Source organism: Staurois parvus, unplaced genomic scaffold, assembly GCF_062004578.1.
Source record: "Staurois parvus isolate SC_StPar_1 unplaced genomic scaffold, SC_StPar_1.0 ptg000597l, whole genome shotgun sequence".
NCBI classification, from domain to species: domain Eukaryota; kingdom Metazoa; phylum Chordata; class Amphibia; order Anura; family Ranidae; genus Staurois; species Staurois parvus.
The window spans coordinates 2,843,918-2,916,006 of NW_028318393.1; the positions used below are offsets into that span (position 1 = coordinate 2,843,918).

The 72,089-nt window shown below is 42.0% G+C and overlaps 1 protein-coding gene across 1 annotated transcript; it reads left to right on the top strand.

The window, feature by feature from the left end:
- The first annotated feature begins 9,921 nt into the window (after positions 1 to 9,921).
- Positions 9,922 to 60,302, top strand: LOC149449896 (flavin-containing monooxygenase 5-like). The gene is made up of 8 exons (XM_089692649.1): positions 9,922 to 10,053; positions 14,318 to 14,506; positions 28,231 to 28,393; positions 31,060 to 31,202; positions 35,541 to 35,740; positions 40,507 to 40,862; positions 47,574 to 47,646; positions 59,840 to 60,302. The coding sequence occupies exons 1-8, from the start codon at positions 9,922 to 9,924 to the stop codon at positions 60,183 to 60,185; spliced, it is 1,602 nt and encodes a 533-aa protein (XP_089548775.1). The 3' UTR covers positions 60,186 to 60,302.
- The last annotated feature ends 11,787 nt before the right edge of the window (positions 60,303 to 72,089 follow it).

Consider the following 72,089-nt stretch of genomic DNA (forward strand, 5'->3'; position numbering starts at 1 on the left):
CCTTCTTCTCATCCTTCTCCTTCTTCTCATCCTTCTCCTTCTCCTTCTTCTCATCCTTCTCCTTCTCCTTCTTCTCATCCTTCTCCTTCTCCTTCTTCTCATCCTTCTCCTTCTCCTTCTTCTCATCCTTCTCCTTCTCCTTCTTCTCATCCTTCTTCTTCTTCTCATCCTTCTCCTTCTCCTTCTTCTCATCCTTCTCCTTCTCCTTCTTCTCATCCTTCTCCTTCTCCTTCTTCTCATCCTTCTCCTTCTCCTTCTTCTCATCCTTCTCCTTCTCCTTCTTCTCATCCTTCTCCTTCTCCATCTTCTCATCCTTCTCCTTTTCCTTCTTCTCATCCTTCTCCTTCTGCTTCTCCTTCTCCTTCTTCTCATCCTTCTCCTTCTTCTCATCCTTCTCCTTCTTCTCATCCTTCTCCTTCTCCTTCTTCTCATCCTTCTCCTTCTTTTCATCCTTCTTCTTCTCATCCTTCTCCTTCTTCTCATCCTTCTCCTTCTCCTCATCCTTCTCCTTCTTCTCATCCTTCTCCTTCTCCTTCTTCTCATCCTTCTCCTTCTCCTTCTTCTCATCCTTCTCCTTCTCCATCTTCTCATCCTTCTCCTTCTTCTCATCCTTCTCCTTCTCCTTCTTCTCATCCTTCTCCTTCTTCTCATCCTTCTCCTTCTCCTCATCCTTCTCCTTCTCCTTCTTCTCATCCTTCTCCTTCTCCTTCTTCTCATCCTTCTCCTTCTTCTCATCCTTCTCCTTCTCCTCATCCTTCTCCTTCTCCTTCTTCTCATCCTTCTCCTTCTCCTTCTTCTCATCCTTCTCCTTCTTCTCATCCTTCTTCTCATCCTTCTCCTTCTTCTCATCCTTCTCCTTCTCCTTCTTCTCATCCTTCTCCTTCTCCTTCTTCTCATCCTTCTCCTTCTCCATCTTCTCATCCTTCTCCTTTTCCTTCTTCTCATCCTTCTCCTTCTGCTTCTCCTTCTCCTTCTCCGTCTTCTCATCATTCTCCTTCTCATCCTTCTCCTTCTTCTCATCCTTCTCCTTCTTCTCATCCTTCTCCTTCTCCTTCTTCTCATCCTTCTCCTTCTCCTTCTTCTCATCCTTCTCCTTCTTCTCATCCTTCTCCTTCTTCTCATCCTTCTCCTTCTCCTTCTTCTCATCCTTCTCCTTCTTCTCATCCTTCTTCTCATCCTTCTCCTTCTTCTCATCCTTCTCCTTCTTCTCATCCTTCTTCTCATCCTTCTCCTTCTTCTCATCCTTCTCCTTCTCCTTCTTCTCATCCTTCTCCTTCTCCTTCTTCTCATCCTTCTCCTTCTCATCCTTCTCTTTCTTCTCATCCTTCTCCTTCTTCTCATCCTTCTCCTTCTCCTTCTTCTCATCCTTCTCCTTCTCCTTCTTCTCATCCTTCTCCTTCTCCTTCTTCTCATCCTTCTCCTTCTCCTTCTTCTCATCCTTCTCCTTCTCCTTCTTCTCATCCTTCTCCTTCTTCTCATCCTTCTCCTTCTCCTTCTCCTTCTCTTTCCTCATCTCCAAGGGCATTTAAATTAAAGGTACAGTGTTCTGCACTAATTTAAAGGCTCTCTGAAGCCTAGAAACCCTTTTTATAAGTCATCTTCGTAGCGAAGAAATTCGCATCGAATCGAATTTCACACTGGAATTCGCCGAATCAGCCAAATCGAATTTTTGAAAAATTCGCTCATCTCTAGTGATGACAATAAAAAATGTCACTTTGAAGAGAATGTATTCTTTCTTCCTTTATTTTCAGTGATAACAAAGTTGTAATTATTTTTATCGATTAAATATGAAATATCACATTTGAATATTTCCTCTTTGCCACTTGCAGCCAGTAGATTGAGCTCTGTGACCGATCTTTCTACAGGTGTCGAACTGAAAATAGACCTGAATGGCAGAGACTCCCTTCCCTCTCTCTGAGAAGACATTTCCAACAGACAGGCATTGTTGGCTCTTCCTATTAGAAATCTGTTATGGTTTGCAAACCAAAAGTGTGCAGACATCTTTTTGGGGTGGGGGTTATGAGAAATGGCTCTCCCCAAACAGGATATTGTGCTAAATCTGCAGGTAAATAAGAGAACCAGAACCTTTGGTAAGTGGTACAAACAGGTAACATCATCAAAGGTCCTGAAAGGAGTTGGTTTAATTGTGCACATATATTCAGGTATACAGTGCCTTGAAAAAGTATTCATACGCCTTGAGATTTTCCACATTTTGTCATGTTACAAACAAAAATGTAAATGTATTTTATTAGAATTTTATATGATAGACCAACACAAAGTGGCACATAACTGTGAAGTGGAGGGAAAATGATAAATGGTTTTCAAAATGTTTTATAAATAAATAAATATCTGAAAAGTGTGCGTTTGTAATCAGCCCCCTTTACTCTGACACCCCTAACTAAAATCTAGTGGAACCAATTGCCTTCAGAAGTCATCTAATTAGTAAATAGTGTCCACCTGTGTGTAATTTAAGCTCAGTATAAATACAGCTGTTCTGTGAAACCCTCAGAGGTTTGTTCAAGAACATTAGTGAACAAACAGCATCATGAAGACCAAGGAACACACCAGACAGGTCAGGGATAAAGATGTGGATAGGTTTAAAGCTGGGTTAGGTTACTAAAAAAAATTCCAAGCTTTGAACATCTCACGGAGCACTGTTCAATCCATCATCCAAAAATGGAAAGAGTATAGCACAACTGCAAACCTACCAAGACATGGCTGTCCACCTAAACCGACAGGCCTGGGCAAGGAGAGGATTAATCAGGGAAGCAGCCAAGAGGCCCATGGTAACTCTGGAGGAGCTGCAGAGATCCACAGCTCAGGTGGGAGAATCTGTTCACAGGACAACTATTAGTCGTGCACTCCACAAATCTGGCCTTTATGGAAGAGTGGCAAGAAAAAGCATTTGTTGAAAGAAAGCCATAAGAAGTCTTGTTTTTAGTTTGCAAGAAGCCATGTGGGGGACACAGCAAACATATGGAAGAAGGTGCTCTGGTCAGATGAGACCAAAATTATACTTTTGGGCCTAAAAGCAAAACGCTGCGCATGGCAGAAAACTGACACTGCACATTACCCTGAACACACCATTCAGAAGAAAACCTGTTAGAGTCTGCAAAAGACTGAGACTGGGGCAGAGGTTCACCTTCCAGCAGGACAATGACCCTAAGCATACAGCCAGAGCTACAATGGAATGGTTTAGATCAAAGCATATTATTGTGTTACATTGGCCCAGTCAAAGGCCAGGTCTAAATCCAATTGAGAATCTGTGGCAAGACTTGAAAATTGCTGTTCACAGACGCTCTCCATCCACTCTGACAGAGTTTGAGCTATTTTGCAAAGAAGAATTGGCAGAAATTTCACTCTCTATATGTACAAAGCTGGTAGAGACATCCCAAAAAAGACTTGCAGCTGTAATTGCATCGAAAGGTGGTTCTACAAAGTATTGACTCAGGAGGGGTGAATGCAAATGCACGCCACACTTTTCAGATATTTATTTGTAAAAAATTTTTAAAACCATTCAGATATTTATCAATTATGTGCCTTTTTGTGTTGGTCTATTGCATAAAATCACCATAAATTACATTTACGTTTTTGGTAGTAACATGACGAAATGTGGAAAATTTCAAATCAGTCTGTATATGCAGTAAAGAGCGCTTGTTATACTCACTGTGGAACCTAAGTGGTTAATCCTCTGCATTGTGTAAAAAGGCAGTTTGATCCTATTTTCTCTGCCCCTCCTCTTGTTCAAATGTCCAGGTCTTATCTCCTGATAAGACAGACTGAATCTGTAGTCACATGCACATGCTCATTTTGGTGTGTATTGCTAGAGAGGTTTTTTTTTTCTTTGGAAAGTGCATATGATCAGCACAGGGCCAATCAGTACTGTCCAGATAGAGGGTTAGCAGTTTTGCATCCTCCTAGATCAGAAAGAAAACTCCTACAAGTTTTAACCAGTGCTCTGCTGACGTCACAAGACTGCTCGTCCCAGAAGGAAGCCTCTTCTAAAGATGATGTACAAGAAAGCCTGCAAACTGTTTGCTGAAGACACGCAGACTAAGGACATGGATTACTGGAACCATGTGATGTGGTCTGATGAGACCAAGATGAACTTGTTTGGTTCAGATGGTGTCAAGCGTGTGTGGCGGTAAGCAGGTGCGGAGTACAAAGACAAGTATGGTGGCAGGAGTGTCATGGTCTGGGGTTGCATGAGTGCTGCCAGAACTGGGGAGCTACAGTTCATTGAAGGAACCATTAATGTCAACATGTACTGTGACATACTGTAGTAGAGCATGATCCTCTCCCTTTGGAGACTGGGCCACAGGGCAGTATTCCAACATGATAACGACCCCAAACACACGTCCAAGACAACCACTGCCTTGCTAAAGAAGCTGAGGGTAAAGGTGATGGACTGGTCAAGCATGTCTCCAGACCTAAATCCCATTGAGCATCTGCGGGGCATCCTCAAACGGAAGGTGGAGGAGTGCAAGGTCTCTAACATCCACCAGCTCCATAATGTCATCATGGAGGAGTGGAAGAGAACTCCAGTGGCAACCTGTGAAGCTCTGGTGAACTCCATGCCCAGGAGTGTTAAGGCAATGCTGGAAAATAATGGTGTCCACACAAAATATTGAAACACTGGGGTTTATTTACTAAACCTGGTTGACTCAGAATCTTGTCCACTTCTGCATAAAAACCAATCAGCTTCCAGGATTTATTGCTGAAGCTTAACTGAACATGCTAAGGTTAGAAGCTGATTGGCTACCATGCACAGGTGCCCAAGATTCTGAGTCAACCAGTTTTAATAAATCTCCTATTTTGGGCCAAATTTGGACAGTTTCACTTAGGGTTGTACTCACTTTTGTTGCCAATGGTTTCGACATTAATGGCTGTGTGTTGAGTTATTTTGAGGGGACAGCAGATTTACACTGTTATACAAGCTGTACACTTACTACTTTACATTGTAGCAAAGTATCATTTCTTCAGTGTTGTCAAATGAAAAGATATAATAAAATATTTACAAAAATGTGAGGGGTGTACTCACTTGTGAGATACTGTAGCTGTTTATAGTTACAAAAATAATTGCATTTCCATGTTGTGTGTTTGATACCAGATATAGTGAATGCAGGGTCCTGGATTTAGTATCACTTTAATACAACTACCATGTGTTGAAGCAAATGTGGTTTTTCCAAGAACATGATGGATGATGTGAAAATTTATGAAACCACCCGATACTAATTACATAATCCATATCCCTGTTCTAATTACATCCAATTCTATGGTGCCATGTCTGGGACATGTGTTAATAGTGGGTGGGTATATTCCTGACACTCATTAGAACTGAAAGTACTGCATAGAAAAGCAATGAAACATCTTCAAAATTACAGAACAAGACCAGTTGAATAAGATTAACTAAAACTACCTTTACAGAAAAAGTAAGGAATAATAATCTTCACAGATAACAATACAAATTACTTCAAATGCCAAATACACAGAATAAACACTTATATAACAATATAAATAGGAAGAAACATTATAAAATAATAGGAATAATAAAAAAAAATAATGCAAAATATTTCAGAAGACAAGGGAGCTGATTAATAAAGACAAATAGGCCATTCACTTTGCCAAGGAATTTTCCCTTTGCCTAGTGAATGAGACGAAGCACTGCTGCCTTCCATTATCCAATTATGTGCAAGCGAAAATCAGTAAATCACCCCCGATATCTATTATATAATAGATATTATACTATAATACATATATATTCAATATTTATGTATATAGAAGCTATATAATTTTGCTTTAAGCAAGCTGTGTTACAAGATGGCATTTGATCTTATGGAATCTTATGCATTCTATAGAAGAACCTTTGAGCTTTGTTCTAGTTCAAAGGAGGATTGTAAATCTTTTCTTGAAAAACTGCTGAAAACAGTAATGTTGATGCAAGGTCATCACTGGTTAATTTTTCACAAGAAAATGTGATCCATTTGTCTATTGTTCAGAAGCAGTTTAATAATACCTGTGGAAGTCTAGATGTTAGAAGAATATAAGGTAGGTACAGGATTCAAGCCTATATTTACTTGTTTTGGCAATTCTTGGGTTGCTGTGTAATTCTTACATTGAAAAAAATATAGTTATTTCCTTATTTTTATTTACATATAGATATGTGCTTTTCCTGTTGTATGCACTGTAATAAAGTACATATTACAGTACTAGTAACTGTGTGCCCTGTCTTGGAGCAATAAGAATGCATAAATAGTGCACCACTGTTCTGCTGTTTACATATAGAAAACAACGTGTACTATTGTATGCGTGATAGTCTAAAAAGAAATTATAATGGCCAATAGTGAAGTTTTATGTTACATTTAGTAGGTTTTACTTTTTTTTTTTATTTTTTATTTAATATAACATTCTTATTTTACAAATAAAAATATAATACCCTATACTATTGTATACTATAGTATTCTATAACATAGCAGTAGTTGTTTATTAATCTGCACAGAGCCATGTGAAGCAAAGGGGGGAGGGAACGGAGATGAGTCCATCTTCTGATTATTTCAATTTTGCATGTAAATTGAGCTTGAGCTGTTCATTTCTGTCAACAGGTGTTTTTTTTCTTTTAGCTCAACATTAGCCTGGTAAATGTGAAAAGAAGCCTCCTGTTAGCTGGAAAACTTAATATGCAAACTATATGACTAAAATTATTTTTATTCAGGTTTTTAGTATTCAAAATAATTTAAAAATACAAAAAAACAATGAAATCTTGATTCACCTAGCAATTCTTGGATCCCTGCAGATAAGAAGGACATTTGTTTTTTTTGTTTAGGGTATGAAACTGACTGGCCTAGTTGGTGGGGTTGCTTGTCAGTAGATTGTTAATATGTTTTTGTTTTTAAACTGTGGCAGCCACCTGTCTCCTATCTCACATTTTATAAATCTTATTAGGTATTTCTCTCTTGATTCATCCGCAGTGCTTCTATTGTTGAAGTTGTGGCAACCCCCCTTGCAAATGTCTACCCACTGGTATAATTTTCAACTTTCCCCTCAATATGGTGACCAAATTGGTATCTTAGAACATTTGAGGACTGAATAATAAATTCAAGAGATCTCCTATGTTCAAATTCCTTAATGCACATAACCTTTTTTTTTACAAGAGACCCATTTATTGGAGAACAAGATCCTCTCTATTAAACGAGTTTGGGTACCACAAGCTTTTTACTCTACTTTTTCTTGTTACGCCAGGGGAGTAGCCATACTTTTGAATAAGTCTCTCACATATCAGGTATTGCATGTATGTACTGATCCGGGAGGAAGATATATTATCTTGGTCCTGGAACTGGGTAATGTGAAATATACATTGATGTCTACATTCCAGCACCCTTTTCTCCTGGTATTTTATACACAATCTAGGAAAAATTGGCACCCTTGAAGGTTTCTCAGGTTATTTGGGCTGGAGATTTTAACTGCGTTTTACATACCTTCCTGGACTCCTCTAATCCTTAAAGAACTCCAAATGTGGACTTGGTAGCTTAGGCCCAGACGTTTGATCTTACTGAGTTGTGGAGATTTTGGCATCCATGATATTGTTTTTTCTCCCATTTCTCTGGATCCAGAATAGATCTAGCGTTTAGCTCCAGGCCACTGCTGAGCTGTGTGCCAGCTGTTTCTTACTTGCCCTCGGGCATTTCAGACCATTCCCACTGCGGGAGGTCAATACATCTCAGCCATCAAGTCAGCGAAGGTGGAATTTTCCACACAAGTCATGAGATTGGAACAGGAGGAGTCTAAGACTGCTTTAGCTTTTGCACATTCTCCTACCAGAGATAACTACTCTCTGCTGGCCCATACCAGCAGAGAATTAGGACTCCATCTCACATCCCTTACTAACACTGATGCTGCCATACAAGCAGGTAAGCTGTTCAAGTCCGGCGACAAAAATGGCAGATTATTAGCCAATCTCGATGCAGACTCGAGACAGATGACAATTGTCTCTGAGCTGACCTCAGAATCTAGGGATCGTCTCACTACTCCATCTGCTATTCTCCAAGAATTTCAGCAGTTCTTTCAAACTTTATATACTCCCATTCCCAGCCCCCCCTCCCCCTGAGGTCTCATCCCTGATGACTAATTTACAAAATCTCTCCTTGATGACTTTATCTGCCACCGATGCTCTTGACCTTGACAAGGAAATCTTGGTTTTGGAAATAGAAGCGGCCATCCTATCATTTCCCTCAAACAAAACGCCAAGGCCAGATGGTTTGTCCTGGGATTGGTATAACTTGCATGCTGGTGATTTAGCACAGAAGCTCCAAAGTGTTTCATGACAGTTATAAGGCCCAATCTCTACCCCCGTCCATGTATTATTATTATTATACAGGATTTATATAGCGCCAACAGTTTGCTCAGAACTTAAAAAATTTAAGGTACACATTATAGTTACAAAACAATATGGTACAAGAGGAAACAGAGGGCCCTGCTCATTAGAGTTACAATCTAGCAGGAAAGGTTGAGTGATACAAAAGGTAATAGCTGTGGAGGATGAGCTGATGGAGGAAATAAAAGGCAGTTTACTAGTTAGAAACAGGATAGGCCTCTTTAAAGAGGAAGGTTTTCAGGAATCGTCTAAAGGTGGATAGATTAGGAGATAGCAGGACAGATTGGGGTAGGGAGTTTCATAGGATGGGAGAAGCTCTGGAGAAGTCCTGGAGGCGAGCATGGGAGGAGGTGACACAGAAACTAGAGAGCAGAAGGTCTTGGGAGGATCGAAAAGAGCAGTTTGGTTGATATTTTGAGCCCAGCTTGGTGATGTAGCTGGGGGGAGTTGTGGATGGCTTTGTAAGTTGTTGTTAGTATTTTGAATTTTATTTGTTGAGCAAGTAGAAGCCAGTGGAGGGATTGGCAGAGAGGGGTAGCAAACACTGAACAGTTGGTAAGGTGGATGAGCCTGGCAGCAGCATTCATGATGGACTGGAGGAGGGATAGTCTATGTAAAGGTAAGCCAATGAGGAGGAGGTTGCAGTAGTTGAGGCGTGAGATAACCAGGGAATTAATTAGGAGCTTTGTGGTATCATTTGTTAAAAAGGGGCATATTCTAGAGATGTTCAAGCACACATTGTGCTTCTGCCTAGACAAGGTAAGGGTCCTAGACAATGTGCCTCATAAAGGGCCTATATTCCTCATAAATTATGATTTAAAAATCCTGACTAAAGTGTTGGCCACTAGATTAATGAAATTCCTTCCCTCCTTGGTCAGCATAGATCAGACCAGATTTATACCAGGGAAGTCAACAGATATTATTCTGTGTAGAGTTTATAAATCTGATTCACAGGTCCTTGCACCTGCAGAGAATCTTATGCTTTTTTATGATGGATGTGCTCAAACACTCACCTTTGCTAACTGGTTCCTGTAAAGAGAGGCAGGACCCAGTGGCAACTTAGACTTCCAAGGCATTATGGGGAGCCCAACTGCAACTTCCACCTAAGTCAAAATGGCCCAGTTTAAGAAGAACTATAAATAGGAAATATTGTTGCTCATCACTAGCCAGAGATGACACTGTTCAGCAAATGATTGTTGAATCATTGCTTTCATATATCTCAACATTTGGAAAATAAAGAGACCCTCTTACCAGATAACGGATGGGGAAGAATTGATAGCTAGCCATACTGGATGGATTACTTCTTTATATAACTTGAAGTACCACAAGGATTGACATGCTCCTCACATAGATCAATTTGTTTTAAAGTATCATTTTCTAATTATCTCTAAACATAACTAAAACTATGTACTTGCTGAAAATATACTATACTCTAGCAAAGAGTGTATTATTTTACACAATCGTTTTCTTCAAGTAGGATTTTGCTTATATTCAATAGTTTTTTCCAAATATGTTTATTATATAAATGCAATTCTGTTGTGTGCAGAAAAATGGTGAAGAGAGTTGCTGTGATTGGTGCAGGAGCCAGTGGATTGACAGCTATTAAGTGTTGTCTTGACGAGGGACTGGAGCCCACATGCTTTGAAAAAACTGATGATATTGGAGGACTCTGGAGATTCAAGGTGAGTGTATAAGGAGTTTTAAAAAATTTGAAGTTTTTTCAGTATAACAGAAAAGCCATCATAAGAGCAAACACATAAAAATTCTTAAGTTTCCATCTACTACTACCAGAAATGAGAAGGATTGCTCCTAATCACCTCTAGTGCACAGGAGAGGTATCTAGCATAGAGAGAGATTTTAAAAGGGTCACCTGCCTGCTTCCCATGGGCAAGCAGGTTGCCATCCCTCTTCCTAATAAGCTGGTTTACTGCACCTTTGGACACTAAGCCTATTCACGCTATGTCTGCTACAAAAAAGCACACTCAGTTGTAAAACACTAGTTTAATAATCCAAATGTCTTTGATGGGTCTCTCCTTATCTGTTCTCACTGTGATCCTTAAACAATGTATTTATGAAAATAGAGAGATACCCCCTGGGGACTTTATGTGGCAAAAAAAAATGAGACATACTAAGATATAAAACAATGAATGTTTATTACAAAATGCATTTTGATAAAAATTAATCAACAGATTCTATGAGGTTGAACTACAGTACAATTATTCAAAATTCACATTACAGAATATATAATGTGCATGAAACCTGACCGTCTGTGTTACATCAATTGACAAGAGGGCTAAAAACCCAAAAGAAGTGAACAATGATATCATCCAGACAAATCCAACACGTTATGGAACTCATGTAACTCCTATTTCATTCTATTGTGCCATTCATGTATATTCACATTATGTTTTCTACATTTGCTTTTTCATTTCCATTCTAGTTTCATTGTATGTGTACCATTTTTTTGTTATTGATATGGATTATATATGGTGTAATTTTGGTACCTTTGGTGATGGCCTGGGGGGTGTGCTGACTGGGGGTGCTGTTGGAGCTACCACCCATCACCCAGCGTACCCAGGCCCCCTCGGTCAGTGTTTCGGGGGGGGGGCCTTGGGTTGTCCAGCCGCAGCTGTGGGTGGTGCAGTTCGCCCTCCTCTCACTGGGGGCCAGTGTATTCTGGTTGTTCCTGTGTGGGCAGATAGGCGATGTGTCTTCCCTTTTCCCTTGTGGAGGAGGTGGTTGGTTTGGTGCACTAGCGGCCCTGGATGTGCGCAATGCTGCGCCGTGCATGCACATGACGTCATTGTGCTTGTGTGAGGCGTTGTTGTGGTGGTGGGCGGAGAGGCGCCATGCACTCTCTGTGCCGGGGGACCGCCACTTGCGGCCATGTTGCAGCCTGTGTGTGGCAGGAATGGGGGAGCATTCAATTCCAAACTGGCTGACAGGCACCTGGTGCTAATTAGAGACAATCAATTACAGGCTCATGGGCGTTAGTTCACTACTGTTTATATGAGCTGTTTTGCAGTTTCATTCTCTTTTAGATGACCATGAGGTGACTCCATGTGAGAGTACAATACCATTGGTGAGCATTCTATAATATCTTCCTATGTTTTCATTTTAGCCATATGGGTTTATTTTTCGTTGTAGAGGCTCACATATGTGTCTTTTGACAATCTTTTTGGGCTGGATACATCAGACTATTATTTTTTTTATTATATATTGGAGCCCTCATGATACAAACATTTTTCTTGGGCTACACATTAGAGTAGTTCCTTGAGATAAACAACAAATAGCAGTTTTCTTGTACTAGTTATGGTCTGTATTATACCCTAGAGCAGCCTTTCTCAACTGGGGTGCCACCAGAGGTCTGCAGGGGTGTCGTGGGGAGAATGGCTGTTACTTGAGCCCAAGCTCTCGATCTCCAGCCGCACTGTACACCGGCACTGGGAGTCGTCACACCGCTGAGCAAAGTGAAAGCAAAGGTAAGGGGAGTGTCTTCTGTGCTCTCTGCTTCCCCCTAGAGTGCAGTACCTGGCGGTGTGATGGAAGCTATAAGGTGCTGCAACTTTTTATAGGGCTGTATACATGTGCCTGTGTGTGTATGTGTACATGTGTATATGTGTCTGTGTACGTGTGTATGTGTACATGTGTGTGTATATGGGTCTGTGTGTGTGTATGTGTACATGTGTGTATTTGTACGTGTGTATATGTGTCTGTGTATGTGTACGTATGTGTATGTGTACGTGTGTGTATGTGTCTGTGTACATGTGTGTGTATATGGATCTGTGTGTGTGTATTTTTACGTGTGTGTATGTGTACATGTGTATACAGTTACAAGAAAAAGTATGTGAACCCCTTGGGATTACGTGGAGTTTTGCATGAATTGGGCATAAAATGTGCTCTGAACGTCATCTAAGTCACAACAATAGAAGAACACAGTCTGCTGAACATAATACTACACAAACATTAGATGTTGCCATGGTTTAATTGCACATAACATGTAAACATTCACAGTGCAGGGAGGAAAAAGTATGTGAACCTTTGGACTTAATAACTGGTTGACCCTCCTTTGGCAGCAATAACCTCAACCAAACGTTTCCTGTAGTTGCAGATCAGACCTTCACAACGATCTGGAGTAATTTTGGCCCAATTCATGTAAAACTCCACGTAATCCCAAGGGGTTCACGTACTTTTTCTTGCAACTGTATGTGTCCGTGTACGTGTGTACATGTGTGTGTATATGTGTCCGTGTGTGTGTGTATGGGTCTGTGTGTGTGTATGTGTACGTGTGTACGTGTATGTGTACGTGTGTGTGTGTGTGTACGTGTGTGTGTATATGTGTCTGTGTGTGTGTGTGTACGTGTGTGTATTTGTACGTGTGTGTATGTGTACATGTGTATATGTGTCTGTGTGTGTGTATTTGTACGTGTGTGTATGTGTACATGTGTATATGTGTCTATGTACGTGTGTATGTATACATGTGTGTATGTGTATATGTGTACGTGTGTGTGTGTGTGCATGTGTCTGTATGTGTGCATGTACGTATGTGTGTGTACATCTTTGTATGTGTGTGTTTTTATATATGTGTGTGTATGTATGTTACATGTAATCTTTCAGAACTGCTTTTTTAGGACTTGATCATAATAGCAGCAAGGACTGATGCTCCTCTGAAAAGCAATCCATGCTCAGATCACTTTTCAGAGGCATTTGACAGGTGGTAAAGGGGCAATATGTTGCCTCCTCACCACCTGGTTTAACCCTGTGAAAAGCAGCATCACCACACCACAACCACGTACAATGCGCACACAGTGGGGTGGTTGTAGTGCAATCCCATTCACCTGGAAGTATACTTCCAGCTGTTGCAACAGCATGTGTATACCCCAAGCCGCTGTTTCTGCAGCTAAATGGGGAGCAGTAGGGGGTGGTAAAAGCAGCTCAATTGCGTGGTTTTACCACCCTCCAACCTCACAGGTGAACAGGCCCTTGGTTCACATCTGTGTGGCTCTGTGTAGGGCAGCCAATTCATTTCAATGGGCTGCTTTACCTGCAGAAATGCAGGGAAAGTTGTCCCTGACCTTATTTTTATATAGCACCACACCAAAAACACTCCACATTTGCCAATGTATGGGGGGTACCCCTACAGAGCAGAGCATTTGTCTGCATGTCAGGAATGAGAGTGATTTTGCGTGCATTCAGCGACACACAGTAACGTGAACCAAGCCCTGGACAGGGATGCCTCGTGACTGAAAATACTTCAAGGACGCCCCGACTGAAAAAATGTAGAGAAACACTGCTCTAGAGATCCCCTCCCACTGGCTGTGTTAAGTGTGGTCTTCGCTGGTGGATGGTTCACTGGGGTATCTCCCTCGGGTGCGTCACTCAAAAGGCATCATCATCCAACTCTGTATGAACATCTGTTAACCAATATCAAATATGGTACATTTTGTAAATGTATGAGCAATCAGCTATTTTGCACATGCTTTTTAGATGATATTGTGTATTATGTTGTTTACATTCATTTAATACTTTGTTATGTTATAAACCTGATATATTTATTCCCTGAAGAAGGAAACATGAGTTCTGAAACGTGTTGAATTTTTCTGGATGATATCATTGTTCAGGTCTTTTGGGTTTTTAGCCCTCTTGTCAATTGATATAACAGACGGTCAGGTTTCATGCACATTCTATATTCTGTAATGTGAATTTTGAATAATTGTACTGTAGTTCAACTTCATAGAATCTGTTGATTCCTTTTTATCGAAACGCATTTTGTAATAAACATTCATTGTTTTATATCTTTTTTTGCCACATAAAGTCCCAGGGGGGTATCTTTCTATTTTCTTTGGTATTTATATATGGGATGTGGAATAAACACTATTAATGGTGTGACATTTCACCAACATTTTCGTTCCTACAAAAATTATCTCTTGCATGTTCTTGCCATAGGATGAGCCTGAAGATGGCAGAGCCAGTATCTATAAATCTGTCGTTATTAACACTTCTAAGGAGATGATGTGCTTTAGTGATTTTCCAGCACCAGACGATTTCCCCAACTTCATGCATAACTCCAGAATTATGGAATATTTCCGAATGTATGCTGAGAAGTTCAATCTTCTGAAATACATCCACAATAAGGTATCTTAATTACTTTATCATACAACATAACACAGGACGGAAAATGTGTAATTATGGTCTGCTAAGTTAACTGTTTTCAGACACATAATATTTGTGATTCCTTTAACTGCTTTCCTCCGCCCTGTAGCAGAAATACTGCTACAGGGCGGCAGGTAGGGGGCGCACGTGCTCCCTACCCGCACCGCCATTGGCGACCTTGGCTGTCAATCACCGGGGGTCCCAGCCAGTGATTCCCCGCCAGCACCCGGCGATCACTGTGTATCTGTGTATATGTAAACAATACAGATCTCTCCCCGGTCAGCTCCAGCATGCTGCTTTGTATGGCTCTGCATAGCAGAGCCATGCAAAGCAATGTACTTACACAGTAAAGCACACAGTTAACCCTTTGATCGCCCCAAATGTTAACCCCTTCCTGTCCAGTGTCATTAGTACAATGTCAGTGCTTTTTATTAGCACTGATCACTGTATTAGTGTCACTGGGGATGTTAGTGACACAAAGTCAGTCCCCCCCCCCAAATGTCAGAGTGCCTGCTGCAGTCCCGCTACAAGTCACTGATCGCCGCCATTACTAGTATAAAACATTTTTTTTAATATTCCAGTGTGTATGTATACATTTGTAGATGCTATAACTTTAACGTAAACCAATTAATTTACATGTATTTGGATTTTTTTTTATCAAAGATATGTAGAAGAATACATTTTGGCCTGAATTTATGACAAAATTAGAATTTTTAAACTTTTTTTACTGCACATGTTTAATAGCAAAAAGTTCAAAAATGTGTTTTTTTTCTCAAAATTGGCGGTGTTTTTTTTTATAGTGCAAAAAAAAAAACCCCAGAGGCAATCAAATACCACTGAGAGAAAGCTCTATTTGTGGGAAAAAAAGGACATGCATTTCATTTGAGTGCAGCGTTGCATGACCGCTCAATTGTCAGTTAAAGTACCACAGCACCGCATCGTAAAAAATGGCCTGGTCAGGAATTTGCAAATTTGCTTTTCATAATGATACTTGAAGTGAAAATCTGCACAATTAATTGTGTGAACATTCTTAGTCTCCACTAAACCCAGGACCCTGCATTCACTATATCTGGTCTCCCACAGTACACATAACATGAAAATGCAATTATTTTAGTAAATATAAACTGCTAAATACCTTTTTTCATCAGTAGTATATAGCAGTTTTGTAACTAGCAGAGCACTGGTTCTATCAGTGTCTAGCAGAACACTGGTTACAGCTTGTAGGAGGAGTTTTCAGTCTCCTGTAGGAGGATGCAGGACCCCTGACCTTTGTTTGGACATTGCTGATTGGCCCTGTGCTGATCACATGCACTCTCCCAAGAAAAAAAAACTCTCTAGCAATACACACCAAACTGAGCATGTGCAGCTTCCCCCGAACCTCTGTTCTATCAGGAGACATTTAGGAGACGCTGGAAGAAGGGGAGGATCAGAGAAGACATGATCGAACATCCTTTTTACACAATGCGGAGGATTAACCCCTTAGGTTCCACAGTGAGTATAACAAGCATGCTTTACTGCATATACAGACTGATTTTACTATTTAGTAACACTTTAAATTGAAATGCATTATTTAAGCATTTCTCTAGAATTTCCAAACTCTTTACATACACCGGTAATAAAAAAAAAATCTAACAACATGTATTTATTTATCGTTTTAAATTTTGAACAAACTACACGTTATATAATATCTTTATAAGTAAACTGTCCCTGCCTCAAATTTTCGTTCTGCTTTCATTCGTTTGTGAAAATTAAATTGTTTGGTTTTACAGGTGGAGGCCACTGACATTTTCTTCCCTGCTCATCTTTTCTGACTGTTTTTTACTAGTTTTGCATTTGGCTAGGGCCAGTATCACTACTGGTATTATGAGGTGATACCTGGACCCTACAGAGTTTGTACAGGCAGTCCAACTCCTCCAGGATGGCACATCAATACCTGCCTTTGCCAGAAGGTTTGCTGTGTCTCCCAGCACAGTCTCAAGAGCATGGAGGAGATTCCAGGAGACAGGTAGTTACTCTAGGAGAGCTGGACAGGGCTGTAGAAAGTCCTTAACCCATCAGCAGGACCAATATCTGCTCCTTTGTGCAAGGAGGAACAGGATAATCACTGCCAGAGCCCTACAAAATGACCTCCAGCAGGCCACTAGTGTGAATGTCTCTGACCAAACAATCAGAAACAGACTTCATGAAGGTGGCCTGAGGGCTTAACGTACTCTAGTGGGCCCTGTGCTCACTGCCTGGCACCACAGAGCTCTATTGTCATTTTCCATTGAACACCAGAATTGGCAGGTCCGCCACTGGCACCCTGTGCTTTTCACAGATGAGAGCTGGTTCACCCTGAGCACATGTGACAGATGTGAAAGGGTCTGGAGAAGCTGTGGAGAACGTTATGCTGCCTGTAACATTGTTCAGCATGACCATTTTGGTGGTGGGTCAGTGATGGTCTGGGGAGGCATATCCATTGAGGGACGCACAGACCTCTACAGGTTAGACAATGGCATCCTGACTGCCCATAGGTATTGGGATGAAACCCTTGGACCCATTGTCAGACCCACGCTGGTGCAGTGGGTCCTGGGTTCCTCCTGGTGCACGACAATGCCCGGCCTCATGTGGCGAGAGTATGCAGGCAGTTCCTGAAAGATGAAGGAATTGATGCCATTGAATGGCACGCACGCTCACCTGACCTAAATCCAATAGAACACCTCTGGGATATCATGTTTCGGTCCATCTGATACCGCCAAGTTGCACCTCAGACTGTCCAGATCTGTGATGCCCTGGTCCAGATCTGGGAGGAAATACTCCAGGACACCACCCTTTGTCTCATTAGGAGCCTGAATTGACATTGTCAGGAATGCATACAAGCACGTGGGGGCATTACAAACTACTGAGTACCATTTTGAGTTGCTGCAATGAAATTTCAGCAAAATGGACTAGCCTGCTGCAGTATTTTTTCACTATGATTTTTGGGGTGTCTTTGAATCCAGTCCTCTGTAGATTGATCATTTTTATTTCCATCAAACGATGGGGAATCCTTGCATTCCTAACTCATTACCCAGTACATATCAGTATAAATACTCAGCATGATAATTTTCCCCATTGAGATCTGATGTATTTTCAAAGCGTTCCTTTAATTTGTTTGAGCAGTGTATATTCCTTTTAATTCATAATTCTCCTCCATATGTGGCTAGATATTTATTTTGAGAGTCCAGTATGATTGGCATGGCTGTGCCTTGTAGTCCCACATGTTCATTAGTGTTTATGCTCCGCATATATGTTATAATGTTTCTGAGCACTGGGCAGGCTTAACAAAGGGTACTTTGCCCGAAACGCTTTGCCACACCCACCTACATGTGACTTCATCATGGCCGCTCTGCCGGATGTAACTCGTATCCTTGCGGTCCACAGTAGCCACCATCTGTACATCCACAGCCAGCTCTTCCTTGGTACCCAGCACTGCTTCCTCTGAAACCATACACTAGAGGAGCTTACTATTATACCATCCATCCTGTGTGCTGCCACCTTTTGTGACCAAAGGAGTATGCAACCTGCTGGAGCCTTGCATAAATGCTGTTTTTCTATCAACTATATGTAAGTGCAATACTGTTTATTCACTATACCAGCTTTCAGTAAATTCTGCACTAAGAGTGGTGCTCTCTCTCTTTGTGTTCTGTTTTTCTCTTATTCATATCCATTGGAGAGACTGGAGAGAATTCCACCTGCTGGACACCCCATAGATTACCCATAGAAATGCTGTGCTTATGAGCAGGGGCGGACTGACAACTCATGGGGCCCCCGGGCAATAGGGGATCATGGGGCCCGTGTCCTTGCCCAAACTCAAAAAAGCCTATGAAAAAGGTACCAGGGGAATCTCATGGGGTCCCCTGCTGACCCCAGGCCCACGGGCAGTGCCCGAGTTTCCAAATGGTCAGTCCGCCCCTGCTTATGAGGGGCTCAAGCACACATCCGGGAAGTATGGCTGCCTAACTCTCTAGCTCCGTGCCGCCGGAACCTAGCCCTCGGCACACCGAGCTCTTGTACTCCTCCACCAAAGCCCCCACTGCGGGAAATACTCCTCGGACACCTGGGCAACATCAGGGGATGCATCGCACCCCAAAACATAAGCCCAAACACCGGGCACATAAGAAGGCCTCCCCGCTCCTGAGAACAGGCAGGATGGTGTCCAATCCCCCGGAGCCAGATGACACCATGAGGCTTTCGGCTGCTGATCCTGACTCCGGGGAGGATAGCTTGTAACAGTTTCCCTCTGTACTGACCAGTCCTCCTGAGCAATACCCTGAGGCCCTGCTTCACAAGTTCCGCTCTATAGTGCAGGAAGAGATTACAACTTTCCTCTGATTTGGTAAGAGGCCTTAAAGAGCCGGGACATATCGCCCATCAATTAGAACAACGCATGGACTTAGCGACTACTATGCTGGAAGGACATGAACAGGAGGTGGAAGATTTACAGTACACGCTGAATTAGACACCCTGAAGGATAAGCTGGAAGATGCAAAAAACAGGGCCCGCGGGGATAATCTCCACATCTGTGGTGTTCCCGAAGTGATTATTGACCTACAAGGTACTGTTACATCCCTTTTCCAAGAACTTGCTCCTGAGGTTCCCTGGGAACGCTTAGAATTCAATCGCATTCGTAGAGCCTTAGCCCCTAAACCAATAGAGGGCCCTCCCAGGGACATTATTATCATTATTACCACACTAAAGAACAGCTCTTACAGGCGGCCCAGGATCACCAGGTGCTTGACTTCCAGGGCAACTCCCTCCAGATATTCGCAGACCTATCTCCAATTACAATAGCAAAATGTTGCACTTTGAATTTGAATACAAATTCTACAATCCAACGGTATCAAATATCGCTGGAGATTTTAGTTTAAGCTCTCATTCTCCTATCAAGGCCACCAGGCTCAAGCATCTTCCCCTGTGGACCTGCGTTGCCACTTGCAAGAGCTAAAGCTTGAACTACCACCCTCACAGGCTGAAGTGGCTCCCACTACATCTTGCTTGAGAGGATCACAGTCGTCATGCAAATCTCCTCCACCATCCCAGCGCAGTTCCCAACCTCTTCGGTCCCTACAAGCTCAACGTTTTCAGGAAGTCTCTGCAGAATGACCTCACGAATAACGATGGTTCCGTCCATTACTCTTTTCTACAATTGACATTATCATTATGATGTCTTTTTGCTGCACTTTTGGTCCGTAAGTAGCAGTATGGAACAATCCTTTAATTACCATGACTTCTACTCTATAGACAAGACCGTTTTGTCATTATGACCTAATTTCTTTATTGATTTTTTGTTATGTTAAGCGTGGGCCCTCTGTCATGGATCTATCCCTATTTACTGGGATGTACCCAGGAACAGACTATGGTCTTTGGGTCCTATCGGACCCTCTTCTCTATGATACTCTATGATACTCAGTTGCTATAGAACCCACATCATTATATACTGATCGACAGCCACTTGTTTGTGGAGATCTTTAGCCCTTATTATATGTTTAACTATTCTACAATTTCAGCTTTGCTGGGTGGTTCCGGCGGGCCACTGCACCCTCCATGAGCTGGCATATGGCCAGGACAGATGTCCTGACCAACGCCCAGCCCTCATGTGGGCCTAAGCCCCCACAGCACACTTTTTGAGCCAAATATATATTGGTCATACAGTATACAGTTTTTTGCATCTCTTCTTTTTTTCTCTACTCTTTATTCTTTCCCTTTTTTGTTTTTTGTCTGTATTTATTTTTTTCCCAGGGCTCCTGGGGATTGTGACAGAAGGTATCATCACCATGAAAAAAGGGAAGAGATATTTAAATATCTTAGGACACGTCATGTAGATATCGCTTGATTCCAGGAAACCCATTTCTCCACAACATCCAGCCCAAGATATTTTGATGCTCGCTATCCTCAAGTTTTTCAAGCCACAGGTCCTACCAAACAACGGGGGGGGGGGGGGGATCCTTGTTGCCTTCCACAAAAAGACCCCATTTATCTGTGTGAAACGTATTGCTGACCCAAAGGGTCGGTACCTCTTGTTACAAGGTACGATCCATGATGTGGATTTCACAATCCTGACCTACTATGCCCCTAATATTAATCCAGGGCCCTTTCTGACTCATATCTGCTCCCTTCTGGCAACCCATCAATGGGGCACCCTTATGGTAGCGGGAGACTCGAACTTGGTGTTGAATCCTAATCTCGATAAGTACCCCTCAGATGGTTCCCACCCATCCGCTGACACTAGGACATTCTCTCAAGCTTTACGGACTCATGATTTGGTAGACCTCTGGTGCGAGTTCCACCCTGTAGGTAGGGACTACATCCACTACTCTCACCCACATCTTTCCTACTCTAGAATTGATCATGCTTTTATGCTACGTAAATATCTCCCTATGATGCACTCAATATCTATTCTTACAGTACCTTCGTCTGACCATGACCCTATTTTTGTGGTTTGTCGTTCTCCTCTTTGTAAACCTCCCATATTCTCCCTGGGTTATGAACGACTCAATGCTCTTGCTGAAAGAGATTCAGACAGACCTCCTGCATAAATCTTTGGAATATTTTCAACTTAACTCAGGATCTGTCTCCTCCCCAGTGACACTATGGGAAGCTTACAAAGCTGTCCTCCAGGGCCATATTATACAGATAGCATCCAAATGCAAAAGAGAATGACAACACAAACAGCGCCAACTTGAAACCCAGCTGGCACACCTAACTTCACAATTTAAGTAAATGCCGACCCCTTCTAATCGTAAATTGCTGGATCAGGCCCGCACTGAATTAGACCTCTGTCTTACAGATGGAGCCGAGCGCTCCTTGCGCTGGACCCATCAGAAATGGTATATTAAGACAAATAAACCAGATTCTATGTTAGCCCAAAGATTACGTTCTTTTACAAACAACCCCAAACCAATTTCTTTGCGTACTTGCCATAACATTCTTACTAATAACCCCTTAAAGGTGTTAGAGGAATTCAGGTATCACCTTACTAAACTATATGCAGATCCCACTCAAACTAACTCTCAAACTGTTACGGATTTTCTGAATCGGCTGTCTTTACCTTTATTGAACCAGGCACATAAAAATCTTATGGACCATGATATCCGAATATCGAAAGTCCTACAATGCATTGAAGACCTGAAGACGTGTAAACGTCTAGGCCCAGATGGTTATATGGCTTTGTACTATAAAAAACTGGCTGAAGTCCTCGCACCTTATTTAGCTGCCATGTACAATTCGGTAAAGACGGGCTCGAACTTCACTTCGAATTTGCTAACTGCTAATATAGTTATAATTCCGAAACCAGACCAAGATCATTCATCTTGGGCTGATCATAGACCTAGCTCTCTCATAAATATAGACATGAAAATCCTTGCAAAAATTTTGACTAATTGCCTGAATTCCTTTCTCACCCAATTAATTAAAAAAGACCAGGTAGGCTTCGTCCCACATAAACAAGCTGAAGATGCCATTAGATGGGTTCTGCAATTACAGCACTTCGCTCACACCCACATGATCAACATGATGCTCTTGTCCTTAGATATTAACAAGGCTTTTGATACATTGTCCTGGCCCTGTCCTATGTCTGTCCTTCGCCACTATGGTTTCAGTCTCTCCTTTCTGCTTTGGATCTCAGCCTTCTATACATCCCCATAGGCTAAACTTAAATATTACGGCTTTGAATCCTTGACCTTTCTGATCTGCAGGGGAACCAGACAAGGCTAACTGCTTACCCCCTTGCTATTTATTTTGGCATTGGAACCATTGGCGGAGGCCATCCGAACTCACCCAGATGTTATAGGGCTAGATGTGGCAGGCTTGCAACACAAAATATTATTGTTTGATGATGATATACTATTGACACTAACGAACCTGCGAGCCACCCTGCCGAATTTGATCTCAGTCCTGGACAAGTTTGCTTCCCTTTCAGGCCTTCATGTTAATCCTGCCAAATCTAAAGCCATGTCAGTAACCCTCTCCCCACCACTAATAGCGACTCTAAAAAATGTGTTTCCCTTTCAATGGCTCCCAGCACTGCCGTATCTGGGTGCCAGACTCACCTCACCCTACGATGGACACTACCAAGCCAATTTCCCTTCATTATTTAAAGAATTGACTGATATGTTATCTTCATGAGCTCATTTCCTGTTATCGTGGTTTGGCAGAATTAACGTGATTCGCATGACTTGTCTTCCCAAATGACTATTCATATTTCGTGTCTTGCCAGTTCCTGTTCCCCTACACATCTTACGTATTCACCAACATAAACTCCTGACATTAATCTGGGGCTCGTCCCGTCCTAGAATTAACAAACACATTTTATTTGCCTGTAAGATTAATGGAGGTTTATCCGTTCCAAACCTTCATGCCTACTATCTGGCAGCAAATATTGCCCCTCTATCCCACCTTCATGAATCTCAAAATATCCCTCTGTGGGCCACAATAGATCTGATGGATTCTCACCCGACACCACTTTCTTCTCTACCATGGCTCCCCCCTACTTATCGTCCTAAACCCCTCAGTCCGACATTAACACACACACTCCAACTCTGGGATTCCATTAAGTATTTGGCAGGTCTCATTTCATCACATCTTCCTTTAATGTGTCTTCTCTATAATCTGTTATTTCCCTCGGGTCTTGACAATCCAGGAAAATTCATGTGGTGGGAGGCACATGGTTTCAATGACGTTCACTCTTTACTCTCCCCTACTAGGATTCTCACCTTTGACGTCCTTTGGTCGTCCCATAACATCCCACTGAGGGAGCATTTTCTGCTACCTTCAACTTTGCCATTTATATCACTACACTACTACATGCACAACCCATGCCTTACAGAGTGACTCCTTTTTGAAAGCCTCTGTAGAATCAGACCTCATTCTCAGGGTCTGATATCACTGATCTATTCTTCCATTATCTCCTACAGAAAGCCCCCACTACGACCCTATCACCAACATTGGCAAACTGAATTAGGGGGCCGACTTGACCCGCAGGATTGGCAGATCATGACCCAAACATTATCCAAATGCTCGAAAAATATACTTATTTTAGAAAATGCCTATAAACTCCTGTATAGGTGGTATTATACACAAGCTGGCCCATCTCATCCCATCTTCCTCACTGAATTGCTTTGGGGTTGCCAACAGATCGGCACCATGGCCCACATTTGGTGGTCCTGTCCCAAGGTATGCAGACTCTGGGTCAGGATCTATGCCTTCCTTCACACTATGATTCACACAAATATTAAACGCAACCCCTATGAGGCGCTATTATGTAAACCAATAGAAGATATACATCGACAATTGGCATCACATTTATTCAAAGCCGCCAAATTGACAATTGCGAAAGCATGGAAGACCCCCGTCCTTAGTTTCAAAGCAGGATGAACTTTTATAATGGTTAATGAGAAGTTAACAGCTATACTGCTAGACACGCATGATAAGTTCCTCCGGATTTGCCAACATTTGATTAGCGTAGCCCAGCCATGTAGACCTGACAACGCCCTACTGTCACTTTAACGACCCTCTACTGTGACCCCCCCGGGACCCTTTTTCCTCTTCCTTTTTTCTCATCTGCCCTTCCTTTTCATTCTGTAATTGAGCTGAATATGATTTTTTGGAAGCTGAAGTGTTTTGTATAATCACTGGACCCATTTTGGGCCCAAAGGATTTGTATCCACACTTTTCATGGGGTTATGCAGAATGCTTTGTATGCTGTTTTCATGTCTACCTACAAATTCAAACTGCTGAATCATAGGCCTTCAAATGCTAATCAATACTGCACTTTGTTATGTATCTTATCATTTAATTACACATTGTAATCACATTTCTTGCTTGCTTCTGTAACTCTGTGCATTTATTATGCTTTACGTTAACTAGAGGAACTGTATATTTACTTCCTCTTTACTGTTATTTCCACCTTTTTGGATTTATCTGATGACTTGATACTATCAATAAATTCCATTGTAAAAGAAATGCTGTGCTCACTTAATTTTATGTGAGGGCATTATTTTTATGTTAGAGCATTACTGCTTCACCTTTTTACGTTTTTCATGTATGCTACGTTTAGACAGTGGTGCTTTCTCTCCCTCCTTTCTTTTGTTTTTACGTGGTCATTGGTGGTAAGTACACTTTTCATGACACTTTTCAGTTGAATAGGTTACATTAAGTGGGTGGTACTGGGGGATATGCACTAAACTATCTACCATATTTAGTAATATTTCAACAATGCAGGGTCTTTTTAGAGCCATAGTCAGCTCCATGTGTTTGGACCTACAGTATCCATTAGTGTTGGATTACAGGGAGATGGGGGAGTGCTTTGGAGCAGGGGGGTTCTCCTCCAAAGCACCTTGTCCCCATGTTGAAGTGGACAAGGACCTCTTCCCCACAATTGTGGCAGGTGGTTGTGGGGGTCTGCGGGTAGGTGCTTTTCAGAATCTGGAAAACCCCTTTAACAAGGGGGGCCCCCAGATCCCAGCCCCCAACCTATGTGAATGAGTATGGGGCACATGGTACTGCTACTCATTCAAATAAAAAAAGTGTAGTGTAAAAAAAACACAGGAGGCAGTTTTTGACAAGTCCTTCATTAAAAAAACAAAAATTGGAAAAAGTCACCTGTTGTAGATCCATCGTCTATCACGATGACCACCACCACCGACGTCCCGTCCTGCCGTCTGCTTAAATTTTAATTGCTGGCAATTCTTTTCTTTTACATTCAGCTGTCAGCGGGGAACCTTGCTGACAGCTGATGACTCATAGGTGTTTAAGGATGTGGCAGCTGCTCAATCCTTAACAACCATGATAGTTACTAACAGTTACCAGTACATCATGCCTCGACCACTACTTAAATACCGCTAGAATTTCATTATTCCCTTCTGTGAATTGACTTAAGGGTGTTTTTATGCGGTATTTACCGAGTGTTTTTGCTATTTGCCGTAAATACCACATACTAACAATAGTGAATTGACATTTCCAGTATCGCATACGATATATGGTCACGTGACCGACATAACAAATGCGATAACCTTTAGTGAATTGTTCCCAGTATGGGGTTAGTGTGACAGGATACACAGAGGGTTGACATGAGGGGGGACATGGGTGCCATTGCCAAGCCCCTGGAAATAAATACTAGACGCCGCCGTCTCCAGGTGTGGGCGGGATGACATGCCGCCCCTGTCATCTGGACACACCTCGAGATCAATCCTCGCCTGTGATTGGCCGCCGGCACTGTAGCTCAGGAGAGGCACACAGGCGGCCAATCACTGGCAAGGAGGTGGAGCTTGGAGAGGAGGAGCCAAGCGGCACCGCGAAGATCGAGCGAGTGAAGAGGAGGAGAGCGGCCGGAGAAGGAAGACATCTGACAGGTAAGTGTCGGTACCATGGGAGAGGGAGGGAGCGAGCGAGCCCAGGCTGGAGCAGGGGTCTGCAAGGTAAGTATCATTGGTGTCAGTGGGAATAGTGCCCCATCATTGGTGTCACTAATACCAATGATGGGGCACTATTCCTCCCACTGACACCAACGATGGGACACTATTCCTCCCACTGACACCAACGATGGGGCACTATTCCTCCCACTGACACCAACGATGGGGCACTATTCCTCCCCCAAATGACACCAACGATGGGGCACTATTCCTCCCCCACTGACACCAAGGATGGGGCACGATTCCTCCCCCCACTGACACCAACGATGGGGCACAATTCCTCCCCCCACTGACACCAACGATGGGGCACAATTCCTCCCCCCACTGACACCAAGGATGGGGCACTATTCCTCCCCCCACTGACACCAAGGATGGGGCACTATTCCTCCCCCCACTGACACCAAGGATGGGGCACTATTCCTCCCCCCACTGACACCAAGGATGGGGCACTATTCCTCCCCCCACTGACACCAAGGATGGGGCACTATTCCTCCCCCCACTGACACCAAGGATGGGGCACTATTCCTCCCCCCACTGACACCTATGATGGGGCACTATTCCCCCCACTGACACCTATGATGGGGCACTATTCCCCCCACTGACACCTATGATGGGGCACTATTCCTCCCCCCACTGACACCAATGATGGGGCACTATTCCTCCTCCCACTGACACCAATGATGGGGCACTATTCCTCCCACTGACAGCAATGATGGGGCACTATTCCTCCCACTGATACCAATGATGGGGCACTATTCCTCCCACTGATACCGATGATGAGGCACTATTCCTCCCACTGACACCGATGATGGGGCACTATTCCTCCCACTGATACCGATGATGGGGCACTATTCCTCCCACTGACACCGATGATGGGGCACTATTCCTCCCACTGACACCGATGATGGGGCACTATTCCTCCCACTGACACCGATGACGGGGCACTATTCCTCCCACTGACACCGATGACGAGGCACTATTCCTCCCACTGACACCAATGACGGGGCACTATTCCTCCCACTGATACCAATGACGGGGCACTATTCCTCCCACTGATACCAATGATGGGGCACTATTCCTCCCACTGACACCAATGATCGGGCACTATTCCTCCCACTGATACCAATGATGGGACACTATTCCTCCCACTGATACCAATGATGGGGCACTATTCCCCCCCACTGACACCAATGATGGGGCACTATTCCTCCCACTGATACCAATGATGAGGCACTATTCCTCCCACTGATACCAATGATGGGGCACTATTCCTCCCACTGACACCAATGATGAGGCACTATTCCTCCCACTGATACCAATGACGGGGCACTATTCCTCCCACTGACACCAATGACGAGGCACTATTCCTCCCACTGACACCAATGACGGGGCACTATTCCTACCACTGATACCAATGACGGGGCACTATTCCTCCCACTGACACCAATGACGGGGCACTATTCCTCCCACTGACACCAATGACGGGGCACTATTCCTCCCACTGACACCAATGACAGGGCACTATTCCTCCCACTGACACCAATGACGGGGCACTATTCCTCCCACTGACACCAATGACGGGGCACTATTCCTCCCACTGACACCAATGAAGGGGGCACTATTCCTCCCACTGACACCAATGACGGGGCACTATTCCTCCCACTGATACCAATGATGGGGCACTATTCCTCCCAATGACACCAATGACGTGGCACTATTCCTCCTACTGCAAAATTACAGTTATGAAGTAGCAACGAAAATAATTTTATGGTTGGGGGTCACCACAACATGAGGAACTGTATTAAGGGGTCGCGGCGCTAGAAAGGTTGAGAACCACTGGTTTAGAAGATGTGTATCATTTACTGGTGGTAATTTTAGTTCCTCCTCATTGGAAGATACACACTGTATTTACTGTAACAAAAGATCCATGAAGAATGTTTATTTCATAGGAAAAAAGAATTTGTGGTTTTCATGTACATATTCATGTGTTCTAAAAGTTTGATGACTACATATTGTGTTACTTTAGGCATCTGCATTTACCATTATAATTTTGTGAATATTATCTTACCTGTATTTAAATAATGAACCATAATATTAAATTGATATTGCTGACAATGATCAATTATTGCTGTTCATCATTTTCCTTGTAAGCAAGCACCTCTTGTATCTTTTTATTGACAATTGTCCAAAAAAGAAATAGGCTTTTTGCTCACATTCAAAATGTAAACATTTAGCACAGATATGTTGTTTAATATATATATCAATGATATATTTTAGACTGCTGTGTGTAGCATCGAGAAAACCTGGGATTTCCCCACCACTGGCCAGTGGATTGTTACCACTGAAAGGGAAGGCAACCAAGACATAGCTATCTTTGATGCTGTGCTCATCTGTACTGGGCATCATTCATTTCCAAACCTACCACTTTCTTCCTTTCCAGGTAAGTGGCCTGATATTACCTTAAGTCTTTATTCACACTGATGTGGTGCAATTTCAATCTGGTTTCCAGTGTGATTTCAAGGGGCAGTTGTACTGCGAGTTGATGTGGTTCAGATGCTATTTTATTGCAAGTTTCTACCACTGCATCTCATCCCTGCTGTCAGTAGCAGGGATGAGTCCTCGGTTGTTAAATCAGGTTGATAAAGCAAGCTAAAGCTGGAAATACATGGTAAGACTTTCATTTGGACATTCTTATGGAACTTATGAAAAAAGAATTTGTCAGAATATTCTTTCTTGCCATCATTGAGTCAACTAGTTTAGTTGGATTATGTATAATTCCTCCCAAACAAAATCACATTCACAGTTAGAATTTTGTTTATTTGAGAAAAAATTCCATCCTGGTCCTTCAACTTTTCTCATCAATATCATCATAAACAAATGTCTATTTGACACCACTAACCAGAAAGAAAACAAACATTCCAAAAACCAAAATATTTGAACAAACCTCTAATGGTATATGGTCAGCTTAAGTGTGACCTGACTCTGGACCATTCAAAGAATAGTATAGTGGGACTGAACATAAATAGTGGATGGGGGGCTGAGTGGGGCAGGGAAGAGGGAAAGCAGAATGAGAACTGATTATCGATGGGGATAGAAGGGACAGAGGGGTGACAGCTAATCATGTTCCATGGAGAATATGCAGAGGAGGACCTGGCAATCAGGGCCGTGGATAAGGGGGTACAATCAGTCCTCCTGTATGGGGCCCAGACCAGCAGGGGGGCCCAGCCAGCTGGGTGAATAGGATTTGGACGCGGAGGGTGATCGTCATGGCGGGGGAGAAATTACTGGAACCGATCCCCTGTATGGCTCTCTCTGCAGTATCTGAAAGCTGGCTTCTTCTCCTTTCCCTCCTGCTGGCTTTCAGATGTTGCAAAGAGAGCCATACAGGAGATTGGTTCCAGTAATTGCCTCCCCCACACCCATCACCCTCCCTGTGCACCATACGTTTCCCCCATTTTCCCAGTTCCCCATGTGTGCTCAAACCCCCACAGTGCTGCCGGCTTCCCTTTTCTTCCCACTGACAGCTGCAAGCACACAATAGGATCCTTCAGGATGGAGAAGGAGGGAAGGGTCTGGCAAATATGTCACATTTAGCAGCCCATTCCTTTCCTGAATGAACACAATGAGTGATCAGTATCTATCACTCACTGTGTTTATTCATAACTGAAGCATAGTAAACTGTATTTTTTTTGGGGGGGGGGCTGTCAAGTTGGATGTATGGGGCCCCATAATTTGTAACAGCAGCCCTGCTGGCAATGGACATAAGAGTAAAGAGAAAGGAGGCAAAAACAAAGTCGATCATGGACTTCTAATATGTGCAGATGTGTTGGAGTTGTTTGCACCAGTCATGGCATTCTTCTAAAAAGCAGTTGGCTTTAGCTAAAGGGTAGAGGCTTAGTGGGATGGGGAGGTTTATGCAGAACTCCTGCATATTTTTGGAATATTAGGTGGCATTTAATATTCCCCTTGGAATGTGTATACACTATGGCGGACAGTGCACCATGGTGACAGCTTTAAAATTATTCTTTCATTTATTTTCTATTTTTTTTAATACCATGTGATGGTTGTCTCCCCATCCATCATACCTGTTTACTTGCCATTTGCTATTATTTCTCCAACAATGTACTTTGAGCAGTGTTTACTTTTTGTGTCATTGTAAAATGTTGTTTTTGTTTGAGTTATTGTTTGCTTATCCTTGGTTGTTGCTGATATCTCCCAAAATCCTTGTAGGCTTTTAGAATATCGGTAGACTGCAGTAGTTCCTGTGGCCTGCTAAGGCTCAGCCAGTCCTATTTAAATGTTAATCATCAAATTCCCCTTACCCTACACACTTCCTGCACCTGCTCAATACTATGCTGACTTATAGGTTGTGCCAATATAGCAACATTATTTTTTGATTTACTTTTGACAGACATAGGCGGTGTACCTAAATATGTGCTAGTGTGATTTATACACCAGAGCTACTTTAACTCTGACAGACATGCAGTGTACTACCTTAGCTGAAGATAGCCTTGGGGTTTTGTAACACCCCCTTTATTTTGGCCAGTAGATTTGCCCACAAGTTGAAAAAAAAAAAGATGTAACAATTGTATTTTGGTTCTGCCCCTCCTAGGTAACTGTGGTAATAAAACTACTGCACAACTATAAATCGCTAGTGCTATCATGTGATCTGAGATTGTGCAGCACATTCAAATTTAGGAGACAGTACGTTTCTTTTTTGCTTGCAGTTCTCCAGTTATTTAGTAATAACTTAACAATATAATAACATATGTTACATAATTTTAGCATAAAACAACTGGGGGCACCAACTAAGTGCAGCATTAGTATATTTTATTGGGTAAAAGTAATTGGTAACTCATATGTTACGACTCCCATGCCTATGAGGACTTGTGGTGTAACCCTAGCCTATAGCTGTCCGCTGTTTGTAAATCCACTAAACCAGGAAGTAGTGGAAACCATCTTGGAACGCGTAAGCGGAAGTGATGCCACACTGGGGGAGGATCTGCAGTAATCATTTTTGAACTTCGAGCATAATAATATATATGATGTAATAACTTACAGATTATTATTTTACTAACTGTATAAATGTAATTGATATCTTCAAAGGTATAGAACAATTTAAGGGGCAGAACTTACACAGCAGAGAATACAAGCGTCCAGATAATTTTAAAGGGAAAAGAGTTTTGGTGATTGGCATTGGGAACTCTGGAGGGGACATTGCAGTGGAACTTAGCAGGACAGCAGAAAAGGTATGTAGCTTAAAGCGATTCTAAAGGTTCTTTTTTTAAAAAAAATAACAAACAGAGCAGCCTGGATCCTCCTCTTCTCGGGTTCTCCGCAGGATCTCCTTTCTCCTCATGTCTGTTGGGTGCCCCCACAGCAAACAGCGTGCTATGAGGGCAACCGCTGCTCCGTGTGCCGTGGCTTGGCCCGGCCCCCTCTCTCTCCTCATTGGCTGACTGGCTGTGATTGACAGCTGCAGGAGCCAATGGCTCCTGCTTGCTGTCTCAGCCAATGAGGAGGCAGAGACCCGAGACAGCCGAGGCTGTTATTCACACTGCTGGACCGTGATAAAACTCAGGTAAGTATTGAGGGGGCTGGGGGCACTGCTGCACACAAAAGGTTTTTTTACCTTCATGCATAGAATGCTTTCCTATTTCAAACTGCCCACGCTAGGCATGACAGCACATCCATCTCAGTGTGGTCAGTTTTCTGGCTTTGTTTGGAGCACAGCCTGTTTGTCCTCCAATTTCAAAGGCTTGTGCTCACACTGCCCCCCACACAACCATTCACGGAGGAGATTAGTGTAACGTTGTTTCTCCACCCCTATATCTTTAAGCACCTAATGCAGTTGAGCACCACGATTTTGTGATTACTTATAAAAAAAGATAAAAAGTTATTTATAATATATATATATATATATACACAAAGTCTTGCCTTTGTGAATTGAATTGGTTGTTTTACAAGGTAAGTGTTCACACATACTATAATGGGGATTGTGGTATATAAGGTGAAACTGAAGGACCAAAGGTTTAGTTCAGGGGTGGGGGGTTCTTTAACCTAAAAAAAAAATGTTATAAGGAATATATTATTTTAAAAAATGTTTAGACTTTGCAACCACTTTAAAGCAGCATTGAATATCAATCTGCAGCTTCTATAGAAAACAAGATACCTTCTTGTATTAAAAGAGGCACATACATAAAAGGCATTAATGAGATCACTTTAAAAGAATGTTGTAGCGAGCAGAAAATGGCAATCATTAAGGTCAGAGAGGAGCTACAAAATTAAATTTACGATGAATATATTATTCTTTGAGAAAATGCGATTAAGGCATACTGTATGTCATCATGTTGTAGTCCATATGCTAAACTCACTGGAAAGACAGTCACTTTAAGGTCACTAATAAATTAAAAGTGTGTTGCCTGCAAATGGAGAAAAAAAAGGTTTAGCAGCTGCATTTAGGGTTCTGCACAGTGAGAGCTATGAAATTGTGGAACAGTCTCCCAATGAAATTGGTTTTAGCTGACTTAGAAACCCATGGAATTCTTTTTTGAAGTAATCTACTAAGTGCACAAAAGAAAAATGACTAGTTATGTGTCAATGATAATATTGTAGGATGGTCAACTTGATGTTGCCTTTAAAGATTTGGAGCAAATTTGACTGCACTTTAGTCATTTTTGCCTTGTTCTGGATCAACTGTTTTGTTAATTAACTTTCTGGGTTTTTTTTAATGACATGTATTTCCTCCACCTTACCAGCTTTGTGTCTATGGAACTGCATTTTATCATATCCCTTTAGGTAAACCCATTTAGCCAAGAATAAAATAATTCCGTAACCATTGGGCCTATATTAGTATAGAGGTCATACAAGTGTGACATGAATGCTGAAAGATATATATGAAAGCAGGGCTTTTCAACCAGGGTTCCATGAAACCCTAGAGTTTATCTAGAGGCTGCTAGGGGTTCCTTGAGCAAATAGCAATTTCTGCCTCTCAGATAAGTTCTCACTGACACCATTGATCTTTTTTAGATATCTGTAAGGGGGTAATTCTTCCCAATAACCACAAATGTAAGCAGCACTCTTCCCAATGATTATCACACTAATGTTCCATGAGTTGCAGTTATAGTACCTTTTAGCAGGGGTTCACTGAGACCAGAAAGTTATTTTAGGGGCTCCTTCGTGTTAAAGTTTGGGAAAGGCTGAATGGATCATTGCGTGGCTCAATTTCGGAAAGTGGAAACTTTGCCTATGATAGACTCAATCAATCTAACATCAGTTGGGTGGGGATGGGTAACTCCATATGATCACCATTGGTTGCAGGTGGGTCTGGCATCAGTTTATGTGGCTCTTTGGAGAGGTGTTGATCAAATTCATGTTACTGAAACCTGTCTTTATGTTACATAGTTGCCAAGGTTGAATAAAGACACTGGTCCATCTAGTTCAACCTGTGTGAGTGTGTGCATGTGTGTCTGTGTTTATGTCACTACCATTTCCCATATCACTGTATATTGAGTTTACTAAAATGCCCTCCAGGTCTGGTATGGATTTTAAGGGGAACAACACGCCAAATTAAAAAAAAAAACATTTGGGGTCTTTTAAAAAAATGGTGTGTATCCCCCCAAAATCCATACCAGACCCTTATCCAAGCATGCAGGCCAGGAGAGGGGGGGGGGGAGCACCACTTAAAATCCATACCAGACTTAAAGCAGAACTGTTACTTTCCCGGTCAGTGGGGCTGTGCCCATACTGAATGGGTAACTGCTTGATTTGTCCAGGTGTTTAGGGAAAGGCTATACTCACCTCGTATTCCGATTCTCCGGTAAACAGTGCTCCCCCACTTCCAGTGGTGGACTGTTCCTGCCGTCCATCCAGAGCCAGTCTGTGGGTGTGATGACATCAGGAACAGCCCATTCACAAGACCACTAGTGTGCAGGGAAGCAGGAGCGGCGGGGACTGGTCTTGTGTTTGGAGGATCAGTGAATTAGGTAAGTATATCTCTGCTTTCCGAACCCCTAGACAAAAACAAGCATTTAACTCATGCAGTGCTGGCACAGCCCCACTGCATGGGAAAATAACAATTTTGGCTGGAATTCTTCTTTAAGGGTCTGGGATCGATTTTGGGGTGGACCCCACACTTTTTTTTGTTTTTTTTTAATTTTGTGTTTTCTAAAATCCATTCCAGACTCAAAAGGCTTGGTTTGCCTTGCGGGGACCCCCATGCTGTTTTCTAGTTTTTATTTTCTTTACATTCCTCTGACAGCGGGGAATCCCACTGACAGCAGGTGAGTCTTGGTTTTTTTTTTTTTTCTGGATTGGTTGATATTCGTTACTATGTCCATTTGGAAAATCAGATACATCTGAATCTCCAAAAATGGAAATTTTGTCCAAAAAATTTATCCGAACGAACACATGTTTACTAGTTGCCCACCCTTTTATTTTATTGAGGTCTTCCTGTAAAGTGGCTGCATCCTATTGTGAAGGTAATAGACTGCTTAGCTTTGTATCATCAGCAAACACTGAGATTAAACTATTTATTCCAACCTCTATATTGTTTATGAACAAGCTAAACAAAATTGATTCCAGGACAGAGCATTGGGGTACCCCACATACAACTCCAGACCATCCAGAAGATGTGAGTGGCCACTGTTTAAGTTTTTAATAAAATTGTTTTAACGATAAAGCACTATTGTGTTCCCTATCTTGTATACCATATACAGTATGTGGAGTGGAGGAGGAGATCTGTAGGAAGCGGTGATCTCTGGAGGAAGATCCTTCAGTGTGGATACGTATACCATTATATGTCCGTTTCTTGGGACACATGCGTTTTTGACCTGATGTGATATGAGGTCAAAAACTCCAGATGAGGGCACATCTGGTAGTTTGGTGAAGGATTTAAACTATATGAAGACAGAAGGTTTACTCAAGTTGGAAGGATTGCTTCTTTAAGTAGAAGAAATTTTGAGAGACTTTTCATGGAAACATGTTCACTTTATCAATGCATGTTTACAGTTGTCATATGTTCACTACATTTTGCATTTTGCACATAGAATTGATTTACTTTAATGGGGAAGCACTGCACTGTATATATACACCATACAATACATTCATCACTTTCAAAGTTGTGTTCTGTTGTAGGAGAATTTTCCTAACTTTTGTAACCTCTTCTTCTTCAATATGAGACTAGCACACAAAAAAAATGGACGACCATCCGTCCGATATTCTCATCGTGTGCACGGGGCATTAGCTGTTGTGATCCAGCTACCTATCTGATCATACTGTGACTTTCCTCGTAGGTGCTTTGTCTGTCCAATCAATTGTCAACTAATCTGGATGCTCAAAAGTATCAGTTTTCCTCAATGTTTTCTTCTTTATTATTGCTTTTATCTCTTCAAATCACTTCCACAATGAAAATTGTGTTTTAGAATGACCATTTAGACAAGCCCTACACAGCTCTTGTTTTTGCCTGAACTGTATTAGGAATAGGACATTCTTCATATAGAAAACATTGGATTTTACTCACAAATTACTTGTGCTCATATATATTAATTAAAATGGATAATATAGATTTAATTTGATATATTTTATAGGTGTTCCTTAGTACAAGAAGAGGTGCCTGGGTTACACACCGTGTTTCTAAGAATGGCTATCCTAGGGACATTTCAAACTTATCTCGTTTTCAAAATTTGATCAGTAAAACTTTGCCTTCTTCTGTGACCAACTATTTGATAGAATCAGCTCTCAACAATAGATTTAATCATTGCAACTATGGCCTTCTGCCCCAACATAGGTAAGATGTGTGCAATATCTGTCTGTCTGTCTATCTATCTATACCTTTTTTCCCTTTTTTATAAGTGATCACATAATATATGTTTAGTGATCTCAGTGAATGGCAGCACAGCTAGAGAACTGACCACGCTGTGCTCTCCTGCATAGTGTGGTACGTTTTTAATAGGAAAGCAGAGGGACTGGCAGGAACACCAGAGATTTCACACAAAGGAAGCAATACAAAGAGAACAGGATGCTCTTTCATACAAGTACATGGTACAGCAGGCACATATACACAGGATGTAGAGCTCTCTAGTTTAGGTAGGATTTTTGTCTGTAAGTCAGAGGCTTGCTAGAAGCCTAGGATTAGTCAGTCTGGGAGTGAGGGTGTGAGGTTACCTCAGAGCAGGCAGGAAAGCTCTACAGGTCAGTTTGTGGGAACTTGGCCAATCCCTAGTCAGGAGGCCTGGGATGGTGGCTGGGACAACCTTAAATGTAGGAGAGCCTGAGCAGAAGAGTAGTTATTGGAGTTGTGTGGAAGATGCAGAGAAGGAAGGTGCTGGAGTGCTATTGCTAGGATAGGGGGGGGCGCTATCGCTTCTGGAGGGGGGCTATCTATTGTTGCTGGAAGAGTGGATATCTGTTGTTTCTGGAGTGGGAAGGCTATCTATTGGTGTTGTTAGGGGAGGGGCTATCTATTGTTGCTGGAACAGGGGCTATCTTCTATTGCTCGGGTGGAGCTGGGGGAATATCTACTGGTGTTGCTGGAAAAGGGGCTATCTATTGTTGCTGGAAGAGGGGCTATCTATTGTTGGTGGAGGGGGGGGGCTATATGTTGTTGTTTGTAGGGGAGGGGCTATCTATTGTTGGTGGAGGGGGGGCTATCTATTGTTGGTGAAAGGGGGCTATCTATTGTTGCTGGAAGAGATGCTATCTGTTGTTGCTGGGGTGGGAAGGCTATCTATTGGTGTTGCTAAGGGAGGAGCTATCTATTGTTGTTGCTGAAAAGGGATTATCTACTTTTGCTGGACGGAGGCTATCTATTGCTGCTGGAAGAGGGGCTATCTATTGTTGCTGGGGTGGGGGAAATATCTATTGTTGGTTTAAAAGGGGCTATCAATTGTTGCTGAAGAGCGGCTATCTATTGTTGCTGGAGGGGGTTATCTGTTGTTGCTGGAAGAGGAGCTATCTATTGTTGGTGAGGGGGGTAATTATTGATGTTATTGGGGGAGGGGCTTTCTATTGTGGCTGGAGGTGGGCTACTTATTGTTGGTGGAGGGGGGCTATTGTTGCTGGAGGGGGGCTTATATATTGTTGCTGGAGGGAGATATCTATTATTGCTGGAAGAGGGGCTATCTACTGTTGCTGGAGGGGGGTTATCTATTGTTGCTGGGAGAGGGGCTATCTATTGTTGCTGGAGGGGGATATCTATATTGCTGGAAGAGGGGCTATCTACTGTTGTTGGAGGGGGGCTATCTATTGTTGCTAAAGGGGGACTATCTATTGTTGTTGGAGAGATTTATTATTGCTTCTGCAGCAATATCAATGTCTAAGGGTTTAGGCACATAGGCACTTAGAGCTGTACAGTAGGGATGAGCTTATGCATGTTCAGATACAAATTTCAACCCGTCTGAGCTATTCTGCCAAGAAGCTGATAGCCAATCATGTGGCTTCAAAGTAGGGAATGCCTCTGATGCCTATGATTGGTAGTCAGCAGCTGACAGCCTTCTGGTTGGATAACTCAGGTGGCTTCAGTCTTGTATCTGAACATGCATGAGCTCATTCCTACTGCACAGTGTAAAAACTGGGCTTATTTTGTTTCCCGTGAGTCACAAATCTTGTGTACAGCTAGCTGCCAGTAGAAATCAATGGCAAGCTGAAATGCACAATGGCTGTACACATATACTGATGTACATCCCAACATATGTGTACAGAGACATATGCCCTGAACACATTCTGCGTTTGGGGCATCCACACATTATGCATCCATCCCTGTACGCATGTACCACTAGGATGTGTATAAATATGCATACAGATTTTGTGTATTTCAGCCAGGCATTGATTTCTAAAGGATGCTGGTAGCTCGCTGTACCTGTGACTTGCGGGCATCAAAATATGCCTGTTTAAAATAATACTTGGCTCAGTATTCTCTAAAGGGGGGATGTAAGGGGAAGAGTCAAGCTCAAACTAGGGAAGAGGGGGTGAGTTCCTGCACCTTTTAAATTAAAGCCTTCACTAGTCTGTTGAAAAAACTCGGTAAAAACACAACGCGTTTTTAGTGTGTTTTCTGGTGGCCTGATTCCCAGTGTGCACCTGTGAAATATGGACATGTTACTAAAAAGGCACACCAAAAATGCAACCGCTGTCCATTTTTGATGCGTTTTCCATTGATTTAAATGGGAGGCACATTTTTGGTGCGCTTTTTAAACAAAGATGCAGTGCAGCATGCAGGACTCGTAGTGCACTGGTGTGGAGCGTTCCTTAGGATTTAAAGGGAAATATTTTTATTGCATTTTTATGTCTCTTTTGCAGAATAAAAGCACAGCCAAAACACATCAGTTTGAAAGGGCCCTAGTATCCCAACAAACAAACTATACAACCTGTACTCACAGCAGTTCATTCTCAATATGGCTTCTACAAAATAGCAGCTTCCCCTATGTTTTCTAGGTTTGCTGTTGACATGTGTGGTTCGTTTAATTCCACATCGAAAATTCAGAAAAATTTTAAGTTATTTGGAGATTCAGATGTATCCAAATTTCCAAGTACAATAGTAATGAATTTTAACAAATCTTAAATAATGAAATGAGATTTTGTCCGAAATAACACCTTTTTCGAATTCGAACCATATTTGAAAATGAAATTGAATTAGAAAATGAATTTGAAAGTAACATATTACTGACTATTGCTGTTTTCCTGCAAAGACTGTGTGTAGTGTACCTAAAAGAATTGATGTTGTTTTGAAGCCAAGGGGTATTCAAATATTGATTTGATTTAGATATTTCTTCTGTTCACTCACTTTTCATTTTTACATTGATAAAAATAAACAAGTAAAATATATATTTTTGAAAGCATTTGTACTTTACATTATTTCTTCACACCTGCCTAAAATGTTTGCACAATACTGTATCTAGAGGCATCAAAATGTTGCCAGATATTGATTTTATAACTTAGAACACTTTACATATTCTGAATAAACTTTATTATTAAGACAAAAAAGATTAACAGGTCAAAAATAAAATGGTCAATTGTTCTGGTGAATGAATAATTTTAGCATCCTTTGTGTCCAGATCAACACATATGCCTCATAATCTAGGAGCCTTCAATTTTTTATGTTACTCTCAATCCTTTTATTATAAGTTTAAGCTGGCCATAGATGGTATGATTTTTGCAGGGTTACAGGAAAGAAAATCGCTTGATTCCTCTATCAACACAGTCAGTGTTGATGGGGGAATCCCTCCTGCTGAGCTAGTGTGTTCTCCCAAGGGGTGGGGAGAGGTTGCGAGCATCCACCCTGGGAGAAAACCCAGCGATTATTACTAGCAGCTATAGCCGTTGGAAATAATTTAATTAAAAATCGGACTTGCTTGTTGTACTCAAGTCGATCGATCTCCCCCAACACTATTCTAGCGGCAGTGGATGGTGTGCACAAGTGAAGGCATAATATGCTTTTAATGTTTATTGTTAAGCAAGAAAAATATTGTCTTGGATCACGTGAGTTTCATATTAGTAATAGACTAGTAATTCATTTTTATACATCACATAAGGTTGCCACCATTATTTCCTACAAAAGAATTTAGTGGTATTTCATGAATAGCATCAAGGTGTTTGGGGTCCAGCACAAATTTGTATATGTGATAACGATGATAACTTGCCTATAATTTCATGTAACATATTCTATGGCAGTCTTTCTCAACCTTTTCGAGACACAGGAACCCCTAAGATAACTTTCAAGTCTCAGGGAACCCCTGCTAAAAAAGACTGTCTACAACTCATGATACATCAATGTGATTGTCAATGGGAAGAATACTCCTTACACTTGTGGTTACTGGGAAGAATTTCCCCCTTTATAGATAGCTAAAAAGGTCAATGGTTTCAGTGGGTACTTATCAGTGGCAGAAATTAGTCATTGCTCAAGGAACCCCTAGAAACCTCTGGGGGAAACCCTGGTTGAGAAACCCTGTTCTATGGGGTCCATAATGGAGGCTTTCATGTTGTGAAAACATCTATTTATCTGATAAAATCACAAATATGTAAACAGTATATGAACAAGTAGTACCTAGCTAAAAGTTCAATTCAAATTCTAATAGATTAGATATTTTCAAATCCAAAAAAAAATTAATAAACGAGACTAAACTAAACAAAACAAATTATGAAAATGAATCATTCGAATTTAACAAATTCAACAAAACAAAATTGCTAACTTAATGACTTTAATTCGATACAAAACAAAATAACATTTGGAGTTTGAAGCACTGTCTCTGTGAGTGCACATCCCTATAAAGAGAGCACACAGCTATGATGTCTGACACAACTAAGCGTGCAGGACTGTCACATTGCAGTGAAATCCCACCTACATTTTACCTCTTCAGACCCTCTTTTAACAACAAACTCTTGCAAAACTAAATACTAAATAAATACAAATATTTTACTGCAGTTTGATGGAATCATGTCAAATCTATCTATCTATCTATCTATCTATCTATCTATCTATCTATCTATCTATCTATCTATCTATCTATCTATATATCTATCATCAGTTGTATGTTAAATTTATTTATTGTCCTTCAGATTCAATGGTCAACATCCAACTGTCAATGATGAGCTCCCTAATCGTATCATCTCAGGCTATGTTCAGATTAGACCCAATGTGAAAGAGTTTACAAGCACTGATGTCATATTTGAAGATGGAACAGTAGAGAAAAACATTGATGCTGTCATATTTGCTACAGGATATAGTATCTCTTTCCCGTTCTGTGATAAATCAGTGCTCCAAGTTAACAACAACAAGGTCTGCCTATACAAATATATGTTTCCTTATCACTTGGAGATGTACACACTAGCGGTAGTGGGACTTATTCAGCCAATTGGAGCCATTATGCCAATTTCTGAACTTCAGTGTCGTTTGGCAACTCGAGTTTTCAAAGGTACGCCATAACAAACATTGAGTTCATGCTTTGAATAATTATTGTCAGTGTAGAAATGACATACAAAGCAATACCCAACTAGCCCAAAAATTAAAATCCTAAGCCGTTAATGTGAATCTGCCATGATGAAAGAGTGATTGTCCACATGTTTCTAAAAGCTTGAGTCGCAAGGTTCCTGCACATGCTTTTGTGTACCAATGTTCTGTTTACTTTGGGATCCTTTTAAAGTCCCCTTTCATAAGAGAGGTACAGAGCTGCTATTATTAGCATTCTTTTAATCACTTCAGGACTGGAATGTTTCACCTTCTTCTTGCCCAGGCCATTTTTCATATTTTACGTTGTCACACTTTGAATGACAAATACTCAGTCATACAGCACTGTACCCAAATTAAATGTTTTATCATTTTTGAGACAAATAGAGCTTTCTTTTGGTGGTATTTAATCAGCACTGTTGTTTTTTTATTTTTTGCAATGTAAATGAAAAAATACCAAACATTTTGACAAATTTCTTTTCTTAGGTTCTGTTATAAAATATTGCAAACAAATCATCTTTTTTACTATGGTATATGCAGTCATGGCCACAAATATTGGCACCCCTGCATTTCTGTCAGATAATGCACCACTTTGCACAGATAATTGTTGCGATTACAAATGTTTAGGCATTCTCTGATTTATTTCTTTTGTTTGTACTGGTATGTGTTTCATTTGAGAGACACACACACATATATATTATTATTATTGTACAGGATTTATTTAGCGCCAACAGTTTACTTTACAAAATGAAGGTAGACATTACAGTTACAATACAATTTGGTACAACAGGAAACAGAGGGCCCTGCTCATTAGAGCTTACAATCTAGGAGGTAGGGTTGATTGATACAAAAGGTAATAGCTGTGGGGGATGAGCTGATGAAGGAAATAAAAGGCAGATTACTAATTAGAGGCAGGATAGGCTTCTTTAAAGAGAAAGGTTTTCAGGGATCATCTAAAAGTGGATAGATTCAGAGACAGATTGGGGTAGGGAGTTACATAGGATGGGAGAAGCTCTGGAGAAGTCCTGGAGGTGAGCATGGGAGGAGGTGACATGGAAACTAGAGAGCAGGAGGTCTTGGGAGGATCGAAGAGAGCGGTTTGGTTGATATTTTGAGACCAGGTTGGTGATGTAGCTGAGGGCAGAGTTGTGGATGGCTTTGTAAGTAGTTGTTAGTATTTAGAATTTTATTTGTTGGGCAAGTGGAAACCAGTGGAGGGATTGGCAGAGAGGGGTAGCAGACACTGAACAGTTGGTAAGGTGGATGAGCCTTGCAGCAGTATTCATGATGAACTGGAGGGGGTATATATACAGTTTATATTTGTCTTGGAGACCGACATCAAGTTTCTTGGAGTTTGAGGAGATGCTTCTCAAGTAAATGTCACTGGATACAATGGTAACATAGATACCATTGTTGTATTTCAGTTGACAGTTGACAATTGTGCTGACTGTTCTGTAGCTATGGTTACCAATAGCTTGACCTTCTAACATATATGACCTATGGCATGTATGATACAACAGCTCCATCTTGAGGTCGAATTTGAGAATGTATCACCTATATAATTGGACAGTGTAATAAAGTAGAGAGGGACCACAACCGTGTGGGATTGGCTATCTACGCTTTCTAAATAAAAGGCAACAACAGAAACTGATTAAGGGGACTCTAAGATCTCGGACAGAAGAAAAAGCGTTTTCCCCTGATCTCCTGCAATTGTTGTAGAGTAATGCAGGCCATAGATGGGTCGAAAATCGGCCGATTTGTCGGCCGAAAATAAAATCGGCCGATTTTCGGATCGTTAGTGGGCGATTTGGTCGGCCGTTTTTCGGGATTTTGGCCGTTTTTTTTTTTTGGTAAAGTTGGAAAAAATCGGCCGATCGGCCGATTTTCGCGGCATTAATGGGCCAATCGGCCGATTTTTTACTGATAAAAAATCTGCGCATGAGCAGTGACCTGCAAGAGGAAGACAAAAAGAAGAAGAGGAAGAGGATGAAGAAGAGGATGAAAAAGAGGATGAAGAAGAGGAAGAAGAAGATGAGGATGAAGAAGAGGATGAGGAAGAAGAGGATGAGGATGAAGAAGATGAGGATGAAGAAGAGGATGAGGAAGAAGAAGAAGAAGAAGAAGAAGAGGATGAGGATGAAGAAGAGGATGAGGATGATGAAGAAGAAGAGGATGAGGAAGAAGAAGAAGATGAGGATGAAGAAGAGGATGAGGAAGAAGAAGAGGATGAGGAAGAAGAAGAAGAAGAGGATGAGGATGAAGAAGAAGATGAAGAAGAAGAAGAGGATGAGGATGAAGAAGAAGAAGATGAAGAAGAAGAAGAAGAGGATGAGGATGAAGAAGAAGATGAAGAAGAAGAGGATGAGGATGAAGAAGAAGATGAAGAAGAAGAAGAAGAGGATGAAGAAGAAGAAGAAGAAGAAGAGGATGAAGAAGAAGAAGAAGAGGATGAGGATGATGAAGAAGAAGAGGATGAGGATGATGAAGAAGAAGAAGAAGAAGAAGTAGGATGAAAATAAGAAGAATTCCAGTCCAGCAAAAAGTATCTCTGCAGAGAGCTCCGCTATTTCTGACAGTTTTCTGACATTTACAGCGGTTGAAACATTGTATCTATTTGTTTCCGAATAAAAACATCTGTATCCTAAATGGAAACAAATAGATACAATGTTTCAACCGCTGTAAATGTGAAGGAACTGTCAGAGAACTGTCAGAAATAGCGAAGCTCCCTGCAGGGACACTTTTTGCCAGCTGTAGAAGGGATGAAAATCGGCCGATTTTTTTTACCATTGATGGTAACGTCGGCCGCTTGAACGACCGAATTTTCGTTTTTTAAAAGAAAAATCTGCCGTTTTTTCTCCCCATCTATGGCCTGCATAAGCTTGGGTCTTTGTCTTGCCTATGGAGATTGTGAACTCACTCTAACCTGAGCTAAGTAAGCTTTTCAGCGTATTACTATTGTATACAGAGCATAGTTTTGCTAGGGTAGTAGGTAGCATTTTGCTTGTTATACTGTAGGTATATCTGTCAGTCTTGTATTGTATTCTTATAATTGTAATTGTGTCTACAGCATTCTCATTAGTAAAAGCATATTAATACACTATGGAGGTCTATCTTTCCTTGCTTCTAAAGCAAAGTTACCTTTACTGGACTCAAAGCAAAACATGGTATGACACATAAAAGTGGAGAAATAAAAAGCCAAATCTGACACATTCCACGTTAAACTCCTAAAATGGACTGGACAAAATTATTGGCACCCTCAATTTAATATTTGGTAGCACACCCCTTGGAAAATTAACTGTAATCAATCGCTTCCTGTAACCATCAGTGAGTTTCTTACACCTCTACTGGAATTTTGGACCACTTTTCTTTCACCAACTGCTCCAGGTCTCTCAGATTGGAAGGGTTCCTTTTCCCATCTGCTTTTCTGAGATCTCTCCACAGGTACTCTATGGGATTGAGATCTGGACTCCTTGCTGGCCAGTTCAGTACTGTTCAGCTCTTTGTTATAAACCATTTCTGGGTGCTTTTTGACGTGTGCTTTGGGTCATTGTCCTGCTGTAGGAACCATGGCCTGTGACGGAGACCCACCTTTCTGACACTGGTCTACATTGCACCCTAGAGTTCTTTGGTAGTCTTCATATTTCATAATGCCATGCACACGGTAAAGACATGCAGTGCCTGAAACAGGAAAGCAAAACCAAAACATTAGTGAACCTCCACCATATTTGACTGTAGGGACTGTATTATTTTCTTTAAAGGCCTCATTGCTTTTTCTGAACACAGTATAATAATGGGCTTTACCAAAAAAGCTGTAAGTTTGTTTTGTCTATCCACAGCACATTCTCCCAAAAGGATTTTGGCTTCCTCAGGTAAATTTTGGCAAACTCTAATCTGGCTTTTTTATGTTTCTATGTCAACAGTGGAGTCCTCCTGGGTCTCCTACCATAGTGCCCCTTTTCATTCAGATGGGGACGTATAGTGCGAGCTGATACATTTGTACCCTGTTCCTGAAGATCAGCTTGAATTTGTCTGGAAGTCTATCAAGTTTCTCTATCCAACATTTGAGCAATCCTTTGTTGCAAGCTATGATCAATTTTTCTCTTTCATCCACATCCAGGGAGATTAGCTACAGTGCCTTGGGCTGTAAACTTCTTGTCAATGTTGCACACAGTGGACACAGGAACATTAAGATCTCTGGAGATGGACTGGTAACCTTGAGATTGACCATGCTTTCCACAATTTTTGTTCTCAAATCCTTAGACAATTCTCTGCTGCTCTTTCTCTTCTCCATGTGCTATGTGGCACATAGAGACACACAACAGAAAGATTGAGTCAATTTTTCACCATTTTAACTGGTTGCTGGTGTGATTTCTATATTGTCAGCACCTGTTAATTGATACAGGTGCGTTTAATTACAAATTACAGGAGCATCACAAACTTGGAATGCAATTATTTCTTACAATTTTGCGAAGGTACCAATACTGTTGTCCAGTCCATTTTTTTAATTTTGTGTGGAATGTGTCAGATTTGGCTTTTTTGTTTCTTCACTTTTTGTAATTATTTCAAAGGGGGGGGGGGGTTGGGGTTGATTCTTTTTTTATACCCACTGTACTGTAACCAGAGCAGGTGATTGGAATTTTTTATAAGCAATCAGTACTAACTATATGTGGCTTCATTCTTGATGCCATTGTCTTCTACTGTGATAGCTGTGGCCAATCACAACAATGGCAGTAGTAAACTATGGCATCATGAATGAAGGCCATTGTTTACTGCTGTTAATGTGATCACTGTACTCACCACTGTACCCAAATTTGTTATCTGCTGTGTTTGGTGGGCACAGCAATCACAGATCATGCCACTGTGCAGCTCTGAGGCAGCGCACCAGTATCAAAAAGGGGAAGCCTTACCGGTGTGTCCTTCCAGATTGGCACTTGTCCCTCCCAGCCACTGTACATATATACAGTTAGTGGTTGAAAAGCTAGCTATACCTGCCATCAATACAATATTTAGTCATAGACCTGGAACATGCACACTGTATATAAGTGTCAGAAAAGAGCTAGATCTTTTATATTTGCACTTGCTCCAGGTCAGTGATTCATAAGGCTTGGAAGCCAAGGCATCAACATGACAGAATTACATCAACATGACAGCCAGAGAACTAGCATTCTCAGAAGGAATGAACAACAATGGCACCCTCCATGCATCACTTTAACTTGGTTGCATGCCGAATACCTGGTGAAAGAAAAGGTTTTCACGTGAACCTTTTTGGAACAAATCCAAAAAATGGAGCACAAACCTGCAGCTCTGCTCAACACTGAGGTATCTGACCTCTGCTCTATACCATATCATGCAACAAACATTATTTTTAACGTTTCTAGCCCTGAAGAATGGTGAGGACCCCAAAACAAATTGACTGTACTTTTATATATATTTATCAATAAACTCTGGTATGTTAATGAACAAAAGCTTTATAGTGTAATTCTGGAATAACCCTCATTTCTCTTAAAACTGTCCTCTCTCTGGTCCTATGCTTACTAACCTGTGTAAGAAAGATGTCTGTGCTTACCGATTTTCAGGCCACTCTGGTCCGGTCAGTGCTGCTGCAGGGGAGATGGGGGGAACACTAATAATGGATGGGTCATTAAGCCTGCGGGTGCCATAAACACTTCAGGCTTTACTAACCATTGTCAGAGCACTCTCTCCTCTCCCCTGCAGCTGCTGCTGGCTGACACAGGGGAGATCATGTGACTTGGACCAGTGCAGCCTGAAAATAAGCAGATTAAGAGGGGGAGTTGACTGTTTTAAGTGGACTTCCACTTTTCAGATCTTTTTTCACATTGCTCCTCATTTACCCACACAAATATCATACTTAGGAAGGGAATACAAATCAGACACCCTCCATGAGTTAAGCTACTACAGGATGCTTTCACACATAAAGTGCAGCACTACCTTCCAAATCGACCACCAACACATGAATCGGTCAGGCATTAACTGGATTTCTTTTTTATATATGTGTATTTTAAAGTTTTTTTTCAATGAACTGATTGGCAACAGTACTGGAGGCTTAATAGCACTACTTTGCAAATAAGGTAGAAGGCTAGGTTCACATTAGCCCTCACGCGGCGGGCTGGTTGTGGGTGTGAGAATTGAAGCAATTCCTACACCTGTAACCACCCACAGCCACATAGCGTTTCTCTTGCGAAACGTGGGGTGGCACCCAGGGGCGGACTGACAACTCATGGGGCCCTCGGGCAATAGGGGATCATGGTACCCCTGTGTCCTTGCCCAAACTCAAAAAGGCTTATGAAAAAGGTGCCAGAGGCATCTCATGGGGCCCCCTACAGACCCCGGGCCCTCAGGCAGTGCCCGAGTTTCCAAATGGTAAGTCCACCCTTGGTGGCACCCCATGCATCTCATCCTGCAGCACAATCGCGGATGAGGGAACTGCAAAGAAACCGCATGGTCACAATGACCATACAGTTTCTGTGTGGATGCTTTTTGGAAAAGGTGCATGCAGCCTTTCCTTGCGTGAAGCACGTGCATAGCAGCCCATTCAAACGGCACACACTAATGTGAACCAGGTGAGAGGACTTTTCTCTTGGTTTTAGCATACAAATCTATAGATTATTTTATTATACAGGAAGTGCATAATATCTTGTCATTTGTTGTGACTCTGCAGGTTTGGTTAAACTACCCGACAAAGAAGCTATGGCTCTTGATATTGGCAAGAAAAAATTCAAAATCGATAATCGGTGAGTTACTCAGGTTGTATATTTGAAACATTTGAACAAAAAACAGCTTAAAATAACATTTTTAATTTATTCTGCTGTAAAAACACTTAAAAGTGAGTACAAAATTAAGACTTAACTACTGGCTGTTTGAGAAAAATTGTGTGAGAATTTGTGATGAAAAGGGAATTGAGTTCATGAGCAGTCCATAAACTCTCTATTTGACGTATACAAAGTCAGAATATTTTCTGTTTATTCATTTACTCTTCACAGTTACATAGTTGATAAGGCTGAAAAAATACACCGGTTCATCCAGTTCAACCTTTACATGTGTTTATTATGTTTGCAAGTTTGAGGAAAACATCAATTTTTTTTTTAAATCTATGTAAATCTTTGCTGAGACCACTACCTGGAATAGAGAGTTCCACATTTTCACTGCTCCATTAGCAAAGAAACAGTCATAGGTGTGCGCAACCTATTGCATTAGGGTGTAAAAAGCAAAGCTCACACACATGCAAGCGTGTGTATATATGTGTATATGTGTGTGTATATGTATACACTATATATATATATATATATATATATATATATATATATATATATATATATAATGTATACATTCCTTGCGGCACTCCACCCCACAGGCACATTATCTCCTTGCCTACAGATTCAGCGTGAAGGAGAAATGCTTCTACTCTTATAAACAGAGCAGCTCAGTGATGAATCTTTCCCATCTTCCCACTGGCCAGGGGCAGACTGACCATTGGGGCATTGCCCGGGGTCAGTAGGGGGCCCGGTGACAGGCTCACTGGGCACAATTCATTAAGCGGTATCTTAACGCATCCGAGTATGCGGTAGGATACTGCATAATTAAAAAAAAAATTGTTTGAATTCACCAAAAATGCTACTAAAATACCGAATGAATTATTTTATCAAGTCATGCAGTATTTTAGTAGTGAAACCCATTCGTTAATGTTTCAGCTGTCAGTGAATGTAAAAGAAAGAATTGCCGGCAATTAAAAAAATAATGAAAAAATGGCATGGGGTCCCCCCCTCCATCCATACCAAGCCATTCAGGTCTGGAATGGATTTTGAGGGGAGCCCCCACGCCAATATAAAAACAAAAAATGGCGTGGGGGTCCCATCAAAATCCATACCAGGCCCATATCTGAGCATGCAGCCCGGTATGTCAGGAAAGGGTGGGGGACGAGCGAACGCCCCTCCCCCCTCCTGAACCATACCAGGCCACATGCCCTCAACATGGGGGGGTGCTTTGGGGTGAAGGGGGCTTCCCCCAAAGCACCTTGTCCCCATGTTGATGGGGACAAGGGCCTCTTCCCCACAACCCTGGCCAGTGGTTGTGGGGGTCTGTGGGCAGGGGGCTTATCTGGAATCTTATCAGGGATATCATATCTGTGACCCCACCCCTTGTGGCATCATTAACCGGGGCATGCTGGATCAATGATGTCACAAGAAGGTGGGGCCACACACATGATGTCACTGGGTGCCCCGCCCCTTAAATATTTAAGAACTGTCAAGCCTGCGGAGCAGTCAGACAGCCGGGGGCCAGCGTTGGAAGCGGAGCCTTTTTTTTTTTTTCTTGGTTAGCGGCGGCGGCTGCGGGCATCTTGATTGATGTTGGATCTACTTCAGGGGACACTATTTTATTTTTCGTCTTTTAATAAAGGACTTGTCAAAGACCTGTCTCCTGTCTTTTTTCACACTTTTTTTTTGGGCATGGGTAGCGGTACCATGTACACCATACTCATTCACATGGGGGGGTGGGATCTGGGGGCCCCCTTGTTAAACCCCCACAACCCAGGCCAGGGTTGTGGGAAAGAGGTCCTTGTCCCCATTAACATGGGGAACCCCCATGTTGAGGGCATGTGGCCTGTTATGGTTCAGGAGGGGGGGCGCTTGCTTGTCCCCCCCATTTCCTGACCTGCCTTGCTGCATGCTTGGATAAGGATCTGGTATGGCTCTTGGGGGGGACCCCACGCCATTTTTTTAAATTTTGGCGTGAGGGTTCCCCTCAAAACCCATGCCAGACCCGAAGGGCTTGGTATGAATGGAGGTGGGACCCCATGGCAGTGTTTTATTATTTTTAACATTTTTAATGCCCTTTCTATGCAGCTGAGTTGCAATATGTACAGCAGGTGGGGTGTTGTGTGGGTGTGGCTTTGGCTTGAGTGGAGGCGGAGACACAGGGGGCCCCATTATCTCTTATTGCCCAGGGGCCCTACGAGTTTTCAGCCCGCCTCTGCCACCAGCGTATACAGCGATAATGCAAATGGACTGATTCGGGTGTGCCCAGGCACACCCGACACACCCTGTGCTCATGGTTATGGAAACAGTAAAGAACCCCTTACACAATTTAAGATTAAACCTCCTTTTGTCCAGTCTCAAATTGTGTCTGTGTGCCTTCTTCATCTATCATATCCCTACTTGAATGTCTCTCCTTCAGAGTGAATAAGTGTAATCTTTTTAATGGTTTATAGCTGAGGTACTCTAGCCATCATATTAATGTAGTTGCCCTTTGCTGAACTCTTTCTAGTTCAAGGACATCCTTCCTGTGGATTGGCTACCAAAACTGAACAGCATACTTAAGATCATGCTAAATCAATGTTTTATTAAAGGGGTAGAATTATTGATTTGCCTCCTGAATGTATGTCCTTTTTAATGCATGAGAATATTCCGCCAGATTTGTTAGCTGCAGTTTGACATTGCATTTGGCTAAGTGTGCGAGCTACAACAGCATCCAAATCTTTTTCCATCATTGATTCCCTCGGAGCTTCCCTTCCTAATGTGCATTTTACATGGATATTTTAACACCGAAGTGCCTATCATTATATTTTTCAATGTTGACTCTAATTTTCCATGTAGCTGCCCACACCCCCATGTTATCAAGGTCTTCTTGCTACATCCTGTTCCCTGCAGTTTTTGGTACTATCAGTAGACACAGACGTTGAACTCTTAACTGGGAATTGGCCCTAAGACAGAACATTGGGACACACTACTCACAAGCTTATAGAATGAGCCATTTATCACTACATTTATCACCGCTCTTCCTGTAACTAGCTTTCTATCCAAGTACATACTGTACAATTTAGTCCACACCAATATACTTAAATTGTAAATGAAATGTTTATGAGGTACAGTGTTGGATGCATTAGCAAAATCCAGATTTACTACGTCCACTGGCCTTCCTTTATCTAGATTCCTACAAACTCTTTCCTAAAATGTTATCAACTTGGTCTGACAACAACAGACTTTATAAATCCATGCTGGTTGTTATGCTACAGTACATAGCAGATAAAATCTTGAATACAGTTCCTTACCTTTCTCTCAAATATGTTACTTTCTACTGATGTTAGGCTGAGTGATCTCTAGTTTTCCATTATACATTTCATCCATTTTTTGAATATCAGTACCACCCAGGGGCGGACTGACAACTCATGGGGCTCCTGGGCAATAGGGGATCATGGAGCCCCTAAATCCTCACCCACACTCAAACCACACCCAAAAAACCTTTAAAAGGTACCAGGGGCATCTCATGGTGCTCCATACTGACCCCGGGCCTTCGGGCAGTGCCCGAGTGCTTGCATGGTCAGTCCGCCCCTGGTACCACCTTTGTTCTATGCCAGGGATACTCAACCCTTTAAAGAGCAAGGGCCACTTGAGTGATTTGGTAACTGGTCATAGGCCACAATGAAATGGTTCAGAATTTCAGAATTTTTATTTTGACTAACACAATGAACATTTTCCTCCTGCAGCCGCTGAATGCTGGCTGGATGGAGAGGAGAAGAAGCTGAATTTCAGCAGTTTAAAAGGGAAAATGAAGAGGATTGGTTCCTGATGTACTGTCCAAATGTAAAACAGAATGTTACAGGGAGGCCGCTTGGGCCCCCCTGTGGAGGATGGGTTGGGGTCACCTTTGTGACCCCTAATGCTAAACCAGTGGTTGGGGGGGGTAAAAACATCTCAACTATTTGGTTTTACTGCTCCCCAAACTACAAATCTAAAGAAGCCCTTTCTCTTCTGAGTCCCCTATAAGACTGCTTTCACAGAGTTGTGCTGCAGTTTACCCACACTGTGGTTGCAGCGCAGTGCACCTGTGGCTTTCCTGAGCTTTGCCATAGACCGATATTATATCTTGTGGCTTTCACTTTCTGAAAGTGCACCAAAACTCCTACATTCAGTTTGAGGTAGAAAGCCACATCAAAGGGCTCCGAGGACCACATGTGGCCTGTGAGCGCACCCCTGCTCTCTGCCATTTGGTTGATACCATTCCAATCCATAACTGGTCCTTAAAAAACTAGAAATAGCTGTTTGGCTATAACAGAGCTAAGCTCTCAGAGCACTTGTGGGTGCAGGGCATCTGGTCCCAGCAATTTATTAACATTAAGGTTTTCTAATCTGTTCTGAATATGGTTTTCCATACTGACACACAAGTCAAAATCCTTTTTCAATAACATAAGTTCTAGCTTATGCATTTTGTTTCTCAGACTTCTTGCATTTGTATATATACCTTTAAATTTTGTACAAACATTTAGAATTTTCTTATTGTTCACTCTTGAATTACAATTTGATTCTGCACCACTTTCTGTATTAGGCTTAGATAATGCAATTTCCCTGCCATCTAGTTTTGGCCCTGCTTCCCCCTCTGTTTCAATCACTTCTATATCCAGTGCCTACTTTGACTCTTGCTCAGTATATGGGATATATTTAATCTTCCCAAGATTCTAGTTCAAAAGCTCCTTTTTAACAATTTTCTCCCCCAACAGAGTTGTGCCCTCCACTTTTAGATGTAGTTTGTCCTTACAGACGAGTCCATAGCCAACCAACAAGTCAGCCTAGTTCAAAAGGAATCCAAAACCCTTCTTCTTACCCCAATTCCAACATAGCACAGGGGTCACTGATTAAACCAAGACAGGCTGCACAAAGAAAAAAAAGAAGAAAAGAAGGCACTAGTAATTCTGACTGATCGACATTTGGTTTATTTAATTTTTACCTGTTTCATATTTATTTATAATGCACATACTATATGATATAGTTACAGTGAGCCTATACTTCAATATTAAAGTGTGACTAAACCCAGGACCCTGCATTCACTATATCTGGTCTCCCACAGTACACTGAATATGCAAATATTTTAGTAAATATAAACTGCTAAATACCTTTTATCATCAGCAGTATATGGCAGTCTTGTGACTTCTAACAGTGTACAGCAGAGCACTAGTTAAAGCTTGTAGGAGTTTTCCTTTTGCTCTAGGAGGCTGCAGGACCCCTGACCTCTGTCTGGATAGTGCTGATTGACCCTGTGCTGATCACATGCACTCTCCCAAGAAAAAAAAAACCTCTCTAGCAATACACTCCAAACTGAGCATGTGCAGAGTGACTCCACATGATATGTCTTATCAGGAGATAAGAGAGGGGTACTGGAAGAGGAGGATCAGAGAAGACAGGATCAAAGAGCATTTATACACAATGCAGGGGATTAACCCCATAAGTTTAACAGTGAGTATAACAAGCATGCTTTACTGCATATACAGAATGATTTTACTGTTGTGGGTTTAGTAACACTTTAAAGTTATAATAGTGTTCTAGGATCTCTTAAGTTCTGCCAACATATCCAAAAGCCTAGGCACTTGGTCCTATGGTCTCTGACAAAGGAGAGCGTCAGGCAATCTAACCAAAAAGCTTTTGCCTCACAAAAGAGAAAAATCCTTCCTGATCCTAGAAATGCAGTTGAATTAAAGGATAAGTTCACCTTTTGTAACGTTACACACATATTCAGGGTGTAACATTTTACTGTAACACCACCCCAGCAACCCCCCACCTCCCATTCTCCTGTTTTGACAGCTAGTCCCCCCCACCACTAGCTGTCACCCTCATCATTCATTCACAGAGTTCTTTGAATGGGAAACTACAAGTCCTCCCAGCCTTCACTGCTGCCGGCTTGTAGTTCTCAATTAACTACCATGGTGCTGTTGAGCGTTGTGGCAATTCATTGATTCCCCTTATCATTCAATAACTGCCTGCTTGTACAATGTAAGAGGCAACTTACCCTAGCGGTCTGCCGGAGTCCTGCATGGCACCAGCAATCTGCTGATCGCTGGTGCAATGCTTCCCAAGCTTCTAAAAAAAAGTAGTAAATGCACATTTTTTTTAACCTGCAAAAAATTTGCATTTTTTTATGTTAAGTGAATTTATCCTTTAACCACTTGAGCTCCAGAGGATTTACCCCCCTTAATGACCAGGCCTCTTTTTGCTACTCGGCACTGCACTAATTCAACTGATAATTGCGCGGTCATGCAATGCTGCACCCAAACGAAATTTACGTCCTTTTTTTCACACAAATAGAGCTTTCTTTTGGTGTAATTTGATCACCTGTGCGCTTTTTATTTTTTACGCTATAAATAAAAAAAAGGCCAAAAATTTTGAAGAAAAACAATATTTTTTATTTTCAGCTATAAAAATTATATAGTAAACTCAAAGTTGGTTATAAATTTAGGCCAAAATGTATTCTGCTACAAGTTTTTGGTAAAAAAAATCCCAATAAGTGTATATTGATTGCTTTTTGTGGAAGTTATAGTGTCTACAAACTATGGTATAAATACTGCAATTTACGCCATTTTTCTGCTATACAGCGCTGCGCTAGTTTAACGGACAATTGCGCGGTCATGCAATATGGTACATAAATGAAATTTACATCCTTTTTTTCCCACAAATTGAGCTTTCTTTTGGTGGTATTTGATCGCCTGTGCGGTTTTTATTTTTTGCGCTATAAAAAAAAAAGCCTGACAATTTTGAGGAAAAAAAAACAATATTTTGGACTTTTTGCTATAAAACATGTCCAGTAAAAAACAATGCAAAAATCAAATTTAGTCATAAATTTTTGCCAAAATGCATTCTGCGACATGTCTTTGCTAAAAAAAATCCCAATACGTGTAAATTAATTGGTTTACGTGAAAGTTATAGCGTTTACAAATGGCGGGAAAGATACTGGGATTTTTAGGGTTGTTTTTATACTAATAATAGCGATCAGCGAATTATGGCGGCGATCAGGGACTTATGGCAGCAACCAGCGACTTATGGCGGGACTGCGGCAGACATTTTGACATTGGGGGGTACTGACTTGGGGTCACTGACATCCCCAAAAACACTAATACAGTGATCAGTGCAAAAAAAAAAAAATGACACTGTACTAATGGCAATGGGGAGGAAGGGGTTAACTTTATTTATCAGGGAAGGGTTATAGGAGTGAGGAGTGTTTTACTAGGGGGCGGGGATGTGTGCTGGGCGGGACAAGGCTGATCGAGAAAGAGAAACTGTTCTTTCTCGATCAGCTCATCCTCGAGCTGACAGGGAAGTGACATACAGCACAGCTACTGCAGCTGTGCTCTCTGTCACTGTTTGCCGCCGATCGCCGGGACATGGCCGCTAAGGAGCGGCTGTGACCCGGCAACTGACATCTGCAGCGGTGAACCGCGGGACAAATAGGGCGGCGGCACGCCTCGCCCCCTATTTGTTTACAAAACACACGTTTTAAAACGTGGTTTTGCCTGTGAGTGCCGCCCTGCCGCCGTATATGTACAGTGGCTGGGCGGCATGCGGTTAATTTCTCTCATCATATACTTCTATAAAATAATTTAGTAATTGCATCTATTAATACCCATGCTTGAAATTTAACTTTTCTGGTTTGTTTTCTAGTTAAGCAGAGATTCAGTTTTAAAAAGAAACTTATGCAGGCCATAGATGGGGAGAAAAACTGCAGATTTTTCTTTTAAAAAACGAAAAATCGGTTGTTCAAGTGGCCGACGTTACCATCAATGGTAAAAAAAATCGGCCGATTTTCTACCCGTCTAGAGCCGGCAAAAAGTGTCCCTGCAGAGAGCTCTGCTATTTCTTTGACAGTTCCTTGACATTTATAGAAGTTGCAACAATGTATCTATTTGTTTCCATTTAGGATACAGATGTTTTTATTCGGAAACAAATAGATACAATGTTTCAACCGCTGTAAATGTCAAGTTTCTGTCAGAGAACTGTCAGAAATAGCGGAGCTCTCTGCAGAGACACTTTTTGCTGGACTGGAATTCTTCTTATTTTCATCCTACTTCTTCTTCTTCTTCTTCATCCTCATCCTCATCCTCTTCTTCTTCTTCTTCTTCTTCTTCTTCATCCTCATCCTCTTCTTCTTCATCCTCATCCTCTTCTTCTTCTTCTTCTTCATCCTCATCCTCTTCTTCATCCCCATCCTCTTCTTCTTCATACTCATCCTCTTCTTCTTCTTCATCCTCATCCTCTTCTTCTTCTTCTTCTTCTTCTTCTTCTTCTTCTTCTTCCTCATCCTCATCCTCTTCTTCTTCATCCTCTTCTTCATCATCATCCTCTTCTTCTTCCTCATCCTCATCCTCTTCTTCTTCATCATCCTCATCCTCTTCTTCATCATCCTCATCCTCTTCTTCCTCTTCTTCTTCATCCTCATCTTCTTCTTCTTCATCCTCTTCTTCATCCTCATCCTCTTCTTCTTCTTCTTCATCCTCATCCTCTTCTTCTTCTTCTTCTTCATCCTCTTCTTCATCCTCTTCCTCTTCTTCTTTTTCTTCTTTTTGTCTTCCTCTTGCAGGTCACTGCTCATGCGCAGATTTTTTATCGGTAAAAAATCGGCCGATTTGCCCACTAATTGCCGCGAAAATCGGCCGATCGGCAAAATCGGCCGATTTTTTTCCAACTTTACCGAAAAACAAAAACGGCCAAAATACCGAAAAACGGCCGACCAAATCGCCCACTAACGATCCGAAAATCGGCCGATTTTATTTTCGGCCGAAAAATCGGCCGATTTTCGACCCGTCTATGGCCTGCATAAGTCCAGTTATTAGTAAATACCTGTGTATTCCCAGAAGACAACAAATGTGCCTCTTAGTCTATACCAGTGTTATCAGATGCAAGGAGTGCTGCTTCTGTAAATAGTGCCAGCCTCTGTCTTTGTGCTGCAGAGGGCCTCAAGTTCTGTGATAAAGAATAAAGGAAGCAAAGGAAAGTCTCCCACTCATCTGCTGCCTGCTGTCACAAGCCAAAATCATTCACAGAAGGGTCACTGCTGGCTGCTATAAGCACTGGCTACAGGCCGCAGGCATCTTTCAGGTCTACATCAGCACCTAATGATAGCTAATATGGTAGCTCATGACTGCCTAATACCTTGGCTGTGTTTCTCAGAAGATTGAACTCCTTTACTGATTTTGAGATTAAAATGTTATATGTTAGGGTGTGCTACCACTTAGCTACTTGCTCTATATGGGCCCTTTGTGACATTGCTGGTAAACTTGCCTTGCTTACATATACCATAGACAATCCACTGAATTTTCTGCAGTCCTTGAAATCACAAGCAATTTTACCAGATACAGTTGTGTTCAAAATAATAGCAGTGTGTTGAAAAAAGTGAATAAAGCTCAAAATCCTTCTAATAGCTTTTATTTCCATACACACAAATGCATTGGGAACACTACACATTCTATTCCAAATCAAAACATGAAGAAAAATATATCAAATTTGTGTTGTTCCTCTAAAAAAATTTAAGAAAAATGAATATTTGACTGTTCAAAAAAAATGCGGTGTTTGTATTCTTCTTTACAAACTCAAACATTCACTATATAAACTGAAAAATGTTTGAAGATTTTGCTTTCCTTTGAATCACTTCATTAATATTTAGTTGCATAAGCACTGTTTCTGAGAACTGCTGTACATCTGTGTTGCATGGAGTCAACCAACTTCTGGCACCTGTGAACAGGTATTCCAGCCCAGGATGATTGGACTACATTCCACAGTTCTTCTCTATTTCTTGGTTTTGCCTCAGAAACTGCATTTTTGATGTCACCCCACAAGTTTTCTATTGGATTAAAATCCGGGGATTGGGCTGGCCACTCCATAACGTCAATCTTGTTGGTCTGGAACCAAGATGTTGCACGTTTACTGGTGTGTTTGGGGTCGTTGTCTTGTTGGAACACCCATTTCAAGGGCATTTCCTCTTTGCGGGGGCTTCTTGCAGATAGTTTGGCTTCACATAGGCATCCTCTAATTGTAACAGTACTCACAGATTACTTTAGACCTTCTTTGATCTTCCTGGAGCTGATTGTTGGCTGAGTCCTTGCCATTTTTGCTATTCGTCTATCCATTCGAATGGTAGTTGTTTGCTTTCTTCCACGTCTTTCAGGTTTTGGTTGCCATTTTAAGGCATTTGCGATCATTTTAGCTGAGCAGCCTATCATTTTCTGCACTTCTTTATATGTTTTCCCCTCTCCAATCAACTTTTTAATTAAGGTACGCTGTTCTTCTGAACAATGTCTGGAACAACCCATTTTCCTCAGAATTTCAGAGAGAAATGCACTGTAACCAGCATGTACATTTTCTGCCTTCCTTCCTTAAATAAGGGCAATAATTGCCACCTGTTTTTCAAAGAATGAATGACCTTACTAATAGAACTCCACACTGCTATTATTTTGAACATGCCCCTTTCAATTAGTGATTCAAATACACCGAATCAGCAGCATGCATGTCATGACTGTTGGGTCTGTTGGATTTCAATTACTCTACTACACCTGCTAGTAAGTTATTTGCCATGTAGAAATATCATTTCTACCAAAAACAGTGATTGATCAGGTTAGTGATGTCTGACTGCTATTATTTTGAACACAACTGTATATGTAATAACTTTGTATAAATTTATATTGTGGATAAGCATGTTTTCAAGTATCTGAGTGCTTTCCACATCCAAACAATGTACCATGACATAGAAGACACTGACTGCCTGAGTTGAGGTCTGAGTTCCATTTCCACATCCAAATGATGTACCATGACATAGACCTCAAATCAAACAATCAATGACTTCTGAGTCCCATGCCCTATACAAAGTGTGATGGATTTCACTCTCACGGTAGTCAGTTGACCATTATGTGCTGCACACCATGCTCACTAACGATAAACCTAATGGCAAGCCCACCATACATGGTACAATCTTACAGTATAATCTTTTACAATCAACCTTAGGTTTTGCCAAAACTGTGTAAAATGTTGACCTACCTATACTATCCAATCAATCTGCATCAAGCCATGGAGGCCCTTGCACTACCTAGTTGTTGGTAAATCAAAAAAAGATCATATAGTCAGATTTTGACATGTATGGAGAGCTTTACTGGCAGAAAGTCAGGGCCTGTTCAGCACTTCACAGCCAGCTGACTCCCAGCAGTATGAAATCATGGCTGTGTGTGTCGTTCAATGTACAAAATGATCATGCTTACAACTTCATTGCAAACTCTCGTTGCGTGCAAATAGTTCAGATGCTGTTACATTTCTGTTCATGGATTACAACACACACATATATTTTTTGTTGAAATCATCTTTTAGGGCTAGTTCACATTAGATGCAGTCCAGTGTGGTTTTATTCTGCATCAAAAATGCATGCACAGTGTTTTCCTTGTATTCCAATGGCCCTAGTTCACACTAGTGCAGTCAGTTCCAGTCAGTTTCCCGTGCACAAAAAAAGTAGAACATGCTGCATTTTTTTTCTGCACAGAACTGTACTGGAACATAACAAACTGCATCAAAACGGCACCGGAACAGAGTGTGGTGGGAACTGTAAGCAAAAACGTATCTGGAATGCATCAGTAGTGCATTTTTGTGGTGTGAACTGGCCCTTGAGAATCAATTATGTGATCTGCTGTATGTATCAGAAGTCTCATTATTCTCTACTGGTATACATCTAACAACAATATGTGATCTCATTCGGTATAATAAATATAATACTTTCCTTATGGTGGAAGTGTTGAACAATTGAATTATTGGGGATCTGTAAGAACAAAATATTTTGAGATTTATCCATGTGTATATTAATTCTTTAAAAGTATTATTTATATAACTGAACTGTGCAATATATTGGATGTTCCCCTTTCAAACAAAATGGGGACAATTATTACTCAAGGAATCCACAGACTAATAATATAAAAGTAATATGTTCTATGACCAAATGTACTGTATATGAATTAGGAAATATGAATGCACCCTTGATTTATATCACTCTTTGAGGGGTGTCTGTGGTCAAAACTGTACTTACTGCACTGATTACTTTTTAACAAACTGTGAAAATAATTATATAGCTTGTACTAGAATGGAAATCCAAAACAAATTATTACATAACAGATTATATATTGTTATTTTTAAGCTATGTGCCAAGCCAGCGTCACACAATACAAGTAGACTATGTGGAATACATGGATGAACTGGCCACAGTTCTTGGAGTAAAGCCAGATCTGCTGCGTCTCTTCACTACGGATCCAAGATTGGGCTTTCAGGTGCTGTTTGGACCCTGTACGCCTTACCAGTTTCGGCTTATGGGGCCAGGCAAGTGGAGCGGTGCCAGAAATGCCATCATGACACAATGGAATCGCATTATAATGCCGACAAAGACCCGCACTCTTAAAATTTCTACACAAGATGCATATTTTCCAAGAATGCTATTAGTGGGCGCAGTTATGATCATCTTGGCCATTTTTATGTTTCACTTTTAGGTGTACATTCATTTTTTTATTTTAAAATTTTCAGTTTTTCACTGTACATAGAAAATGTATACTTTTCCTTTGCCTTAATAACTGATATGCTTATGAAAATACACTATCTTGCCAAAAGTATTGGGATGCCTGCCTTTACATGCACATGAACTTTAGTGCCATCCCAGTCTTAGTCCATAGGGTTGGCCCACCCTTTGCAGCTATAACAGCTTCAACTCTTCTGGGAAGGCTGTCCACAAGGTTTAGGAGTGTGTCTATGGAAATGTTTGACCATTCTTCCAGAAGCGCATTTGTGAGGTCAGGGACTGATGTTGGACGAGAAGGCCTGACTCCCAGTCTCCGCTCTAATTCATCCCAAAGGTGTTCTATGGGTTTGATGTCAGGACTCTGTGCAGGCCAGTCAAGTTCCTCCACCCCAAACTCACTCATCCATGTCTTTATGGACCTCGTTTTGTGCATTGGTGCACAGTCATGTTGGAACAGGAAAGGGCCATCCCCAAACTCACAAAGTTGGGAGCATGAAATTGTCCAAAATGTCTTGCTATGCTGATGCCTTAAGAGCTCCCTTCACTGTAACTAAGAGGCCAAGCCCAACCCCTGAAGTCAACCCTACACCATAATCCCCCCTCCACCAAACTTTAACTGGGCACAATGCAGTCAGGCAAGTGCCGTTCTCCTGGCAACCGCCAAACCCAGACACGTCCATCAGATTGCCAGACAGAGAAGCGTGATTCGTCAATCCACAGAACACATCTCCACTGATTTAAAGTCCAGTGGCGGATGCATCCGACGCTTTGCTTTCCACTTGGTGATGTAAGGCTAGGATGCAGCTGCTTGGCCATGGAAACCCATTCCATGAAGATCTCTACACACTGTTGTTGAGCTAATCTGAAGGCCAAACGAAGTTTGGAGGTCTTTAGCTATTGACTCTGCAGACAGTTGGCTACTTCTGCGCACTGTATGCTTCAGCATGCCCTGACCCCTCTCTGTCATTTTACGTGCTGTTCTTATGTTGCTGTTGTTTCCAGTTGCCTCCACTTTGTTATAATACCACTAACAGTTGACTGTGGAATGTTTAGTAGCAAGGAAATTTCATGTATGGACTTATTGCACAGGTGGCAACCTATCACGGTACCACACTTGAATTCACTGAGCTCCTGAGAGCGACCCATTCTTTAACAAATGTTTATAGAAGCAGTCTGCAAGCCTAGGTACTTGATTTTATACACCTGTGGCCATGGAGGTGATTGGAACACCTGCAACCAATGATTTTGGCAATATAGTGTATATTAAATTAAATGCAAATAAAAAAACATATAAATATTGTACAAGGACACAGGTGAATAATGCTGATACTAGAGAAGAGTGAACATTAGTAACAGGCAAGGAAACGCTGGGGGGAGATTTACTAAAATGAGTGTGCAAAATCTGGTGCAGATATGCATAGAAACCAATCAGCTTCCAGGTTTTATTGTCAATGCTTAAAGCAGAGTTCCATTCAAAAGTGGAAGCTCTGCTTATTTCCCTCTTCCCCCCTCCACTGCCATATTTGGCACCTTTTTGGGGGGGAGTGGGTTTTGACAGGTACCCGCTCCCACTTCTGGCTCAGTTCACCCCTCCTCCCTCCCGCAGTCTCCAGGGAACTTTCACAGGCCCCAGGAGGTGCCGGACCAATTAGGAGGTGCAGCGTGACTCGCACATGCACAGTGGGCACCAGGCTGTGAAGCCACAAGCTGTCACAGTCTGGTGCCTACAATTGAGATGCTGGCGCCATTGAGGAGAGAAGGGGAGAAGGGACAGAGCAGGCGAGAACATCGCTGGACTCCGGGATAGATAAGTGTGTGCTTATTAAAAGTCAACAGATACAGTTTTTGTAGCTGCTGACTTTTAATAAACACAAAAATGGCTGGAACTCCACTTTAATTTAACAAGCTGAAGTTAGAAGCTGATTGGCTACCATACACAGCTGCACCAGATTCTGAATGCTCCAGTTTTAGTAAATCTCCCCGACCTTGTATTTTATTTAAATGCTTTTGTATTGATTTCTTTTACATTAATGGGTCTGCAAATCTTCAAAGGTTCTGTAAAAAAGTTCTATATGAGAAAGAGCCACTAACAACATTTACAGTTAAGTATGTATATTTCTGTAAAAAAAAAATAAGATCCATGTCTAGTATGATTTATCTTTTTGATCTGTAAGCCGTTGGTCTGTGTTAACTTCAGCTTTAAACTAAAGGAGACACAAAGGTGACAATTAACAGCATTCTTCCATGTGGTATCTGGACAAGATGTCAGCTGTGAGTGTTAGTAACTACTGACCTCACAATACCTCAGTCATTTTAAATATATTTAGCTGTGGCAAGTACCACATGCTTAAGCCATGAATGCCCCACTTTTCCCGTAAACCAGCTTGCCATTTACATTTTATTTCAGAAATTGCATTTCACAAACATGACAAGTATGCTGACCATAAAAACATGAGCAAATGTATTCCTTTTGTGGGGATATCATCTTCTCCCCTGCTAATGCAAGAAATAAATATATAGGAAAATGATGGTTCCTCAATAATCCATAGCAAAGAAAGCAAACTTTGTTGTGATTGAACACAAACTGTGTACTGTGGAAATCCATTTATAGATAGCTGCATTTTATATTATTAATAGTCTACATGTATTACCAAAAGCACCTAATGCAACATGCAGCCAGGGGTGTATGTACCGTGAGGCAAACAAGGCATTTGCTTAGGGCATAATTTTTCAAGGGGGGGGGGCGCGCTGCCCCCGGAAGAAGGGACACACGCAGCATGGGGATCAGGTGGGATTCAAGAGAGGCTGTGGGCTGCATGACGATGTATGCAGAGGCCGACTCTCCTTCCCTGGGATGTCCAGAGCCGTGAAGGTGATTGTCTTTCTCTCTCACCGGGAGGGGGGGGGGGTGGTGGGTGTATGGGAGGCAGGGGTGGACTGAACGAGGGCCCTGGGTCAGTAGGAGGCCCCATGAGATGTCCCTGGTACTTTTTCATAGGCTTTTTTGGGTGTGGTTTGAGTGTGGGTGAGGACACAGGGGCCCCATGATCCCCTATTGCCCGGGGGCCCCATGAGTTGTCAGTCCGCCCCTGATGAGAGGGATGTGTTAGTGGAAGGCTCTCAGCTGGGGGGAAGGGGGGTTGTTAGTGGAAGGCTCTCTTGGCTGGCAGAGGGAGGCTTTTGGCTGCATCTCTCACGGCTGAGGGTCTGTGACAGTTTCACAGAGCCCAGCCAGCACACTCCCCCCCTTCCGTTCACAGACAGGAGAGGAGAGAGAGATCAATGTGCACCATCTCCTCTCAACCCTCTGCTCATGTCTGCCCTGCCTATACTCCAACTGAGAAGATGAAATGAGAAGATGTGTGGGTGGGAAATTTGAAGCAGTGTAGCCGAAACTACATGGTGGTTGCAAGACTGATTCCTCTGCTGGAGCCACCAGATACAGACTGGGATGAGTGAGCTCTGCACTATGACTGAACTCTCCCCATCTCCCTCCCTTCTCTCCCCCATCTCTCCCTCCACCACTCTGTTCATGTCCAGTTAGCACTCATGGGCAACAGTACTATTGGGAGAAGGCTGAAAATCTGCTAGTTGGATAAACTGATGGGGATTTTACTCACAAGTTTATGGTTCCTCTGTTTTAACCCCTTCCTGCCCGGCCCTAACATCCCTCTATTGGCTTGTTTACATGTGTTTTGGTCTCTAGAATCAGATCGCTCTTCAGAGAGCATTTGGCAGGCAGTGAGGAGGTGTTGTATCACCTTCTCACCACCTGCTCTAACCCCTAGATCCCCACAGTAGTACACTGCAATGGTGTGTGTTGCACAGAGTTGTGGGGTGCTTGCAGAGCAGCTCCATTAATTTGAATGAGATGCAGTAAATAGGTGCTGTGCCTGCAGAAAGCAACTGAGGGTAACATTTCTACCATGGACAGGAAACAAAATATCACAGTGGCAGCATGTGTACACCCTCAGCCCTATGGTGCTAGCCATCTGTAAACTTTTGTAAAAAAAACAGGCACTTTTCTCCTGTCCATGTCTTTGTACTGGTAAAAAGTGCTTGTAAAAATCTCCTTGTTAGCTGTGAACTGCGCATGCACTATCCTGGAGTCAGCCTATTGGAGAATTGCCAGGCTCTGCTTCAGATTGGACAGCAGGGCAGGTCCAGGTGTGCACCAGTACAGAGATATCATGGAGCCTATCAGGGATGGCTTATATTCGCACTGCACCAGTTTAGGCTGAGCCTTGCAATTCACTATTTGGCTGGTTCCGTAAGTGCGCATCTAGTAAGGGTTTGGTGGAAGATCTTTACTGGAGTGGGGGCATTTTTTTCTGGGGAAAGGGTACAGAGTTTAGCCTGGGGGGTAGGAGAGGAGGGAGTTTTTTGCTGAGGGGGAAGGAAGGGGAGAGATTTTTCTTCGGGGAAGATTTTTGCTGAAGGGGATTTTAGCTGGGGGGTGATGAGGGGGGAGATTTTTTGCTAAAAGTGAGGGGGTAATTTTTGCTGGCTGAATTGTTCAGAATTGTCTGTTTGTTATCCATGTATTGTAACAACTGACTGTTGACTGTATATTCTATATATTGACTGCCCATTGATAGCTTATGTATTGTCAGGACTGACAATTTGTGCTTAAATCTTGCTAAATCAGACTTGTTTATAGGACTATATTACTGTAAATGAAAGCATAACTAAAATCTTTTTATATTTGTGGATAGAAGATGGATTAGGACGCCTGTCAGGTTTTTATTACTGTCTGTGCCCCATTAAGATGATTTGTCCCGTTTACCGTTATCATTGAAAGTAAAAGTAGAAATGCCAAATATTGAGTTGGAACATTATTGAAGCTTAAATTATTACTAAAAGCAAACATGTATGCCTTTAAATGTTTTAGTTTAGTATACAGTGGAGATTGATTAGAACACTTGTCAGATTTCTATTGCCATCTGTTTACCCTCTCACCCTCTATATTTGATATTTCACATTATCACTGAAAGTGAAAGAAAATTCCACATTTTGAGTTGTCACCAAAACAATAATAGAGGGGAAATGTTCCAATGAGGACACTAGTTCTGGCAACCTTGGTGACAACCAGGGATTCCCTCCCTTTGGAGGGAATTCCACTCACTTCCTGTTTTGGATATGGGACAGCAAGTAAAGAGAAATCTCCCCAGCGAGACAAACAAAAGAAAACAACAGGGGCTGTAACCTTGCCTTACTGTATCCAAATTTTTTTTAAAAGGTTAATATTTTTGTTTTGTGCAACTGCACACTGGATGCTTCTAATAAACTCTTGAAATTTATTGTTAAGTTTAAATCCTGCACTGCTCACACATAGATGCTTCATTTTTTATGTCAAATACATTTTACTTAAGGATATTTCTGAGATAAGAGGGACATATAATTAGAAACCTTAAAATATATTAAACTTACGTTTAGTTAAAAAAAAAATCATGGATATTTCTTACTATTAGCGTGATGTGTCCTTTCTGCTTCTGTCTCCTGTTTTATTATCAAATCTTCCTCCTATGATCTGCCCCTACCCCTATAATCTTCCAGTACCCTGCTAACACAAATACCCCCAATCCCCCTCTCCTAGCACAAATTCCCCCAATCCCCCTCTCCTAGTACAAATCCCCCCCCAACCTCTCTCCTAGCACAAATCCCCCCCCATCCTCCCTCCTAGCACAATCCCTCCCTAATCCCCTCTCCTAGCACAAATTCCCCCAATCCCCCCTCCTAATACAAATTCAACCCTTTCCCCTCCTAACACAAATCCCTCCCAAATCCCTCCTTACCAGGGGCGGACTGACAACTCATGGGGTCCCCGGGCAATAGGGGATCATGGGGCCCCTCTGTCCTTGCCCAAACTCAAAAAACCCTATGAAAAAGGTACCAGGGGAATCTCATAGGGCCCCCTACTGATCCCGGGCCCTCGGGCAGTGCCTGAGTTTCCAAATGGTCAGTCCGCCCCTACTCCTTACATAGTTACATAGTTAGTCTGGCTGAAAAAAGACAAATGTCCATCCAGATCAACCATTAAAAAAAACAAAAAAAAATTATAATCCTATACCCCTCCTAACACAAATCTCCCCCAATCTGCCACCCCTATCACAAATTCCCCCCCAATCCCCCTCCCCTACCACAAATCCTCTCCCCAACCCCCTCTCCTACCACAAATCCCCCCACCTAGAACAAATTCACCCCATCCCCTCTCCTAATACAAATCCCTCCCAAATCTCCCCTCATAACACCACAAATCCCCCTCCCAGTTCCCGCTCCTAAAACAAATCTTCCCAATCCTCTCTCCTAGCACAAATTCCCCCCAACCCCCCCTCCTAGCTCAAATTCCCCCAATCCCCCCTCTCAACAACAAAACTCTTCCTTCAATCCCCCCACCTAGGACAAATTTCCCCAAATCCCTCCTCTAGCTAAAACCCCTCCAAATTACCCTTCCCAGCATAAAATCCTCCCACCTTACCCAAATCCCCCTCATTTTAGCACAAATTCCCCTCAACCCCCTCCCCCCTTTCCTTCAAACCACCCTCCTACTATGTATTCCCCCATTCCTTCTAGCATAAATCCACCCCCAATAATCTCCATTATCCTTCCCAGCACAAATAGACCCCTTCCCACACAAACCTCTCATCTCAGCACAAATCTTTGTTATCCCTCCCTCCTCCTTTTATTGTGTACAGTCCCCTTGGCCTGAAGGTTTTCCTCTCCCAAACCTACCAGGTAGAGGTGCTGTGCGCTCGCTTCTGTCACTGGAGCAATCCTCCATACAACAGATGACATGGGATCGCTCTTTGATAGGGCTGTACACAGTTTGATTACCCCATCCCCTGCTCATCTCTCAGCAGCAGGTAGCCATGGAATGAATCAAACACTAAACATGCCAATGTAAGAGTGATCTTGTGTCATCTGCCTTATGGAGGATTGCTCCACTGACAGGAGAGGAGAGCACAGCCCGCACCTCCCGGGTCTTCCCTGTCATTTCTCCTATGCAGGCTTCACTGCTCCAGGCTGCTCTCCCCCAGCCATGAGTGGGGAGATGGGGGAAAACACTCAGCGGCCAGGCACAGCGTCCATGGAAAGACCGGCCTGGGGAGGCACAACTGAAATCTGGGGGGGGAGATAGGCCACCTCAGTAACACCCTAGATCTGGCCATGGTGAAGAGTAGAGAAACCAACAGCCATGGCTGTGCCCTAGGTGGCTGCCTAGTTTGCCTGGTGGTAGCGCTGGTTGTAGCACCTTTCCACCCACCTCACCCATTCATAGAGGCTGTAGAGTCTGTATGATCCACGAATGGAGGATGGGTGGAATATTGAAAGGTCTGCCTTCTACATTCACAGATCTGTAGATGAAAATAGAAACCCCAGTAGATTGAATAGTTGCATTTAAGCCTTCATTTAGATGGAAATGATTTGTGAGGTTATACTTTTGTCTAAAGCAGGGGTTCTTCATTTATTTTAATACAAACCCAAATAAGAAACTGTTTACCATGCTGGGACTAATAAAGAGAATTGTTATTAAAATGTCAGCAAAGCCATACAAATGACAATGGTAGTATACGAAAGAAACAAATTAACATTAATCATTGCAGCTCTATATTTATAATACATCATAGGGGCAAGGACTACATTTGGGAACCACGGTAGAACATTGTCTAAACTGAGGTATGACCTAGCTAGCTACCCCCAGCCAGGATTCTACCACAAACAACTTACCGTTCCATGGTCAATTCACTGCTTTTGAAGCTGTCTGTCTTGCCAGTAAAGAATTCCTTGGGTTTGTTTTCATACTATGGATGTTTTGATAAAAAGATGCCTTTTATGCTTGTTAAATTTCAGGCTTTTTGTTACTAAGAACTTTCCCCTTTCTATAAGCTTCAGTAAATCCAATAGAAATAAAACCTTTTGTGGTTCTCCTCTGTTGTATTTTCTTTTATTAGTAGACATTTCCTATTAGCACCAGGTATCTTCACCTCACGAACTTGTCTGAGTAACTGCCACCATCACACACCTTTCTATAGCTCCTCATATGTGTCTGTACCAGGGGCGGACTGACAACTCATGGGGCCCCCGGGCAATAGGGGATCATGGGGCCCGTGTCCTTGCCCAAACTCAAAAAAGACTATGAAAAAGGTACCAGGAGCATCTCATGGGGCCCTCTACTGACCCCGGGCCCTCGGGCAGTGCCCGAGTTTCCAAATGGTCAGTCCGCCCCTTGTCTGTACTGTCAAATAATCAGTGAGCTATCACTTGCCAATGTCTGCTGATTTGGTGCTTGGACGCAAACGCAAATGGTGACCCATCCCATTACACATCCATGACCTAATTTGGTTTCTGACCCATAATTTAAGAACACTGGCTTAAAGTAATGGATCCTTTGAGGTTCTATCCAAAAGGACTGGCACTGCCAAAATGTTCAACTGGCACTTTACCAGTATTTCAAGAGGGATAAAAAAATTATATGTGAGCTTCCCAATGCTAAAGTTACATTACTGCTACAGTTCTTCTGTCCCAAAAAGTGTGCATGGGGTTTCTGGGGGTTATGGATTCATTTGCAATTTAGTTGAACTGATGCAAAAGCATATCTACTAATTTAACGCAAGTGACCAAATCAGAGTGTGAAAAAGTCCCAGAATTCTGTACTCAGAATGGATTTTATACCCTTTCTAGGTGTTAGCACCAAAAGCAACCAGAAGGTGGCCATATTCCTCCACACATTAACAAGCAGGTTTTCTAAACAAAATCAAATCTGATGTTTGCCTACATGTAATCAGACAACGTCAACACTTCTACTGTTGAATGAAACACAATAGTACAAAATTAATCTTGGTTATCCACACTAATGTTTATAAAATCAAGTAAATTAACAGGCAAATGATTGAATACATCACCTTTCACTGCAACGTGGTTTTTACAGGACAGGAAATTGCAAAGTGATGGCACTTTATCTTAGTAGGGACATGGACTGAACATGAAGAGTTACACACTACGGAAAATCTATATTGCCTGGAGTCAACTGTGTAACAGAGGAAGAGAGAGAGTTATTTTAAGTTAAAGTAGAATTCTAGACATTGCTTTTTTTTATTTTTGGATAGAACAAGGAAGGCAAGGAAGTGTTATAACTTCTGCCCTGTTTTTTGTATCAGCACCTGTCCTCATTGGAAAGGTTTTCTTATTGCTTGTTATGTCCCTGGGACAGAACATAACGGGAAATATCTCTAGTGAATACACAGACAACCTTAGTTTTTTCAGTTTAAATATGCTGGGATTCAAAACGTGTATTAAAATGAGAAAATCATCAGCTTACAAGGTGGTATGAAAAGGTTTTGAGACTAATTTTGTAATACACCAACAGGTGGCAGCACAAGGCTGCATGCACAGTCACAGGTAGCACCGACCTTCATAAGTCAGTGTGCCAAAAGACATCGTTCTGTGTACATCGGGAGCTGTGCAATTGGTGCTATTCTGACCACGTGCATTACCATGTCTGCTCTTTTCTCATGGACAGCAAGTTAGAACAAAGAGCAAACATGAAATTCTGTATGAAACTGGGCAAATATGCCACAGCGACGTTTGACATGATTTCACCAGTTTACAGCGATGCTGCAATGAGTTGTTTGAGGTGTTTTGAGTGGCATGCGTGCTTCAGAAGAACATCACTGGAAGATGACGAGAGATCAAGAAGACCTTCAACAAGCTCAACCACTGAAAATGCCCTCTTCCTTAAGATGAAGATCCAGCTCAAAGGTCGCCGTTTTGACAACATTGTGGAGATCCAGTGATTTGCCCAGTTTCACGCAGAATTTCACATTTGCTCTTTGTTTTAACTTGCTTTCCATGGAGAAATAGCAGACATGGTAATGCATGTGGTCAGAATATCACCAGTTGCACAGCTACCAATGTATACAGGACAATGTCTTTTGGCACACTGAATTAGAAGGGCGGTGTCCCTGTGACTGTGCATGCAGCCTTGTGCTGCCATTTGTTGGTGTGTTATAAAAATAGTCTCAAAACTTTTTGAAGGTGCTATAACCTGAGCTAAGTAACTTTTAGCATATTCCTATTGTATACAGACAATAGCCCATGCTTACTTGCTAGGAAAATAGGTAGCATTTTAATTGTATGTATATCTGTCAGCCTTGTATTGTATGCCTTTATTTGTAATAGTTTGTATGTACAGCCTTTCTGTTTAGTAAATCACATTAATAAACTAAGCTTCCTTCCTTATACTACACCAAACCTTAAAGATGCAAAACAAAACAGGGATTCACCCCTGGGAGACTGGGCGGCTCAAGCCAGGAAAGGGTGGGAGCCAGTGCAGCTAGACACGGTGCATGTGTGCACAGAGCTGTGTCTGATTACTGTCTGGAACAGAAACAGGCAAGGGTCTGAAGCCTGAGGCCAGAGCAGTGGTGCATGAGAAACACCAAGAGGCTTGTAGGCATAGGGTGTTATGACAATGGAATGTCTGAAAACCCCAGTGAGGGTGACCTTTTTGTGGGAATGTGAACATTCTTTTAAATAAAAGTGGGCAGCAATGCCCTAAAATGAAGATTTGATGAGTGGGTCATGCCCTTGGAAGTGCTACACTTGAGTAAATTTCTCATGCTAGGTAAAAGGTATGCAAAATGTTTTTTTTGTTTGAAGTGCTGACTCAAAGCAGGTTTTAACTGACTTTAGTAAACATTCAGCAAGCTTCACACAGTGCTAATTGAAGGGCTTTAACCACTTGCCCTCCTGAGGATTTACACCCTTTCCTGACCAGGCCATTTTTTGCGTTACGGCTCTGCGTTAATTTAACTGATGATTGAGCGTTCATGCAACACTGCACCCAAATGAAATTTACGTCCTTTTTTCCCCATGAATTGAGCTTTCTTTTGGTGGTATTTGATCACCTGTGCATTTTTTATTTTTTGAGCTATAAAATAAAATAGACTGACAATTTTGAGAAAAAAAAACTATATTTTTTGACTTTTTGCTATGTCCAGTAAAAAAATGTAAAAAATCAAATTTCATCATAAATTTAGGCCAAAATGTATTCTAAAAAAAATCCCAATACATGTAAATTATTTGGTTTATGTGAAAGTTATAGTGTTTACAAATGCTGGTATAGATACTGGAATTTTTTTTTTTACTAGTAATGGCAGCGATCAGCGACTGCGGCTGGCATTCTGACACTGGAGAGAACTGACTTGGTGTCACTGGGGATGTTAGTGATACCAATACAGTGATCAGTGCTAAAAAAAAGTACTGGCACTGTCTTAATGGCACTGGGCAGGAAGGGGATAACATGAGGGGCGATCAAAGGGTTAACTGTGTGCAGGGAGTGTTTTACTAAGGGGCTGTGTCAGTGTGCTTCACTGTAATCACACTGCTCTGGATAGCCACCCAGAGCAGTGTGCTCTAGCTGACAGGGAAGAGAACTGTTAGTAAACAAAACAGTCCTGCTCCCTGTCGGAGATCCTTGGTAATCATCGGCCGGGACTCGGTGGCTGACAGCCGTGACGGTGAATGGAGTATATATACGTGATTTTGTGCACCTGTGCCACCCTGCAGCAGTATTTCTGCTATAGGGCAGTCAGGAAGTGGTTAAAGGAGAGGTACAGCTAAAGTTGTACACTCAGTCGGTATAGGTTGGGGAAAGATCGCAACCACATGGTTAAGATCCACCCAGAAGCCTGGACCGGCACCTGGCTCAGCCTCTCAGCGAGCTATTGAGAGCCTGAGCCAGCCCAGCGCTTCAGTGAGTGATGGGGGGGGGGGGGGGCAGAGCAGACAGAGGTGACTGACAGTCACCACTGACTGCTTAGAGTGGCAGACACCACTGATCACTCCGTTCTCACCCTTAAGCCTGGTGGGGGACAAA

Excerpts from the sequence above, each read along its gene's own strand:
- LOC149449896 (XM_089692649.1), top strand. The coding sequence starts at position 9,922 with ATGGTGAAGAGAGTTGCTGTGATTGGTGCAGGAGCCAGTGGATTGACA. Across the intron at positions 31,203-35,540 it reads TTAGCAGGACAGCAGAAAAG|GTGTTCCTTAGTACAAGAAG; the intron begins GTATGTAGCTTA and ends TATATTTTATAG. Across the intron at positions 35,741-40,506 it reads GGCCTTCTGCCCCAACATAG|ATTCAATGGTCAACATCCAA; the intron begins GTAAGATGTGTG and ends ATTGTCCTTCAG.